At 58.2% G+C, this 69065-nt stretch overlaps 2 protein-coding genes across 4 annotated transcripts; both read left to right on the forward strand.

The window, feature by feature from the left end:
- Positions 1-228: 228 nt before the first annotated feature.
- Positions 229-11766, forward strand: SLC6A17 (solute carrier family 6 member 17; the record flags this gene model as incomplete). Its single annotated transcript, XM_082494363.1, has 11 exons — positions 229-514; positions 3949-4106; positions 4427-4553; positions 5266-5447; positions 7093-7203; positions 8214-8455; positions 9161-9353; positions 9719-9911; positions 10094-10253; positions 10840-11002; positions 11398-11766. 11 exons carry the CDS (start codon positions 229-231, stop codon positions 11764-11766), a joined length of 2184 nt encoding a protein of 727 aa, XP_082350489.1.
- A 7789-nt stretch (positions 11767-19555) lies between these two features.
- KCNC4 (potassium voltage-gated channel subfamily C member 4) lies at positions 19556-44163 on the forward strand (the record flags this gene model as incomplete). Of its 3 annotated transcripts, none has more annotated exons than XM_082494528.1 (5): positions 19556-19723; positions 21821-22567; positions 27790-28726; positions 30211-30396; positions 38141-38250. In XM_082494528.1, the coding sequence occupies 5 exons, from the start codon at positions 19556-19558 to the stop codon at positions 38248-38250; spliced, it is 2148 nt and encodes a 715-aa protein (XP_082350654.1). The 3 variants fall into 3 exon arrangements, with proteins under 3 accessions (XP_082350654.1, XP_082350653.1, XP_082350655.1); XM_082494527.1 differs by lacking the exon at positions 38141-38250 and adding an exon at positions 36197-36333; XM_082494529.1 differs by lacking the exons at positions 19556-19723; positions 38141-38250 and adding an exon at positions 44102-44163 and having other exon boundaries at positions 21917-22567.
- Positions 44164-69065: the final 24902 nt, after the last annotated feature.

Here is a 69065-nt window from a genome sequence, read left to right on the forward strand (position 1 = left end):
CCTTCTCCCCTTGGAGCTGCCGCTCCCACCAGCACCAGGACACCTTTGGGGTAAGGCAAAACCAGCTCATCCTCTGTTGACCCCTTCCCTGCCCAGGTCCTGCTGATGAAGAGGAGGTGAGGCCTGAGCTGTAGCTCACACGGGTGCCGTTCCCTGCGGGACACTCATCTTCACGTCTCGCCCCATTCTGCTCCTCCCCGACCCCGGGGGCCTCTCAGAGCCGTCCCGATGCCGAAGAACAGCAAGGTGACGCAGCGGGAGCACAGCAGTGAGCATGTCACCGAGTCGGTGGCCGACTTGCTGGCCCACGAAGAACCCGTGGACTACAAACGCAGCGTCCTCAATGTGACGGGGGAGACCTGGGACAAGCAGAAGGAGGGAGAGGAGGAGCTGGATGCGGAGAACCGGCCGGCGTGGAACAGCAAGCTGCAGTACATCCTGGCGCAGATCGGCTATTCTGTGGGGTTGGGCAACGTCTGGCGCTTCCCCTACCTCTGCCAGAAGAACGGAGGAGGTGAGAGATGGGGCAGGGGTGGGTTCAGTCCCTGGAGAAGAGGGGGTATGGCCCAATCCTGCCTCGCTGCATGTCGGGGTATGGATGCTGGGGCAGAAGGGGGGGTTATTTGGGGCTCCGAAGGTGGAAAGGGGCAGCCAGGAGCTGCTCGCTGCTGCGTGTCCATCTGCGCAGAGATGCAGGAACCTGCAGGGTGGCCCCTTCCTAAAGGGTGTCTGCCCGCTCGCTCCAAAGTCAAGGTGAATCCTGGGCCGGGGGCCAGGATTTCGCACTGGAAACCCTGGAAACCGGGGGTCAAAAATGAGACAGTGCCTCCCTTTCTCTAGGACCTGAAGCCGCGTTGTGTAGGCTCCAGCCCCTTCCCAAACCCTCCTTCCAGCCAGCCCGTCTTCCCATCCCACCCCATGCCCCCTCCTTGGGCTTCCAGGAGCAGCCCGGAGGGCTCGGAGCTATTCCAGCCGTGCTGAGTCCCGACACCCTTCATGACACTGATGAGAGGGCAGGTTGCTCATCATTAATCCAAACACAGCCCCCGAGGCTTCTCCCCTCGCCGCGCTGACCTTGGCGGCGATGGGAAGCAGCCCCTGTGGAGCGGCGGTGAAGGATGCCATGCTCAGCCCGGCTGTCCCCCTCGCGCTCACCTTGGTCCCGGCGCTGCAGCCTTCACCGTGCCCCCAGCCCCGGAGCCGGCACGCCTGCAGCGCTCTCAATAATTAAAACATCTCCGGTGTCATCTTCGCGATGAGTCATTCTCTCCAACGAGGACCTGTGCAGTCAGCACTTCCCACCCCGGAGCTTCTCGCACCCCTCATCTCCTCCCCGGCTGGGATGGAGCACGCTGCGGCCGGCTCCTGCATCCCAGCATCTCCCCAGCGGCTGGCACACTTAGCTCCCGGAGTCCCAGTTTGGGTCCAGGCGAGGTTCGGGTTCGGTGTGTTGCAAAGCCAAGGGCATGTCTCGGCGTGGTCTTGGGTTGCGGCGAGCGTCTGCAGGCGCTGCAGGGCTCCAACGCCGGCATCAGCTGCATCGCACGTGCCGCTGCACGTGTGAGTCGGACGCAGCAGGGAACATCGTACGCGTGGCCCGAAGGGGGTCGGAGAGGGAGCCTGGGGTAAATTCAGGGCTGGGGTAGATCGATGCGGCCCCGCTGGCTTCATTATGCAGCTCTCCGCATCTCGCCTCTGACTTCCAAGTGGGTTTTCCCGATTTAATGAGGTCAGGAACCGGCTCAGACCCAGAGGGTGGAGATCCAGAGTATCCCGCTTCTCTGCAAGCGCTTAACCCTGCTGTGCCTCAGTTTCCCTACTGGCACAGCAGTCAATAACTGTAATTAGCGCAACGAATTAAATGTTCTCAGTTTGTTCTGAGGTCTCTGCTGTCCTGGATGTTTGCGGGGCTTTCGCCTTGGCTGTCTCGGGTGCCGGGTGATAGGAGGCGTTCCCAGGCTGGGATTCATCCTGGGGTATTCCCCAGTAAATCCAGGGCTGAATTTGTTGCCTGTACATGTGGAACATTAAGCAAGTGTTTTTAAACAAAAGACCAGGTGGGATGTGAAGTGGGGACGGGGGGAATTGACCCTAAACCAGCCCTCAGCCCTGCTGCGGCGGACAGACAGCCACGCTGGGTTTGAACCCGGCAGCTCGGCCCCATCCTGCGGAGGGACACGGAGATGCTGAGCCAGGCAGGGACCAGGACAAACAGGAGCAACTTGCTGCTGTGTGACATCTTCTCACAACAGGTCTCAAAAAAAAAAAACTTTACAAGCTGCCCCAACCATTGCCCCTATTTTACAGATGGGGAAACTGAGGCACAGAGCTGGGAACTGGCTCGAGCAGCAGATTCCTGAGCTTTCCTGTACTCTTTCTGTTGGCCGAATGGCTTCATCTCCCCGTCCTGTGGGCGGACACTGCTTTTTCTGCCTTTTCTTCCCACCGCGTTTAACTCTCTTGACCCCAGCTGGGGTTCCCAGTAGGCTGTGAGGCTGGTGCCAGACAGACGGATGTGGGAGCTGGGGAGTGACGGACAGACCCTTTCTGGCTGTGCTGAGCAGCCCTGGGATGTGGTGGCGGCTGCTGTTGCGGGTGTCTGTGGGGGAGAACGGCTGCGTGCTGGTAGCGAGATGGGATGGAGCCAAATTTCCAGGACTCGGTGTGTCGGGAGCTGGCACGGGCTGGCAGCGCTGCACACCAGTGCTGCCGAGCACGGCGGTGCACGGGCGTGAGCCGGTGCCCATCTTTCCAGAGATCACGGGAAGAAAATCTCCAATATTGGCCAAATTTGTGCCTGAATCTGTCCCTCTGTCTCATCTCCATCCATCCGCAGGTCGAGACGTGGGTGCCCAGGAGGGCGTTGCAGAGGTGGGATGCTCGCGGTCCTTTCCCGAATTACAGTGGGCTCCAGCTCTGCCCGGCTCTCTGCCTCTCCTTTCATCCTCCTAATCACCCTGGGCTGCTGCATCTTAATTTATCTCCCCACCTGCGTTCCTAACCCATCAATCCCCAACCCGCTGCCGGAGCGCTCGGCTCGGGACACTATTGCGGGCTGAACCTTTTTGCAACACCGCTGCTCGGAGCCGCATCGGCTGCCCCAGTTCCTGCCTGGTGCCGGGGGTTGGTGGCTGTCACCGGGGGGGTGGGGGGGAGAAATCCAGCTGGGAATTTGCCCAACGCAACCGGGCTCCGGCACGTGCCTTTGGATCGCCTGCCGCCCCGCAGGAGCGAGCCACAGACTCCCGAGCCCGTTCCTCAGCCCCTGGCAGGAGGTTGGAGTAATCCATCAGCCGGGCGCTGCAGCGTGAGTCATTGCATCCTTTACGGTCATTTGGTTATGCTTCAGGAATTGCTAATTTCTCTCCGGCCTCCTCAATTAGGCAGAGATTAACCGTGTTTCTAATTCGAGCTGCTTCTACCCCTAGCAGAAGACCGCGCTCAGCAGCGGGCGGCGCCGTGGCGGGGGGAATGCGGGTGTCCGTGGGGGGGTGCGTGTCGGTGCCGGGGGGGGGGGGCTCACTTGTGGTCCAACACGCGTGTGCAGGCAGGAGCTGGGTGAGCAGGAGGGCTGTGTGTCTGCGAAGGTTGGGGACGCACGCGTGTCCCCACGGGCTGGCTTACGGAGGTGTCTCCTTGCGCGTAGGGCGATGCGCCTGCATGGATGCAGCGTGTCTTTAGGTGTGTTGGGATCTATCCCACACGTACCCACACCGGCAGGGGATGTGGCACCTTTCCCTTCCACTCGTGTGTGTGCGCTCCTCCCCATGACAGGCTTCTCTGCCCCTCCAAGCACTGATCTTCGTTCCCAGACCCACTGCGAATGAACCGATGGACCAGGCAGAGCCTGTCACAGCTCTGCATCCCTGTCCGTCCCCATCCGTCTGCCCTCAGCTGCACGAACGCAGGCAGAGACGGGGCCGTGATGAGCTTTCTCTCCCCCACCAGGTGCCTACCTGGTCCCCTACCTGGTCCTGCTCATCATCATCGGGCTCCCCCTCTTCTTCCTGGAGCTGGCGGTGGGGCAGCGGATCCGCCGGGGCAGCATCGGGGTCTGGAATTACATCTGTCCTCGCCTGGGGGGCATCGGCTATGCCAGCTGCCTGGTGAGTGCACCCACGGGTCCCCTCGGACCCCCCCCCCCCTGCCTCGGGGTGCTTTGCGAGGTGCAAAGTGTGTGTGTGTGTGGGGGGGGGGGGGTTGGAAGCAAAATTCGAGGGACCCCACACAGAGGTTTGAGAGGTGGAGGAGGGGTTTTCCAGCTCCACCTGTGGGTCTGGGGCTGGGTGGGAATTGCCCCCTAATCCCAGCAGCCCTGACCCGTCCGTCCCCCCCACCCCCCCCGGGTCGCTGCCTGGCGGGAGGTGTGATGGGGACAGTGTCACTGCCCTGTGATTTAATACCATCTCCTCCTTCCTCCCCCCAGGTCTGTTTTTTTGTCGGTCTCTATTACAACGTCATCATCGGGTGGAGCATCTTTTACTTCTTTAAGTCCTTCCAGTACCCTCTTCCCTGGAGCGAGTGCCCCATCGTGAAAAACGGCTCGGTGGCCAGTAAGGGACAGCTGGTGCGGGGGGAGGCTTGGCTGGGAGGAAGCATTTCCCAGGGAAGGGGGGGGCTGTGGGACACTGGGGACCCCTAAACAGCTGTAGCTATCACAGGCTGGGGACACCGGAGGTTGTGGTGTCTCCTAAGGCACTGGGTCCTCCTCCAGTCCAGCTGCCTTTATCGTATGGAGATGTTTCCCTTGGGTTGGATGAGTCTCTCCCATGCTCTCCCCTCGGGGTCTGTCCCCACCGATGGGATTTGATGCCAGTTTGGGGATCCAGAGCTTGGGTCCCCCAGCCTGCCTCGGTGCTTGGGCTGAGGATCTGACCCAGGACCATGGAGGGAGGCGGTGAGAGCCAGGCAGGGCTCACCTGGCTGCTCCATCAGCGCCCAGCTGAGATGCTGATGGAGCTAATGGCATTTAATAGCGTCCGAGCATCTCCTTGGGACACTCTGGGAGGTTTTATTGCAAATGCAAATATCTCTTCCTGCATTTAACACCTTATTTTTCACCTGACGGTGGCTTTATGTCCTGGCTCTTCTTTTTCCTGCTAAAAATGAGCCATCTTAATTTCTGTCCCTTAGTTTCCTGGGGTGGCTGCCCTTCCCTGGCTGGCTCTGTCAGGTCGTTGATATTAATTGCTGTTCATCCCCTAAGAGGCAGTGGGTGACTCTCCCTCAGTCCCCTCACGCTCTCCTGCCTCTGCTGGGTTGCAGTTGTGGAGACGGAATGTGAGAGGAGCTCGGCCACCACCTACTTCTGGTACCGGGAGACCCTGGACATCTCCAACTCCATCTCGGAGAGCGGAGGGCTCAACTGGAAGATGACCCTGTGCCTGCTGGTGGCCTGGAGCCTTGTTGGTTTGGCTATGATCAAAGGCATCCAGTCCTCTGGGAAGGTGAGTATCAGGGGCCACCTGAGGTCTGTCCTCGAGGCAGAAACCTCCTGCTTGGATGACATTCTCTTGCCCTGATCTGGGGTGGCCGGAGGACACTGTGTCCCCTGGGATGCTCACACCCACTCTGGAGTTGGGGCTGTCTCTAGGGGGATCCAGAATAAAATCAAAAGAAGGTGTAGGGAAGAGGTTTGGTCCAGGTGACACCTGCAGCCACCGCTCGGGGCTCAGCCACATCAGGCTACCCAAATCGCCCGCCCAGCCCCCGCGTTCGGGGGCTCTCAACTCTCCCATCCCCCCGTGCGCGCCACCTCGATGGATGCTCGTAGGATGTAGGGGGCGACCGCTGAGCCCTCCTTCGCGCGTGGGGGACCGCTGGGACTCTGCGCAGGAGAAGCGGGGCAGGGAGGAACAGAAAGCTTTGGGGGAGGGATGCCGTTAGCTCGCAGAGGCCGTCGACATTTCAAGCGAGGCTGTGTAAGCGGTGGGGTCAGACGCAGAAGGGTAGGCTCCCCCGGGACACTTGAGCATCCCTGTCTCCAGCTGTGCTCTGCAAAACAGCTGGTGCATCAGCAGGTAGCAGGAGGGCGGTGGGACCTCTGCCCCACGGCCCCGAGCGCAGGGGGTGGGAGTGGGTTGCGGGAGCAGGACCACGGCAGCAGATCTCCCCTGCCCGGGATGAAGTCCCATCTACATCTGCTCATTGGGGCACTGGAAATGTGCCCCGTGCCAAGAACCAGCTGGGGCTGCCCGCAGGGCTGGGCGGATGCTGGGGGAAGGGGTGGAGGTGCAGAATTGTCCTGCCCTTGGGCTCCTCCGGGCACCGGCAGTTTGTGTTTCAGGGATTTTCTGAGCCAACACCGGCATCTTCGCATTCAGCAGCCCCTACAGATTTTTCTCTCTTAAGTGAGACCTGGTGAGACCCGGTGAGGCCACATGTGGAGCACTGTGTCCAGTTCGGAGCTCCCCGGGTCAGGAAGGACAGGGAACTGCTGGAGAGGGTCCAGCAAAGGGCTACGGAGATGCTGAGGGGACCGGAGCATCTCTCTTACGAGGAGAGGCTGAGGGCCGTGGGGCCTTTCAGTCTGGAGAAGAGAAGACTGAGGGGGGATCTTATCAACGCTGATCAATCCTTCAAGGGTGGGTGCCGGGGGATGGGAACGGTCTGTGTTCAGTGGTGCCCAGTGACAGGACAGGAGGGAACGGGCACAAATGTGACCATGGGCAGTTCCATCTCAACCTGAGGAGGAACTTCTCTCCTGTGGGGGCGGCAGAGCACTGGCACAGCTGCCCAGAGAGGGGGGGGAGTCTCCCCCTCTGGAGCCATTCCAAACCCGCCTGGAGGTGTCCTGTGCCACTGCTGGAGGTGCCCCTGCTCTGGCGGGGGGTGGCACTGGGGGAGCTCCAGAGGGCCCTTCCAGCCCTCACCAGTCTGGGATGCTGTGAAGTGTGTCCAAGCACTTTGTGGGTCCACCTGAGCTTCGGCACTTGGAACAACCTGCGCTGCCTGAGGAGCAGACCTCATTTTGGGGAGGGTAATCCCAAACGAGAACCCCTGGTGTGCTGTCCCCGGGGTTGGTTGAGGAGGTGGCTGAGCTCAGCGGGCAGTAAATGACGTTGTGCCCGTGTTGTACCCCTCTTGCTCCAGGTGATGTACTTCAGCTCGCTCTTCCCCTACGTGGTGCTGGTTTGCTTCTTGGTGCGGGGACTTCTGCTGCGCGGGGCGGTGGATGGGATCATGCATATGTTCACACCCAAGGTGAGAGTCTCCAAGCCCAGCAGACCCTGAGCAGGTTCTCCTCCCGGCTGATCGCACCCTATTTTCTTTTATGCTCCCCACCCCAAAAACCAGAGTATCAACCCAAACTACCTCGGAGATCCCAATATATCATCAAGAGGTGCCAGCAGCACCTTAAATACGGGGTATGGCCAGGACAGCCAAGAGCCTCACAAACCCATCGCCCTGGAGCTGCTTTGGGCCTTAGCGTCACTCCCGTCACCTTTAGGTGCCCAGACACCGCGGGGGGGGGGTGGGGGTGGGGGTGCCTGGGGCGATATAGTTAAAGACTTCATGGGAAGCTGCTGGCTGGTGGTAAACCCTCTGCTGGTGGTATGCATCTCATTAATTAACCAGCTGATTAATTAATTAAGCAGAGATGTAGATGAATCAGCTCAGCCGGCGAGGCTGTTAAGAAGATATTAATTATGATGTCTTGATGAATGACGCTCGGAGGCCCTCCAGCCTGCAGCTCTGGCTGACGGGAGATGGGGGATGTGGTTGGGGGGATGGGAGGTTAAACAAACCCACCAGCTGGGACGTTTGGTTTCGAGTGTTCCAGGCGCTCTGGAGGCAGGAGATGGCTGGGGGAGGATGGAGACCCATTGCTGGGCGGTGCTTGGGTGGGGGGACAGGGACGCTGGCTCTCCAGGGCAGCTGGGTGGTCCACTGGGAAGCTGTAGGGCTTTTCACTGGGACATTGGGCACCCAGCTTGGGCTCTGGGGCACAGGGAGCACCTGGAGACGTGGTCAGGTCAAACCTTCAACCTGCCTCAGTTTGCCCCTCTGTGGGAAAAAGAAAAAAGGACCTGTGAGTGCTTGGTAATGCAAGACCTCATCATGGTAGATCCACATCCACAAGCACATCCACAGCTGCTCCAAAACCAGCCCAGGCTGTCAGCACAGCAGCCTTTTAAGTTAGCTCTGGCTCCACTGGGATGAGTTGTGGGGCCACCAAACCACCTAACTTCTTCTTACATCTTCCTTCCAAGCTGGACAAGATGCTGGACCCCCAGGTGTGGCGGGAGGCAGCTACGCAGGTTTTCTTCGCCTTGGGCCTGGGCTTCGGAGGAGTCATCGCCTTCTCCAGCTACAACAAGCAGGACAACAACTGCCACTTTGATGCCACGCTTGTCTCCTTCATCAACTTCTTCACATCCGTCTTGGCCACCCTGGTCGTGTTCGCAGTGCTGGGCTTCAAGGCCAACATCATGAATGAGAAATGTGTGGTGGAGTAAGATTTGCTTTTTCGCTGTTTGGGGTGGGCAGGTCTTTGCTACTGCTGGTTGTGGTGGGCCTAGAGGCAATAGAGTAAGTGCTCTGGAGCTGAGTGATATTGTGTTTTGGTGGACCCAAGTTCCTGGAGGTCAAGACCTGGATCTCCTGAGATGTCCCATGGTAGCTTGAGGGAGTTGGGTATTCAGCTCTTCCAACCTAAGATGGGCTCTTAGTCTGCAAATTGAGGGTAAATCCAACATGTCTAGTCAGGTCATCTGGGTTTCCCCCCGTTTCCGTGCATTGTTGGGCCCACTTGTCTGCAAGGTTAAGGGAGCTGCTGTGCTGTACCCTGAAGCAGCTAGAGGAAGGTCGATTTGTCCACCTAGTGTTATCTTTAGACAGTGAGCTGAATCCATAAAAATCCTGGCCATGCAGTGTGGACTTGAGTAACAGGAGAGAAGCCGCAGCAGCATGTAGCTGAGAAGAAGGCACAGAGAGCCCATTCTCTGGTGGTTGTCCATCTGCGTCCTCTGTCATGTGGCCTAATGCAATGTTTTCCTACACCTTGGGAAACTGCAAAATGGTCCTCTGACTGGGACCTGGGTAACGTGATGCAGGGAGGTCCACCCTGCCCGTTGCAAAGTGCTCCATAGTCAGGGCCCATCCTTCACCCTGGAAAGAAGGGGACATCTCCGGGTGACCAGGCTCTGCTCTCCCTTAGGAATGCTGAGAAGATCTTGGGCTACCTGAACACCAATGTGCTGAGCCATGACCTCATCCCACCTCATGTGAACTTCTCCCACCTCACCGCCAAGGACTACAACGAGATGTACAGGGTGATCATGACAGTGAAAGAGGGACACTTCAAAGAGCTGGGCTTGGACGCCTGCCTGTTGGAGGATGAACTCAACAAGGTAACCTGGTGGCACTCCTAATAGGACCAGGAGGTCACCTACCCCATTGCCTCCCCCTGTGACTTGTGTCACTCCTGGCACATGGATCTGGAAAAACTACTTTTAGAGACCCCCCAGAGATGGGGATTCCCTGTCCCTATGGTATTCCCCAACACACGGTGGTCCTTCCTGGGGCGGGGAAAAGGTCTCACCCTAGCAAGTCTAGCAGGGTCATCACCGTTTCCAGGCTGGGGTACCAGACTGGATTTTTCTTTCCTTGAAGAGTGGTTTAGTGGGACAGGAGAGATCTGAGGCATGCAGGGGCTTGTAGGCCGTGTCCCTGACGTGTTTCTCCTCATCTTTTTGTCATCTCTCCTCCTGAGCAGTCAGTGCAAGGAACTGGCCTGGCCTTCATTGCCTTCACAGAAGCCATGACGCACTTCCCAGCCTCACCATTTTGGTCCGTCATGTTCTTCCTCATGTTGATAAACCTGGGGCTGGGGAGCATGATCGGGACCATGTCAGGCATCACTACGCCCATCATCGACACCTTCAAGGTGCGGAAGGAAGTGTTCACAGGTGAGGTCTTTTCTCCTACAACCTCCTGGGGAAGGGGTGGAGGGTCCCCATTGCCCTGGGGAGTCACTTCAGAAGAGTGTGGACGTGCACTGGGCCCTGCTAATGGAGGGGATAGACCTTGTGGTGGAGGCTGTGGTTCCCCTTGGGGTGCTCTGCTGACTGTGCCTGTTTGCTCCCCACAGTTGGTTGCTGCATCTTTGCCTTCCTGGTGGGACTGATCTTTGTGCAGCGCTCTGGGAATTACTTTGTCACCATGTTTGATGATTATTCAGCCACGCTGCCGCTCACGGTCGTTGTCATCCTGGAGAACATCGCTGTGGCCTGGATTTACGGCACCAAGAAGTAAGGCATTTGTATAACAAAAAGAGTAACTGTGCTGTAACTCCTGGCTAAAAAACCCCCAAACCTCCTTCCAGCTCTCTTTTCCGTATGACTTTTTCCCCAGGAGGCCAGCTCTGATGGAGCAAATGGCCCAGGGGCATCTACCTTATAGAGGGAGGAACTCCGTTCACCTTGATCGTCTTGCCCTGCCCCAGGTGTAACCCAGTCCCAGAAGCAGGTCCTTCTAGTTGAGTGTCTACTGTTGGTTGTGGTGCTCTGTCACTTTTGATCACCCTTTTGTCTGAGGTTTCAGTGGCCAGTTCGGCCAAAACCACAACACATGTCCTTCTGGAAGGGGACCTTGTTCCCCCTAGTGCCTGTTCTTGTTGTTCGTAAATTGGCCAGAGCAAAGGAGGCTCTGGCTAATGCTCACATGGCCTTTTCCTTAGGAGGTTCCCAACCATTCCTACAGGCTTGAGGGACACTGAGATGCTTGCCTGAATCAGCTGAGTGCTTCTTCGAGCATAATTTACAATGGGGGCTACTGGGAGGGAGTTTCTCACTTGAAGGTGGGGAATGGCATGGTTCCATCTTTTCTTCTCGGCAGGTTCATGCAGGAGCTGACGGAAATGCTGGGTTTCCGGCCCTATCAGTTCTACTACTACACCTGGAAGTACGTCTCTCCCATCTGCATGGCTGTTCTCATGACCGCCAGCATCATCCAGCTGGGAGTCAGCCCCCCGGGCTACAGTGCGTGGATCAGAGAGGAGGTGAGCACAGCTCCCTTCCCCGCAGCCACCTCTGCCCCAGGTCCAGGCTGAGCAGTGGGCAGCTGAGAGCTGCTTTTCCCAGCCCTGCTTGTTTCTCCTCCTCTCTCCTGCTGGGAGACGTCTTGCCTGCGGCCGCCCATCCTCTGCAGGCAATCGGGTTTGTCTACAGCCAGCTCTGACCATGGGCTGAAGTTGGAGCTTGGATTTTGATTTGCTTCCACAGCTACACGCTGTGTGCAGGACCATACCCACCTTCAGGTAGCTTCATGCGGTGCCCCTGAGGATGAAGTCTGGCAGGAGGCGGCCGGAATTGCCCAGCACGTAGGAGACGTTGTACCTGGTGTGCATCACCTTTGCTGTAACAGCCCCTTGACGTTACTATCTCTCTCTTCCAGGCTGCAGAAAAGTTCCTTTTCTACCCAACCTGGGCCATGGCTATTCTCATCTCTCTGATCATCCTGGCATCCCTCCCTCTGCCTCTGGTCTTCATCCTCCGACAGTTCCACCTTGTGTCGGACGGCTCCAACGCCCTCTCCGTCACCTACAAGAAGGGCCGCATGATGAAAGACATCTCCAATTTGGAAGATAACGATGAGACCCGCTTCATCCTGAGCAAAGTGCCCAGTGAGACCCCCTCCCCCATGCCCACGCACCGTTCCTACCTGGGTCCCGGGAGCAACTCCCCCATGGAAATGAGCAGTGCCCCCAACGGACGATACGGGAGTGGGTACCTACTGGCCAGCACCCCTGAATCCGAACTGTGATGGTTGCCTGCTGACCACCCCCACCGGGAGAAGAAGTCACTGGGGAGTGGATCCTGGCTGTCCAGGCAACAGGAAAATTAATTCATAAAGAAGATGAAGAAGACACCCCTCTTAAAATTGTAACCAAAAGCAGCCCTTTCTAAGGTGACATCAGGAAGAAGGGACTAGGGGAGGGGCAGGACTCCTCCGACAACCCTCGTCTGAAAGGCAGGATCCCCCCAGGCATCATTCGGGGAAGGGAGGAGGAACAAGAGACACTGCAATATCTTTCCGAGAGTTGTTCTCGAGCAGCTCCAATCTGAAGCAAAGAATCTCTCGTCTCTAAGGAGCTGATGGTTGGAAAAAGGACCTGGTGTCAGGTGGAAAGCCACCCATGCTTCCTCCTGTAGCCCAGCGCTCTTCCCTCCCAGTCTGTTGTCCTTTAGCGGGGGAGGAGTCATGGCCTTATTCCAACGAGCACAATTAACCATTGATGTTCATAGCACAAAAGGGTGCTGTTGTTGTCACCATCGTTGTTGTTGTTGTATATCTCCTGTAGGTTTTTATAGCTGCGGACACACTCAAATAACCCCAAAATTTTGACCAGGGTCGGTGGGGAGCAGCACAAGGCTGGCTGAGATGGTGCAATGTGTGAGACAGCGGATGGTGGATCCTTGGTATCTGTTTCGTTACCACCAGCACGGGGAGAGTGTCTGTGGGTTGTCCTGAGACATGGAGATGTCATGTCCATGGGACGGTGTGGTCAGCATGCTCCGGGGTTAGGCAGTTATTGTACTGAGCGGCAGAAGGACCTCTGAAGTGAGATTTGGATGCGTGAGTGTGTGTGGGGTCTGGGTAGGGTTACCATGATGGGGGTCAGGAGCACTCTCCTGGAACTACTCCTGACACACGGGATGCTCTGCTGAACCAAAATCCCTGGCATGGTGATCGTCTCCTCTTGCCACGCTCTTTAGATGTCCCAGAGGGACAAGCAGAGCAGTTGTGGGGCATCCAGTCCTATCACAGTCCTGGTTTAGCTCTCAGGAAACCACCGCCTGACTTACCTCCCTTGCAGCCACCAGCTGAGGTGAGCTGGGCAGTGATTATCTCTGGACATACGTCCTCATTTCTCATCGCTTCAACCCAGGGGGCCTCCATTGTCTCCCGTTGCATCTCCACAGGGGCTCACCAGCCTTCGGATGGGGGTAACCAGCTCTTGGGGACAGCAGGAGTCTACTGAGTAGTAGTTATTGGGGGTCAGTGCCAGGTCCCAGTGTCCCCGCTACCTCTTGATCCAGGCTGGTGAGCTCTTGCTAGAGCCCAGGGCCCTCTTCGTGCCCACCCATGTTATCTGGAGACCAGATTAATGTGCCCTTATGTTGTTTCTCCCCATGCTATCTAGGAAAGGTTGGGATCTCCCAGCTTGGAGTCTCTCCCACTGGGACTGAGGGTTGTTTCCCTGAATCCTACATGTAGCTGAGCATTTCTGGCACAGGTACCAGTATTATGTGGCACCTTCTTCCTTTCCTCGTGGGGACCTGGGAGCAGAAGCCTGCTTGCACCTTCTCTCCCTCTCAGCACATTGTTATGGCCTCCAAAAGCTGAGGGAACTCTTCATCCTTGGTCCTGCTGGGCTTAGATCACGCGTGATGGTATTTCAAGCCAGTCTGAAGGCTGAGTTTGTGGGTGCTTGCCCACGAGCCCTTTTCTCCTCCGCTTTCCTATCAATGGATTTTTTTCCACCTTGATTCTCCTTTTGACTGAGAGGCGAAGGCAGAAAGTACTGTGTCCATTTGCCACATCCTTGACTTCTCTTAGCATCCCTGCGTCCAGGAGGTCCCCTACAATGACGTTTCTCTTGTGGATTGAGATCCTTTATTTAAAGCCCTTCTCCATAGGCTTGGCTGGTGAGCTGGAGACTCTTCCTGGACTATTAGCTCAGGCCCCGAGTTAACCATTTTTCCAGGGGGAAAATGAAAGCATGGACTGAACCAGAGCAGCTCAGTCTTTGACCGCTCCGAGAAACACCAGCTTCATGGTCAGGACCAGCCATGCTCTTGTCTCTCCTCCAGCCATCTCCCCTTCACCATCCCCTCCGCTGTCTTTCTCCTTCCCCTGCCCGTGCAGAGGGACATAGAAATAGCCCCACCACATCGTCCCTGAATGGGAGAAGCACAAAACCCATGGCGTTTTCCCATCATTAGGCAAGATCTTCCCTCCCATCTCTTACTTCTCCCTCTGTCCCCAGTTTCCTCCACCTGACCAGCAAAACAGAGGATGAGCCAAACTGTTGCCCACCATCACCTTCCTGGTGCCCCTGAGCCCGGAGGTCGGATTCCCACCGTAGCTCCCATGGAGTTAACGGAGCAGGACACCTCCCGCAGCCAAAACGCTTAGTCCCATCCGCTCCCGTGGCGCGATGCTCCTCAAACCCTGGGGGGAAGGATCCGGCCCTCCGTCTCTCCCATCACCGTTCCCAAACCAGCCAGGGAGGCGTTCGCTTTCCTCCCCTCTTCTTGCAGAGTCAATAAGAGGCAAAGTCAATAAGAAGGTTAACAAAAAAAAGCTATATTATATATATATAAAATATATACAGAGAGAGGAGATGGAATAATAACCTAGAGATTCTCTATTTCTATTGTATATTTATTCTGTAAATGTCACTGTAAATGCTGTTAAATGACAAAACGTATTCCAAAGTGGCCCGTGACCTATTTTCATTCCCAGTGCTGTACAGATCAATTCTCATTGTATATCGGGACATATTTTTACCTTTTTATTTCTTGTGTGTGGTGGGTGGCTGTCCATTGTCATCTGCCCCTCCCCCCCCCCCCCCCCCCAGCCCCAGGGTGTCCAACCGCCCTGGGGATCCAACAGAGAGGAAGAGGAGGAGGAGGAGGGACGACACCTTTATTTTTATCTGTGGAAATACTGTATTTCTTCGTGGCATTTGCTCGGTGTTAGACACAGGGTGTTGGGGGGGGGGGGGGAGGGGGTGTGTTAAATTTTAAGCGATCCGTGTCGTCGCCGCCGCGTGCGCGTGTTCGTCCGTGGCTGCCGTGCGTGGGGGTGTGCGCGTGTACGTGTGTGTGCGCGGGTGTGCGGTGTCGCCGATTCACTTCTCACTCTACTCGGTCACTTTTGGAACCTGCCTTGGGGGGGGTTTCTCCCGCTGGCCGGGGCAGGCTCTCCCTCCACGCACCTTCTGGGGGGGGGGGGGGGAGGGTCCCGGGCTGCACATCGGGCCAACCCCCAGTGGCTTTGAGCCCTAGAAATCACTTTTTTCCCCCTCTTTTGTTTTTTTTTTTTTTTTTTTATTTCTCCATGGAGGCACAGGGAATAGCTGCTAGTTGTGAGCACAGGCACTTTTCAGTTTTTCTCCGGGTGGTGGGAGAAGGAGGGGGAAGAGAACTGCTGCAGAGATTCCTTCCCCCCCCCTACCCCCCGACATCAGCTCCGTGCTCGGTTCCCAGCCCGGACCCGGATCCTGCCGCTCGCAGCGGGACGGTGTCCCTGGCTGGGTGACAAGGAGGTGCTGGGTAGATCAGGAGGGGTCAAACCCCCGTCCCCTCCCTGGGGATGAAGCTGGGGAGAGGATAAGTGGGTCTGGAGAGGGAAAGGATGGCGCTGAGGGCAGAAAGGAGCTTTGCGGGAGGGTGCCCAGCCCGTGACGGTGGTGGTGCTGCTGTGGGTCCAAGAGTGGGTGCTCCATCCCAGAGCAACGGGGTCTGCGGCCGGTGCTGCCGGATCTGCCCTTGACCTTGGTGCAAAGCGGAAAGGACTGTTGCATCCGCTGATGCTCTGCTGATTTGCACCACCCCCGGGGCATCCCTTGGCCCTTTCCCCTTGATCCCTCCAAAATCAGCCCCGGCTTCACCTCCTGGCCCCCACCCAGACCCCAGCACCTCCCTAGAGCAACTCCCACTGCCTCCCCTCCTACCCCCCCCCATCCTTCCCCCCCCAGCCTGGGTCTCGCTGGCAGGAGCGGGGAGCAGAGCCGGGTGGCCTCGGTGGCCGCAGGAAGGGGGACACACGGCACAGCCCCGGCAGCAGGTAGGATGCGGCCACTTCCCCTGCGGGCAAGCACAGCGCTGGTGAACCCCTCCTGTACAGGTAAAAAAAGCACAGATCTCGTAGTAACTCATCCCGTGTATCCTCGCAGCCGGTGTATTTACCACGCGTGCCGTGCCGTGCCGTGCCGTGCCGTGCCGGCCGGACTCCTCGGCAGTCGAGAGAAACCCTGTAACAGCTGTATCGGAGTCCGATTAAAAGTCTCTTCTTACCAAATCTCTTCTCTCCAAGTCTCTTCTCTGTTTCCTTTCTTGGGGTGGGCTTGGGGGTCTCCCGGAGATTTGGGGTTGCAGACAGCTAAACTGGGCTGTCAGCACCCACCGGCATCCGTGTCTCTGTCCTTCCCTGTCCTGTTCCATCACTGCCATCATCCTTCTGTCTCCGCTCATCCTCCGATTCCCTTCCTCCATCCAGCACCAGCCCTTGCTGGAGGCTCGCTTGGGGTCCGGCTGCCTGCAGGTGCTTCAGGAGCATCGTGGAGATGATCTCCCACCCTGGACCAGCTCAACCAGTACACGCTGGCTTTACGGGGCGTATGGACTGGTAAGATGCAGCGTCTGCTCCTCTGCACAATGCCCAGCTAACATTGCTGGTGATTCATCCCAAGCACTGGGGGTACTGGGAGTCTGGAGGTCAGGACTGGGGGTACTGGGAGTCTGGAGAACCTCCCTGGAGAAGCACCAGATGTTTCCACCAGCCCCGGATGACTTCAACTGCCGGGTATTAGCTTAGGAACAGCCCTGGTGGGGAGAAGGGCAGCTGCCTCCCTTCCCTCCTGTCTTTTGCAGCTCATTCGGCTTCTCCAGGGCTGATCCAGCATGAGGAAGGGGCGAAGAAAATAGGATGGATGGGACCAGGTGAGGTCCGCCAGCACTGGGGATGCCGTCGGGGTATGGCTACGGCCACGAACTGTACTTGTCCCCCTGCGGTGGCAGCCGTGTAGGAGCAGGGCAGGTTTTCTGAGCAGCTCTGCATCATCTGGAGATGTTGGTGTAGGATTGGGGAGAGCATCTGCAACGGGTGCTGGAAGGAGCAGCACCGCCCGTGGTGGAGGCAGGAGGTGGCACATGGGTTATATTTGCCAAGAGTCCCTCCAGGACCTGGATCCGGGGAGGGGAAAACATCCCCCAGGGGCGATGACTGGGACACATAGGGCAGCTCGGACCCCAGCAGGGACAGAGGTGCTCCCACCTCCTCCTCCCCCTCGCCGAGGTGGCGCAGAGGAGGGATGCAGGATTATGGGTGCATCACCCATCGAGCCCGGCTCAGGGTGACACCCAGGGCTTTGCGGTACCCATGGGTGGTGCTCACCGCTGCGATGAGCTGTCCGGCCTCAGCCCAGCCCTGTGCTCCTGCTGCCGTGTGTGCTGGGTGGCTCTGGGCTCGGGAAGAGGCTCAGACCCCCAACCCAGGGAGAGGACATGTGTCGTGTCCCCCCTCCCCGCCACCCCCCTACCCCTCCCAGCACGGAGGGACCTCATTTTCTTTTATCCCCTTTTCCTCTCCCAAACAGGGGGATGGGGGGGGGGGGGGGGGCTGCTTAAAAAAACAAAACCAGCAAACCCAGTAACCCCCCCCCCCCTCCCCGCAAGCAGCAGCAGGCTCTGATGCATCTTTGGGGTTGCAGCTATCGCCCGGGGCTGGGCGAACTCCTGCCGTGGAAAAGCCTCAGGTTTTCCCCCCGGAGGGTGGGAGTGGGGCAGGATTTGGCTCCATCCGCCCCACAGGGGGCTGAGAGTGGGTTCGGGGGAGGGGGGGGGGGAACCCCCCAGCTCCGGGGCCAGGGGCTCCCTGCGAAACAGGTGAATGAAACAAAGTGGAAAGGGTGATTGTGGCCCTCGTGGGGCTGGAAAAAAGATGCAGAGAAATTAACCCAAATGTAAAATTTAAGCCAAATGCATGCATTTTTTTTTTTTTTTTTAAAAAATCAAAATATTTGACTTTCCTATGAGAGTGAGGCATGGAACCTGCAGAGCCTGGTGGGAGGTAAAGGCTTGTGCCATGTGCTTGGGGGGGGTGGCTGCGTTTTGGGTGTCCCATCTCAAAGCAGCTGCGGACCGGGGTACGGACACACGGTGGGGACGGACACACAGCGGAGCGGTGCCCCCAACACCTCAGAATGAAAACCAGAGATGGTTATCCCGACTCTTCAACATGGGGAAACTGAGGCACAGCGCCAGCTCGTGAACCCCTCCTGGGCATTCCAAAGGCAGACCATCACCACCACCGTCCCCGCTCCAGCCCGCCCTCCTCCCGCTCCCAAATTGCTCTTACGGAGCAGTATTGCGACAATAATGCCAAGGATGGAGTCAGATTCTCCGCTGGACTGAGACACCCTCCGTCGCCTGGGTGTTTTTTTTCCTTGCCTTGGCTCCAGCCTGTGTTGCAGGACCCACAAGATGGCACTGTGTGACAGCAGCACGGGGACCGTGCCACCAGCGTCCTCGGGAGAAATTTGGGGTGCAGGATCTACAGGGGGGGGGGGGTGTCAGGGGATGAGCTAGCCTCCCCCCACCCTTCCAGGCAGAGGTCACGGAGGGATGGGGCTGCAGCCTCCATCCACGCGACCCGCGCAGCTCAAATAGCCGTGCTCGGTTGGCGATGAGCAATTGTAGCTGAAAAATGCAACCCGGCAGAGATGGACCTTGCCCACGGCGCGCGACAGCTTCTTCAGGAAGACCCACCTCCGAGGGAACATCCTGAAGGGTTGCGTGGGGCTCACGCCCTGGGGAGCTGCTCTGCGGCACCAGCGCCCTGCAGTGCCGTGGGTGCCACCACCCACAGCCTGGAGCCAGACCTGTCCCACCAAAAGCATGAAGGGAAGAGCACAGAGACCTTGTCTGGAGCATCTAAGGGTTACTGAAGTCAAAGTATGGGTTTTTTTATTGATGGGATCCCGGGCTAGAAAGACCTGGAGAGGTTGGTTTGTCCATCTCTACCTCAAAGCAGGATCGTCTTTCCCTAAAGTGAGCTGCAGTCCATCTGTCCCTCCATGGATGGAGACGTGGCTGTCATCCTGGCATCTCTCCATCCTCCCCTTCAGGCCACGCAGCCCTCTGAGCATCCCTGGGCCTGTCGTGTTGGTCTTGGTGTACCAAGCCGGGGATGTGGCCGATGTGCCAGGCTACAGGCAGGGCCCAGGACGTTGTGCTGGGTCAGGGGGAGACAGTGCAGACACCACTGGGGGGGACCCAGGGACCTGTTATCATGTCCTCAGGACCCACGCAAGGGCTGCAGCATTCCAGGTTGGAGCTGATCCTCCTTGAGATCTTCCAGGTGCTGCTCTTCATTCCATCTTTCACCTGGATGTTAGCTGCCATGCCTTCGGCCTTGCAGGAGGTCCCCGCAGACGTGACTCCCTCTTGCTCCAAAAAGGCCCTTATTCATCAAGCTCTTTCTATTTTCTCTCTTTCTCTCTTTCTCTCTCTCTCTTTTTTCTTTTTTTTTTTTTTTTTTTTTTTCATGGACATTAAAAATCTGAAGGCATATTTAGAGAGCAGACAGCTTTGGGCGGGTGTTGCTGGCTAAAAGATCTCTTCCTTCCCCAGATACAACCCATTTGTCTGCCTGGCCACCCCCTCCCACCCCAGGAACGGCCGCGCTCGGGTGCACGAAGATCTTCCCGGGATGAAAGTCGCCGGATAAAATATTAGCATCAGGTCGCAGCATTCCTTCCTCCTGGCCAAACTCACATTACCGATGATGAGGAGCTGAGCTGCGATGCCTGGCCGGTGATGTGATGCAAGGCTCGATTTTTCCAGCACGGTTTTCCCTCGGGCTCCGCGCTCTCCCGCTGGTGCAGCCCCGGGTGGTTTGGGTGTGGAGCTCCGCCAGCCTCCACCCGCTCAGGATCCGGCCCTGGACGCCGGCGAGTTGCAGTTACAGTTGGAGCGGGGCTTTCCTGGGGGTAAGATTTTAAGCGCGGCTCTCTTGGGTGGAGCGTTTGCCCCAACCACCCCTAATCCCCCCCCCCCCCCCCCCGAGTAAGGGGGTGAGCATGTCACCGAGGGGACAAACGTGGGTAAGGGGGTGAGGATGGGAGCTGGGACCCTTGGTGGGGGGGACCCTCCGCAGAGCCCCGGGGAGGTGGAGAGAGGGATGCTGGAGTGGGGCAGAACCCCCCCCCTCACCCTCCCTTCACCCTCCACCAAGGACCCCTTATCCAAGAGCTGAGCCCCCCCTGGCTCAGCCCCCCACCCCAATAACAGGCCCGTGTCGGGCTTGGATCCCACCTATGACCCCAAAGCACCCACTTGCATTCCCCCACCCACCCACCCCCATCCCGCCCCCAGCACCAGCAGCGCCAGTGTGGGAGTAAACAGCGCTGGCAGGACTGGGTCCCTCGGGGGTCTTCGTTTTGGTGACAGGTTTGTCCCCTGGGGCACCGCAGCTCTTCCCCTCCTCCCCAGCCCCGGGGAGAGCATCACAAGCACCCCGGGGGTGCGAGAGCCCCAGAGAAGGGGGGGGGGTTTAGGGGAAGGGCCCCTGGAACTGGGGTGGTTGGTACCCTGTGTCCCAACGCCGGTGTCCGTAGGTCCGGGGAAGGGGCATCTTTCAGGCAGGAGCCAAAACAAGAGCGAGCGAGCGAGAGATGCGCGGGGAGGGGGCCAGGGGAGGGTGGCGGGAGGGAAGGAGGGCCAGCTCTGCCTGCCAGCCACCCAGTTGCCCACCGGCCGCCGACCCGCGTTGGGGGTCGGTCTCTCCTGACCTCTGGGTGAGCGAGGGATTGCGAGCCAGGGAGGGATGGGATCTGCTCCAGCCTCTGCCAAGAGCTGGCTCCAGATCCGCAGGCAGCTCTGGGCTGCATTTCCCCTCCGGCGCGAAGCGGAGCTGGGGTGTCCGGGGTTCACTCCTCGCTGACACCGAACCCCCCCAACTCACCCACCCAGAGCCTCCCCTCTGCACGTCGGGCCCCGCCGGGAGGTGAGCCGGTGGCTGGGGGGGGGGGTGTGTGCGGGGAGGGGGTGCTGTGGATGGACTGGGGGGGAGGGGGGGCTGTACTGGGATGGGGGTGGAGGGGCTGGCTGGCGGGAGGGATGGGGAGGGATGCGGGGATGGATGGAGCCGCGTGGGTGGGAGGGCGGCCGGGGGGCTGTGGGGCTGGGCGCTGGAGTGGGGGGTCCCCGGCCCCCCCCGGGCGGGGCGGCGCCGGCTCCCGTAACCCCGCCGCTCGCTTCCAGCCCTATAAAAGCCCCGGGAGGCGGCGGCGGCTCTTCCCCCGCCGAACCCCGGAGCTGCCCTCGCCGCCTCCCCCGCTCCCAGCCCAACCGGGGCGCAACAGGGCCCCCGCCCCCCCCTCCGCGGCCACGCGTGAACGGGGCCCCCCCTCCGGCGCCGCAGCCCTCCCCCCCCTCCCCCCCCGGGAGGGGCAGGGCCCTGTTGGGGGGGGGGGGGGGAAGGAAGCGGGAGGGGAGATAGGAAGGGGCGCATCCATCCCATTCCCCCCCCCAACCGGGTACCGGGGAGGCGCCCCCCGACCGCCGCCGCCCGGCCCGGGGCGGGGGGGGGAGGAGGGAGCGCGGAGCCGCCGGAGCGGGAGGGGCGGGCGGCGGGGCCCCCCCGCGCCTGGTGCTGCAGGTACCGGGGAAGGGAGAGGGGGGGACGACGGACACGACAACGACGGGGGACACGCAACCCGGCGGGGCTCAGGGCTCGCCCCCTCCCCCCCCACCCCTCCATCCCCGGCAGCATCCTCCCCATCCTCCCGCATCCCCCCCCCCCCCCCCCTCGCGGCGGAACCGGGGCTGCCGGTGTCCCCCCCCCCTCCATCCCCGAGCGCTGCCCGCGGCCCTCTCCTGCCTGCACTTGTTGCTGCCCGGCTGGGCTGGCTCCTGGTTTAGGGCGGTTTTATTTGGGGGGGGGGGTGAGGGGGTGGTTTAGGAGGGGGTGGAGGTTGCAGCCTCCCCTGCTTGTCCCCCAGCAGCCAGCGGTGTCCGGCTCGGCTCCAGCCTGCTCCCCCCGAGGCCAGAGCCAAGCCTGAGCCCCCCCCTTTTCCCCTCCCCAGTCCCATCTCTGCCCCCCTCTCCCGCCTCCGCCGACCCCCAGCTCCTCGCCCGGAGGAAGGGTGCGCGTAGCGTGCATCTCCCATCCACCGAAATCTATGATCAGCTCGGTGTGTGTCTCCTCCTACCGTGGACGCAAGTCTGGGAACAAACCACCCTCCAAAACATGCCTGAAGGAAGAGATGGGCAAAGGGGAAGAGTCGGACAAGATCACCATCAATGTAGGAGGTACCCGGCATGAGACCTACAAAAGCACCCTACGGACTTTGCCGGGCACCCGCCTGGCCTGGCTGGCTGACCCCGATGCCCAGAGCAACTTTGACTTTGATGGCAAAAGCAACGAGTTCTTCTTCGACCGTCATCCCGGGATCTTCTCCTACGTGCTCAACTACTACCGTACCGGCAAGCTGCACTGCCCCGCGGACATCTGCGGACCCCTCTTCGAGGAGGAGCTCACCTACTGGGGCATCGATGAGACGGATGTGGAGCCCTGTTGTTGGATGACCTACCGCCAACATCGCGATGCCGAAGAGGCCCTGGACATCTTCGAGAGTCCCGAACCCGGTGGAGGGGCCGGTGGAGAGGAGCCTGAAGAGGAAGGGGGTAGGGAGATGGCCCTTCAACGCCTGGGCATGGATGACAGGCCACCGGGGGCGGCGGGGGCTGCCGGAGGGGGTGGCTGCTGTCGGAATTGGCAGCCCAAGATGTGGGCGCTCTTTGAAGATCCCTACTCATCCAAAGCGGCAAGGGTAAGCTCCCGAAACGCGCCAGTGGGGAGGTGGGATGGGGCCATGCTGGGGTTGTGTCTTCATCTCCCCATCCCTGTGGGTGAGATGGACTCTCCTGGAGGGTTACGTGGGCCCCTTGTAGCCATCCCCCTCCTACCGTGGGGCATGTTGGCCATCTCCCATCCTGCGGGAAGTCTCTTCCATCATCTCCCCATCCCCTCCCATCACATCACATATGGGGGAGCTGAGCTGAAACTGGGGCCAAGCCCGTTCCCTGCCCCCTTTGCACCCTTGGGTGCTGCCCGGGCACCCCCATGGCACACGGAGGTGAGGGATTGTCAGGGAGAGCCCTTGGCAGGGCTGAGTCCTGGCTGAGTTTTGGGATGCTCTAGGACAGGCAGGACCACTTGGGTTCCTCTCGCTGGGTTGTGCACGTGCCTACACCAAACCCCACGTTTAGTGGCCCAGGGGTGGAGTGGGGGGACAGGGCTGGGACCCGCTGGCACCCAGATGGGGTCCTGAAGCAAATGGGATCCTCTTGGTTGTCCCCAAGGGGCTCACACTCCTCTTCTGCGGCAGCAGTCCCAAAGGACGCCCGGTGCGTCTGCGCAAGCACCCCTCCCTGCGCCCTGCGAGCGCCCTCGTCCCCGCAGCCCTGTCCCCCACCGTCGCCGCGTCGATGCTGCCCACGCGCAGCATACGGTCCCCATCAGCACGTGCGAGCGCAGGCTCAGCCGCGGCTAACGCACCCCCCCCGCAACCCCCTTCATCCACACACGTCCCTGGGGACCTGGTACACCACGTACACACACACACACACACACACGAGCACATCCACGTGCTAACACGCCCCCCCCTTGCACACGCAGGTGATCCCCATCCACAGCCACCGACATGCCCCATAACCGGGCGCATCTTTGGGTTCCCAGTCTGTCTCGGGCACTATTCTGCGCACGTGTCTCCTCTCCCCACTCCGCTTAGATCATCCCCAAAGCGCTGCCCGCCGACCCCCCGACACCCACCCACGCCATTCCATCCCCATCCGGTCCCATCCCCGCCTGTGTCCCCCGTCATGCCCAGTTTATAAATCTGCCACACACACACACACACAGAGGTATTTGGGATCTAAATGAATTCTGGATGCATTTAGAGGTGTAAAAAAACCCCATCAATGGTAAGAAATCCTGCAGGCATTTCACACCCACCCGCAGCGCGCGGGGCAGGGGGTCAGTTTGTCAAGGCGGTGTTTTTGCAGCTAACGTAAGAGCAACACACACACGCACACACGCACACGCACAGAGGACGCTTGGGCAGCGAGAGCTTTACTCGTTTTGAGAGGGGTACCCGCTCCTTTGCCCATCTCTGAGGGCTCGTTGCATCCGAGAGATGCTCCGAGTGGTGCAAAGCTCCAAATTTAAAAAAAAAACCCCAAAACAACAAAACCCAAACCAACAACATAAACCCAAGCGGAATAATTCAACTCGGGTTTTTCACGTCGGTGTTTGGTTCTGAGCTGCTCTCGGAAAGGCATTTGCTGAACAGAAGCGGGAGGAGCGCGTCGGAGGGAGCAGAGATGGCTGCGGTGTGAGCCCTGACTGGGTTGGAGTGGGACCAGTCTGCGCTGGGAGCTCCCCGCTTCCTTCTTACCGCTCTAAGATAAAGCTCAGCACTGCCCCGGGGAGGGTCACCCCCCAGCGGTAACGCTCACAGGCTCTTCTGGGTCCTATTTTCCACTCTAAAATATCAATATGGTTTGGCAACGGCTTAGGAGAACTGCTTTGGCAGAAGGGGAAACTGAGGCACGGAACGGTGCGACCAAACTGAGGGAGCTCAACCTCCCCAGCGCACCCAGTTAACTCGGGGAACCGTTACCGGTTTGGAGTCACCATCCAGCGCTCAGACGCTCCGGGACCTGGGAGCATCTCTGCGGGTGCAACGTTCGTGGTGCTGCCCTGGCGTTTTTGGGGTGGCTGAAGTGGGATTTCTTTAATACCGCCCCGTTTCGGGGTCTCCCCCTTCCTTTCCAGAGCCAAAGGGGTGCCGCCAGCCGCCACGGGACTGGGGATGCTCCGGAGCGGCCGGTCTGGCGCGGCTTGCCAAACCGTGGCAGCAGCGGGAAGGAGAGCGCTCCTGGGTTGTGCGCGTGAAACCTCTCCCTCGAGCGTGCGGCGGCGGTGACTAAGAGTCTCGGGGGCCGAATTTCTCCGGTCCTCGCTCCTCCTCGCCCGCAGAGCAGCCCCTCGGGCCCTGACTCACTTGGCTCCTGCCTATTTCCATCTTTCCCTCCTTCCAGCACTTCTCTCTCCCGGCACCTCCTGAGCCGGCAACCGCCTGAGCGCGGGGTTAGAAATTCCCTTCCCGAGTTTTTCGCCTCTTTTCCTGGGAGCGTCGATGCCTGCTGGCTCCTGCGTGTCATCCCATCTCGGTGCAAATTTGGTCCCTAGCGTCACCGTTGTCCCAGTTGGAATCTAAAACTCTCTTTCTCCCAGTGGGAAACTGCCCTGGTTGGGATTTTACCTCTAATTCCAAACTCCGCTCACTCGTGGCTCCTCATTTTTCCCTTTGCAGCCCAACTTCTGAGGTCCTGACCTCACTTCCATTGGGATTTTCGGGCTAGCGACCCCCTGTAGGGTCATGGGGTGTTTTGGGAACACCCATCCCAAGCTGTTGAGCGCACGTTGAGATCGTGTAGATCATCGGCAGGTTCCAGAGGACTCATTTTGGGGGGGGGGCTTTGGGGGCTGTATTGGTGGCCACTGGGTATATATGTAGATTTTATTTTATTTTTCAGAGAATGGTCAGGGTTGGAAGGGGACCTCTGGAGATCATCTAGTCCAACCTCCAATTTTTAAGACAGTTTTGGGAAAACCCTTGAGCTTGGAGCAGGGGCCAAAGCCCAGATAAGACATCTCAGGTCAGATCTTCGGCTGACACAAAACCGGAGCAGCAGTATTGACTTTGGGGGATGGGGGATGTTTGGCACCAGTTGTGAACCTGACTCCTATTTTTAGAGCTTGTTTTTGCTCCTGGGGCTAAATCAGATCTCACCTACGCGGCTGGTGCAGCGGGGCTGCTGCATCGCCTGCGCGTCTGCAGGGTCTCACTTTCTTCCTCGGTGATTTATTTTTTTTCTTCCTACTTTGCTTTGAATCGAAGTTTTTAATCTTCAGGTTTTCCTGAGATTCCCCATACCGGGGACAATCCCAGTCCTGGGACCGTTTGTGGGCAACCGCTGACCCTCAGGGAGCAAGGAGGGGGCAAAAGGACATCTCTGATACATCCAAACCCCAAACCTCCCGCTCGTGAACGGTGCAAACACCTCATCCGGGTTTTTTTTTGGGGGGGATGAAGGTGGGGGAGAACTCTTTGAATTAATCCTCTCAAAGTTCTCTTTTCATGTGTGTGTGCCCAGTGGAGGTTTGCTCCGTTCCCCGTAAGGGGAAACTCAGCCTTCAGCTGAAAAGCGGATTATTTTGGCCATGCCAGCGATGTGTAGACACACTTGTCCGGTTAAACCGGCTTTGCTTTAAGATCCCACTTTTTTTTTTCTGTTGGGTTTGCTTCCCAAATTGCGTGGGGCCGATCGGCGAGGGCTGCCCGCGGAGCTGCCCCCAGCGGAGCAGCATCACGGCGTGGTCCAGCGTGGTTTGGTCTGGAGGAGAGGTCTGGTCTGGTCTGGTCTGGTCTGGATGGGCATCTCAGCCCATCCCCGAGCAGGTGTCTATCCCCGGGGAGGAGGAAAAAAATCATCTTCCAGAGGTTTCTCCGTCAATTAAAGCCTGGCTTAAACTTCACACCTAACTTTTGGAGAGCTGCTGCTCTCTCTGTGCTGGACCCACCCGGGTTTGCCCTTGGGGACATCCCTCAAGGATGCTCTCGGCGGGCTCAGGGCTGCCGGCACGTTACCGCCGGTGTGCGGGGCCGGGTTTTTCTCAAGCGTGACTCAGGCTCTCTCTGCTGCTGATTCACTCCAGCCGAGGACCCGGGCTGCCGTCTCGAGCAGGCTCGCGGCGCGGCTGCGCTCGGCTGGGTTCCACAGCGAAAGGTCGCATCCCGCTGCTCAGTGCGGGCACGGTGCGTGAGCAGCAAAGGGATGCTGTAGCAGGATTTACTCCCAGAAAGCCAAACCCGCTGAGATTTTGTGCTGGAGGAAGGGAGAAGAAGAGCTTTTGTGCTCTGAGGCTTTTTTCTTTTTTTTTTTTTTTTTTTTCGGGGGCTCTTAGAAACAGATGCTCTGGGTAATGGACTCATCATGAGCTCATCCTGTCGGGGAGGAGGGCTGAGCAGGATTGATGGGGGGACGACAACGAAGTGTTTTCTTTCTGACACAGCCTGCGATTTCCACCGCGTGCTGGCGGCCCTTCCTCGCTCACCTGCGAGGCGAAGCGGCAGCGTGCCGTGGGGAGGAGGCGGCGGCGGCGGCGGCGTGGTGGGGATAAAGGTCCCACTGGTCAGGCAGAGGGGAGAAGTGGGAGCATCTGGGTGTCACCGGGTCCAGGCATCAGCGGGTTGCTGAGCTCTGCCTGCTCTTCTCCTCCTTGTGCTGCCCTCCCAGCCCTGGACCATCCGTGGGCACATCATCCGCCGCTGACCCTCAGGGAGCAAGGAGGGGGTAAAAGGACATCTCTGATACATCCAAACCTCAAACCTCCCAGTCATGAATGGTGCAAACACTTCATCTGGGTTTTTTGGGGGATGAAGGTGGGGGAAAACTCTTCGAATTAGTCCTCTCAAAGTTCTCTTTTCATGTGTGTGCCCAGTGGAGGTTTGCTCCATACCCAGGCTGGCGCAGGTCTCTCTTCATCCCTTCATCACTGTCATCTCTAACACATCTCCAGCCACACCTGGAGCCCAGCACACCTCCCCCTGTACATATCGTAGCACTTGGAGAAAGGTTCTGGACTGATGGCCCCAGACAGTCAGGTTTGCCGTCAACTCATGGGACAGGTCCAGGGAACCCTCCCTGTGCTCCATCTTCCCGTCTCGGGGAAGTGGGTGGCAGCAGCAGAGCTCCTGGGGTGTTTTGAGCCTGTTGCACTTATTTTTGTTGCATGAGAACGTCTTCCATCCGTGCTATTGCTATTGACTAGCAGTGATTAGAAGAGATGTACCAAAGGCAGGTGACACCAGAAGTGTTCCTCAGGCTGCCCCAAGGTCGTTGTCATGGTGTTCATGAAATTACTGCTCTCTTCCACCAGTTGACCCAAATCAGCTAATGGCCTGGGTAATTTCTAATTTGGCAGGTAGTTGCTTTTGCCTCGCTTTTCTTCATCCTGGTCTCCATCACGACCTTCTGCCTGGAGACGCACGAGGCTTTCAACATCGACGTCAACGTGACGGAGACCCTGGTGGTTGGCAACACCACGACGATCCTGCTGACGCATAAAGTGGAGACCGAGCCCATCCTCACCTACATCGAAGGGGTTTGCGTCCTGTGGTTCACCCTCGAGTTCCTGGTTCGCATCATCTGCTGTCCAGATAAGCTTCTCTTCGTTAAAAACCTGCTCAACATCATTGACTTCGTGGCCATCTTGCCCTTCTACCTGGAGGTAGGTCTCAGTGGCCTGTCCTCCAAAGCTGCCCGGGACGTACTGGGCTTCCTACGGGTGGTCCGTTTCGTCCGGATTCTCCGGATCTTCAAGCTGACGCGGCACTTTGTGGGTCTCCGGGTGCTGGGCCACACGCTCCGGGCCAGCACCAACGAATTCCTGCTCCTCATCATCTTCCTCGCCTTGGGGGTCTTGATTTTTGCCACTATGATCTACTACGCCGAGAGGATCGGAGCCAAGACATCCGACCCCCGCGGGAGCGACCACACTCACTTTAAGAACATCCCCATTGGGTTCTGGTGGGCTGTGGTCACGATGACGACCCTGGGCTATGGTGATATGTACCCCAAGACCTGGTCGGGCATGGTGGTGGGGGCTCTCTGCGCGTTGGCCGGGGTGCTCACCATCGCCATGCCCGTGCCCGTCATTGTCAATAACTTTGGGATGTACTATTCGTTGGCCATGGCCAAGCAGAAGCTGCCAAAGAAGAAGAAAAAGCATATACCCCGTCCGGCCCCGCTGGACTCCCCTACTTACTGCAAATCCGAAGAAAACTCCCCCCGTAACAGCACCCAGAGCGACACTTGCCCCTTGGCGGTAGAGGAGGGGGCGGCTGAGCGGAAACGGTCAGGTGAGACCTCAAAGGTGGGCCAGAGGGAGGGGGGAGACCTCCAGGAGCCCCCAAGGCAGCAGTTTTGGTTCCCTGTGTCCCAGAGCCCCTCTCGGTTTGGTGGGAGCTTGGTGTAGAGAAAGGGCTGGGGCCCTCGGGTGTCCGGGTATTGGGTCCTGTATTGGTGGACCAGGATGCTGCAGATCAAGATTCCCCCTCCAGGCAGGGGGGAGAAAGGCCGTATCCTGCTCTCCTGATGGCACAGATCAAGTCCCCATGGTGTGATTCAAGGTGTCCCTACCTAGCCCCTCTCTTCCTCACCCTGACAGAGGTAAGACCATTTGCCCAATTCCCATTTTAGCCTGGTAATGCCCTCGGGGTAGATTTTCTTTTGCTTCTTCCCACTGTAAATCAGGGCAAATTTCACCAAAGCGGATAAATCCATGGATATTCCCCGGGACTCCACCATCCCGTTTATCTTCTAGTAGATGTAGCATCCCTGCACAGCGAGGGCAACGCTGCTCCAAATCCTGCGCTCGGGCAGGAGCAAAATCCGCCCCTTGTAGGTTTGTTATTTGGTCTCATGCGCTGAGCTGAAGTTTGGGGTTCGCCCAGTCTTTCCTTCAGGTCAGGAGAGGGCAATGCCCCAGCTATGGGCAGTCCTTGGTGGGCAGCATCCCTCGGGCTAAGCTTGGGGGACTGCGAGGGCCCGGCCGCGGTATCATCGCTGGCCACGGAGGCTGCTTTGCCCTTTTTTCCCTGCTCTGCTGCCAGCAGCACCGAAACAGGAGGGACCGCGGTGGGGTGGCATTCGCTGAAGTCAGCCCTGGGCAGCCCCACGTCTGGCTGCGTGTCTAAGTGACGGTTCTTCACCTGTGGGGACACAGGGAGCTCCAAAAGCTGTTTCCCCTTATTAATCTCCCTTTCCCACGTGTTTACGCATCCCATCTGCCCCAGGAGCCCCGGCAGTGGGGAGCGGTGAAGGATGGCTGTCTTGCTCTGGAGGAGGAGGTCAACCCCATCCTTTCACCCCAACCCTGATCCAGAACCTCAGGCCGGACCCTCACCTGGCACAGCAACCTCTCAGCTAACGACCCGCAGAGTCAGATGACACAAATTAGCACTTCCCCACTCACCTGAGCTGCCTCTATCTCAGCAGCATGAGTTTTGGAGAGCTAATTCCCACCAATTCAGTGGGTGGATCTCAAAGACCAGGGGCGTTTCTTCCCTGCCTGGCTTCACGCCGGGTATATAACCCTCAGCAGGAGTAAGAGCTGCTGTTTGCTGCTTGGAATTAAAATCTGCCGTGGTCCTGCTCCCCTGCTCGCTCTGAGTTAGGGTGTCTGGGTTGCGATCGGTACCTGAATTTGTGGGTGTCGCTTTGGACCGTCTGCAATCGGGTCTTCTGCTTCCTTGCGTGGTCTCAGCAAACCCTTCTGGCCACCCCGAGCACCTTGTCCTGGGGGTTTATGGACTGCTGATGGGTCTCTGCCGCCTTCTTGCAGACTCTAAGCAGAACGGTGAGGCCAACGTGGTGCTGTCAGACGAGGAGCAGCCGCTGTCACCGACCGACGAGGACAAGCGACCCATGCGGCGCTCCAGCACCCGGGAAAAGAACAAGAAGTCCTCCACGTGCTTCCTGCTGGCCACGGGTGACTTCTCCTGTGCAGCGGATGGAGGCGTCCAGAAAGGTATGGCTGATGCCGGAGGCGTGAGCTGGCCCGTGGGCCGGGGAGGGTGAGGTGGAGGTTTGTTGCATCGATTTGAGACAGTGGTTCATCTCCATCTGCCTGCCTGGCTGTCGTTCTCTGCTCCCCAAACCTACTTGCCTTCCTGCCTCTCCATCTGCTTCATCTCCTTCCACCATGTCTTTCTGTGCTGGCTCTATCCTTTTTGTTTTCTCCTCCTGCAAGTTCTCCTCCCCCTGATTGCCACCATTTGGGGTCTGTAACCCCATGTTGGCTGCAGTGCCCTCCTTGGGGACAGGTCCTGTCCCTTTGCTGCCCAGTGCTCTGACTTCTGTCGCTCCAGCTCTTCTCTATGAGCTTCAACCACCCGTCTCGGGGTGGTGTGAGGGGGACATCTCTCCTGGGGAGGTGGGGAGGTTACGACTGAAGGTGGTCAAAAGGTTTCCAAGTAGGGGAAAAAAAAATCCGCAGGTTGTTCCTTTCCTCTCCCCCTCTGATGTCTCTTGGTGGGTTCGAGCGTGGGGAGCCGTGATGTGTCAAGTTCTGCCTTGCCAAAAGCACCGGGCTGCCAGAAAGGCTGTCTCCTCGGGGTTTGGGAAGTCAGCTTGGCTAAGCGTCGAGGTTTTCTGTGGGAAACTGTGGGGGAGATGAGTCAGGAAAACACAAACCTCTTCTTCCCATGACAAAACAACAGTCCTCTTCAGTCTGGTCCCTTCACACCATCCTCCACCGGCGAGCGTGCCCTGTGCCCACCTCCCAGCATCCCAACCCCTGGGAGGGTAAATCCAGTGCCTACCTTGAGCCACAAAATCCAGCTATACCCTCGATTGCTGGGATAATTCTTAGGACGCGGCTCAGTTTTTTAGTTCTGGGGTTTTTCTTGTGTGCCCAGGGTGGCGTGGGATGATGCAGCTGCAGAGCTGACCTACCTCTACCTCCTTGGTACCATCTAATGCCGGTTACTCAAAGGGAATGGTGCATGTGAGCTGGGACCAGGCAGGAGAAAAGATGATGTGCTACGTCTCCGAGGTGCACACCGAGACCCGGTGTTGAGGTTTTGGAGGCCCTCAAGGATTTGTTGCTGTAGCACTGCTTGGGATGGTAGAGCCTGGCTGGGCTTGGGATGCAGGGAGGTGTTTGGGGGCAAACATGTTTATTCCACTAGTAGAAGCAAATTGGTTGCTTCCTCCTGGGAAACGAGGGATTCCCTTTGACATTCCCGCTCAGCACTGTCCCTTAGAAATAGGGAAGAAAAAAAAAAAAAGAAAAGCTTTGCTCATCTTTGGACAGGAGTGTACTACACAAATATTTGCTCGAAATGCCTTGCGTTTTTTTCCTGGAAATGCTTTTTTTTTTTTTTCTGTGAAGTTGGTCTCTTTTCTTAATGCCTGCTAATGCAAAGAGGTGAGGGGGCTCTAGCCCTGCTCCAGGCTCAGGGGGATGCTGAACTGGAAGGGCTGAAGGAGAGGGATGAAAACCAGTGCTGCTCTTCATCCTTACAAGATGCCCAAGTCGGGCATCTCTTCAACTGGAGCATTTGAGCTTGGTCCCACCGAAGGCAGGAGAACTAGAGTACATCTAATAGCTGAGGATCCAGTGATGCTCTCGTTGGGCTCCCAAATCACATTACTTGGGTGCAGGAGACCAGGAGATTTACTTCATTCACGGTGGCAGCAACAGCTATTCGAAAGGGCGCTTTGGTGATCTTCATTGATTTGTTCTGGTGTCCTTCCTGAAAATGTGCTTTATACAATTAAAAATAGATGTGCATGTGGGTCATAGATGTGTTTGTGGCTCACCTTTCTCAAATGGTCTTGCAGCCGGAGAAAGGTGGATCCGGTGTCCAGAGGAGTTTGAGTGATGCGTGAGAGCTTTTGGGAAGAGCCTCAATATCTGGGTTCTGCTTGGACTGTTGCGGATGGACCGGTGGGATGATGGACCAGTGGGATGCTGTCCCAGGAGGTCAGAGCAGATGCCTTCCCTGGTGAAATGCTCCGGTGTGGTCAGGGTTAGTGGTGACCAGAGATGATGAGAGGGGCAAAGCAGCCCCCTGCGCTCCGGCCGAAAGCCGTTGGGAGCTGCAAAGGCGCCTCTTCCCTTGGTCCTGATTTATCTCCTGCTGAGGCTGTTTGTTCTGGTACTGGGATGTTGGCAGCTCTGCAAATTGAGATGAGCTTGGTTCTGAGCCCGACTCGCTGATGGCCATCTGTCAGATCCTGGGACAGGTACTGATGTCTGTACAAGCTGTGGAAATCAGGAGATGGAGCTGGTTCAGGAATACGCTGCAGATCTCAGCATCCGGCATGGTTCGAGCCTGATTCCAGCGGTTGGTCTTGTTGGGGCAGCTCACAGAGGAGAGCTACCCCTGCCCACCACCCCTGGGACCTGGCGGGGAGAAGAGCGAGCTGGATTGCAGCGGATTGCCATGTGGTGCGTGTTTCTTGTCCCTATTGCTGCTTCCAGTGGTGTCACCATCCTCCCCTGCTGCCCGGGATGGCTCCGGACCCCTTATCTCCCTCCAGCACTCAGGTCCTGCTCAGCAGTTCCCCAAAACGTGCCCTGCTAGGGCACAGACACCTTGGCATGGGTCTGTCTTGGCATGTAAGCCCCCGTCTTCTGCTTGGATGGAGAGATATGGAGGCCAGATGGTCTAGGAAAAGGTGGCGCTTGAAACCAGAGTGGGATTTCAAGAGGACCCCCAAGGGATGGAGTTGGATGGAGGGAAAGGGGTTTACCCTGTGACGGCGCACCGGCGTTGCAAAGCGGCAATTTTTGGCTTGGTTGCCGGAACCCAGAGCATCACGCAGCCGATTTTTTTTCTTTTTTTTTTTCTTTTTTTTACTCCGTTGCTTGCTTTTAGTGCAGGGCCGTGACCGGCACGTGGCGTGAGCGGTGTGGGATGCTCACGTGAGCATCCACCGGTGCCGCTTGGCGGGATCGGGGAGGCGGGGAGGGGGGGGGGGGGGGAGCAGGGACAAGCCCACATTTGCACGGGGACAGGCGTGCGAGCGCGTGCAAGGCGCAGATGAGCGCCAGGCCGCCGTTATAAACAAGCACAGGCGTTCCCGGGCGATGCTGCCTGCTTGCATTACCCCGTCCCCATCTGCTGCCGGCTCAAAGCATCTGCGAGCGCGCACGTGCGCCCGGGAGCTGCGAGCGTTCGCACGTGGGGAGCGCGGCATCGCCAGGTCCCGGCGGAAAAAAACACACACACACCCCCCCCCCCCCCCCGGGGGTTGTCCGCTGCCCCACCATTGTGTTTATAAGATGCCACTATACGATTCCTTGGCGACAAACCCGTTTATAAAGCGACGCCGGTGACCTCGGTTAGCACCTCTGCGAGTTGCTGGGATACCGCCTCCGTTAACGAACGGCACCGGTGGCAATTAGCAGAGCACAACCCTCCGGCGCTTTGCAGCTTGATGGCACTCCGTGGTGGCACTCGGCCTTGAGTTTGGTGGAAAACCGTGATGGCCTTGAGGGATGGAGTCCTCAGCTCCTTCCCAGGTGCTCCCGCGAGCGCGGCTCGGGAATAAATTGATGGAGAAAATGAGGTGTTGGGCTCGGGGCAGGTTTGCCCCCAGAGCCCTGTTGCAGAGGGGCCCCGGGGCAATCAAGCATCTTTATGAAGTGCTGCCCCAAACTGTGATGCTTGAGACTTAATCAAACCTGGCAGTGTGATGTTGGCCCCGTTCCCACGCCTGTTCCCACCCATTTCTGTTCAATGATCTCAGCAAGAGGGCAAAGAGCATCCCTAGAAAGTGCCGAATCACATCGGCAGGTCCTCGCATCGCCCAGGCGGCTTCCCAGCAAGCCCCGACCCCGTAACACCCCACTGCCAAAACTGATGTTGTTTGGGTGCTGGATCCATCGGTGGCCCCGAGCTTTCAGGGACCGGTTGCATCTCGGCACGATCGCTTCCCACGCGCGTGGCTCAGGGCGACAGGGAAACGCATGAGCTCTTCGAAAAGACCTCAGCGCTCCTGGGAAAAGAGCAAGGTTTGCTGAAGGATGAGCCCGATGCAGTTTTTTGGGGTTGTTTTTTTGGGGAGGAGGGGGATCAGGGGCTCTTTGCATCAGCTGCTGTAGGTTTGAAACATCCCCAGTTCAGGATGGGGCTCCCCCCACATCCTCCCCGGCTCAGGGCTGCGCTCGCTTCCCTCCTCGCTCGCCGCGGGGATCCCTGCCAAAAAGTAAATAAGGAAATTGCTCTTCTCTTTGGGGCCTGATTCTGCTCTCGCTTCCACTGCGGGAACTGGGAAAGCTTTGCTGAAGTCAGCAACAGGTTTAGGCAAACGGCCCTCTGTCCCCTCCACCTTTCGCTGCTTCGAAGCTCCAGGGGCCGCGTCTCCTCGGGGGGGGGCTGACTTACGGGAAGAGTTGAAGACTCCCGTGGCCCCCTGCCAGCCGCTGCCGTTGGGAAATGATTAGGGGGGAAAAAAAGTCTAAAAAGGGGCTAAAAATCAGATTTGAAGGGGTGGTGCTCTGGAGCCTTTTCCAGACGATGCTCCTGTCTCAGCATCCTCCTCCTCCTCGGGGGGGGGGGATGATGTGTGCGTGTGGGGGTGACGCCGCGATCGCTTCGGTCTGAGCGTTAATCCCCGATCTGAGCCCAAAACAACCTGACCGGGTCAGCACCCGCCGTCGGCGCCTTGGCGTCGAGGCAAAACCCCAAGATACGCCGTTAACTCCCCGGGAGGGGATGGGACCCACGCGGGGACGGCTTCCAAGCTTGGCGCTGCCGACGGGGCCATCCATCACCTTGTTTTTCTGCTGTCAGGGAGCCGCCTGCCGCCGCTCCCCGCTGCGTACGCGCACCCTCGCACACCCTGGCGTTCTCCGGCGTTCTCCGGCGCTCGCGGGGAAGGCAGTGGCGAGGATGGGTTTGCTCGCCCGGGCGCTAGCGGGGGTGATGCTGCAGACGCAGCACGGCGCAGGGCGGTTGGGTTCGTCGTGGCCGGGAACGTCCTTAATTTTCCATATTTTGGCAGGGAAGCTGTCCCTGCAAGGTGCAGCGATCCGGAGAGAAGGTCTTGGGGCTCCTCTTTGAACAGGGTTGCTGTTTGGACCTAAAAATCCAATTTTCGATGCAAATACTCAGTTTCTTTCCAGAAAGAAAAGCGGCTTTTGACCTGCGGGAGCATTTGTTCTGGCTGTCGCTTTTCAATAAAAGCCGGAGCCGTTTCGGGCTCTTTGGGGGAGCATGAAGCGTTCCCATGCTTAAAGCAGTAGAAATATTTGCTTTTTAATGCAATTTCTTATGGAAAATAACGAGCGTGTCTACCTGCTCCTTTCCGTACAGAAAGGTGTCAGCAGCAGCTTGCTGCTACAGCCGGCTTAAAATCCAGAGCCGGGGGAATAACAACTCCTTCCAAATCCCCTATTTGTTTGAGTTCTGCCGCTTTTCCCCGTTTGCTTCAGCCCACGAAATCCCCAGACTCATTCTTCATTCAGAGCAATTTGGGAAACAAAACCCGTATCCCCCCACCCCCCACCCCCCCTTCCCCCCCGGGAGTGATTTGGTCTCCCGACATCGATGATTCTCCGGTCCTGGATTCAGCCGGCGCCGCTGGATGGCACGGGGAGCCGAGGGGCAGGGAGGGGAGGTCTGGAAGATCTGCAGAACCTCGGTTACCTTCAAAAAGAACCCCAAACAACTCCATCCTGAATTTTTCTTTTATTTTTTCAGGGGGTTAAATTGGGGTGTGGGGCTGGGCGATGCTCGCCCTCGGTGCTCTCTGCTTCCCGAGCCTTGGGAAGGAGGAGGCTGCTCGGCTCTAACCTCTCCGTTTTCTTCACCGAGGCTATGGAAAATCCCGAAGCCTGAGCAGCATAGATGGTGTGGCAGGATCCCCGGTGGGTTTGGCTCCCCTCGCGTCCCGCTGCAGCTCTCCCTGTCCTCTGCGGCGTCCCCGCTCTCCCGTCCCCTCCGTCCTCTAAAACGCCATCCGGATCCCGCTTTGTCGTGTCGTCTCGCTCTGTTCCCCCCTTCTCTCCTTCCCCGGGACTCCGCGGCGGTGCCTGTGCCCAGCGGAGACCGAGTCGGGACATCTCCATCGCTGAGAAAAGCGGGTTCTGATCTTCGCCGCCGTCCTCCCCCTGCCCCCTTTGCAGGACGTGTCGCCTCTCCCTTGAACTTGTCTCGTGTCCACGCGTTTGGGACAGTCCCTGGAGCGGGTTGAGGGTTTGCTCAGTGGTTTTTTGGTCCGCCCGTGTCTGTTCCCCCCCCACCTCTTTGAAACCTTATTCATCCTCAATAAACCGGGCAAAGCCCTGCGATTCCCTCTGCCGTCGAGCCCTCCTTCCCGTGGGCCGCTTGCACTTGGGCTAAAGGGTGGTGGAAACGCAAGGACATGTTGACTCATAAAATTATATATCATTGTGCTGGAAATGGCTGAATTCATATAATTTTAGGTCTCTTTTATTTTTTTTTTTTTTTTTTTTTTTTTTTCTAACCAGCCTCAAGTTTCTGGAGGCAACAGATGAATAAACCTCGATTCCCTGCCCAGCAGCGGTTCCCCTCTTGTTTTGTGCCTTTTTCTGCCTAAACCACACGTAGTTCCTTCCCGCCTTGTGTCTGCTGCTCCGTCCAACCTCGGGGACGGTCCTGGGGCTGGAGGGGGCTTTGGCAACCCTGAAAACCAGCCCCGATGTCCCTGGGGGGGGGGTGTAGGGCCCCGGGCTGAGTGCGGGAAGCACGTGGAGGCTGGGATAAAGGATTGGCAAAATAGATGTACGGGGGTTCCTGTGGAGCTGGGAGGTGGTGGGGAGGGGGATGTGGGTCGCTGGTGGTGGGGAGGGGGTTATGGGTCCCTGAGAGTGGTTGGGAAAGCCGCCACTGCTGTCGAATAGTGGGGAAATGAGAGAATCGCGACAAAATGATGCCTAAATGGATGGGGGGCTGAATGGCCGTGGGGTGGTGGGGCAGAGCATCCCCACGGGGAGGGGGGGGGGGGGGGAGCTGGCTTTGAACCGGCTCCTTCCCCCATCCTTGGGAGGATGAGGTCGGAGTGCCAAACTCTCTGACGCGCTGCCGGTTTTTGCTCATGTCTGTTAGATTTTGGGCTGGTTTGGAACGATCTCGGGTGTCTTCCCTTCGGTTCCCCCGACGTCTGGCTCATTTCTAGCTGCGTCTGGGGCTCGGGGGGGGGGGCTGGAAGGGACTGGTTTGGTGCTCTCGACTCTCTTCCCAGTGCTCTCACCGCCTTTTTCCTTACTCTGAGAAATCCAGCTCGGTGGGGCCGGAGCCTGGGGGCTTTCCGCCGGAGGATGGGGAGCAAAGCTTAGCGTTGGGTGTGTTTAAAAGCCCCAAGAGGTTTTTTGGGGTCAGGCCCTTCCCTTCCATCACAGCCAAACCAGGGATGGTGCAGAGTGAGGAGCCCCACGGTGCAAAGCTGGCCAAGCTGGATTTTGGCAGATCCCACAGCCGGGGACACTCCTGCTCCTTCCCAGGCTCCCCGTGCCTCAGTTTCCCTCAGTGCAGAGACGGGTTAACACCGGGAGCCTCCTGCAGTAAAACTCCTTGCTGCCACGGTGGAAGAGATGCTACGGGAGGAAGAAGCGTTAAATGCCTCTTCTGCCTTATTTTTTTCTTTTTTCCTCCCCACCGAGTCGAAGGAGCTGCTAAGGAGGAGCCGGTCACCGCGTCCCCGAAATAATTCCCCTCCAAGACCTGCTTGGCGCCAACAAGAAGCTCTTGCCTTTTATTCTGCTTTTCTTCTTCCCTTCCTGCCTTCCCCTGCCCCAGCCCCGCCAGCGGAGCAGCGAGAGTCGAAGGGAAGCAAAAAAAGAAGGGAAAAACCTCCGTGCTGTGAGCCGGATCCTGGGGCTCGACGGCAGGAGCGGAGCACCGTGTAGACCCGGTGCCAGAGCTGGAATTTCTCCGAATTTAGGGAGAAATTACGATAAACTGCTTCCCTCCTCTGCCCGGGATGTCCCATAGCGGTTTCTGAGCCCTGTGCCGCGGCAGTGATTCATTTCTTGTTGGCAACACCTGAGTTCATGGAATCATGGAATTTTCAGAGTCGGAAGGGACCTCCAGAGATCATCCCGTCCCACTCCCCTGCCAAAGCAGGACTGCCCGGAGCACATCGCTCAGGACTGCATCCAGGCGGGTCTTGAAAACCTCCAGAGAAGGGCACTCCACCCCCTCCCTGGGCAGCCCGTGCCGGAGCTCTGCCACCCGAACCGAAAAGGAGTTTTTCCACGTCTTTGAACGGAACTTCCTATGTTCCAACTTGTGCCCGTTGCCCCTCGTCCTGTCACTGGGAACCACTGGAAGGAGTCCGGCTCCATCCTCCTTCAGCCCCCCCTTTAGGTACTTGTACGCCATAATAAGGGCTCCCCTCAGCCTTCTCCTCTCCAGGCTACAGAGTCCCAGCGCTCTCCGCCTTTCCTCATACGGGACATGCTCCAACCCCTCAGTCAGCTTAGTGGCCCTTCGCTGGACTCGCTCCAGCAGTTCCCTGTCCCTCTTGAACTGGGGAGCCCAGAACTGGACACAGTATTCCAGTTGTGGCCTCACCAGTGCAGAGTAGAGGGGGACAATGACCTCCCTCGACCTACCGGCCACCCTCTTCCCTGTGCAGCCCAGGATGCCATTGGCCTTTTTGGCAACAAGGGCACATTGCTGGCTCAGGGATAATTTACCCTCTTCCGGGACCCCCAGATCCTTCTCCTCACAGCTGCTTCCCAGCAGGTCCGCCCCTAACCTATACTGGTGCCCAGCATTCTTCCTCCCCAGGCGCGGGACCCCGCGCTTGCTCCTGTTGAACCTCGTCGGGTTCTCCTCTGCCCGGCTCTCCGGCCTGTCCGGGGGCACGCTGGATGGCAGCGCGGCCCTCTGGGGGTGTCAGCCACCCCTCCCAGTTTGGTACCATCAGCGAACGTGCTGAGGATACACTCTGTCCCCTCATCCAGGTCATTGATGAATATATTGACCAAGATTGGACCGAGCATGGACCCCTGGGGGACACCGCTGGTTGTAGCAGTATGCCGTGAATTTCTGTAATTAAAGTGTGTTCCCATGGCAAACAGTCGGGGTACCTGGGCAGGTTCATGAATCACCCCAAAACCCCCATGATCCGGGCGAAGGGGTGAGTACAGCGGCACCGTCCTGGTGCTTCTCCGGTGCATTCTCCCCTTCGGAGCGGGTTCCTCTGGCAGCAGGAGGAGCTGGAATCTCCCCAGCCCGTGCGAGAGGGAAAGGTCAACCTCTATGATTTCAGTGGTCTCTGAATCATAAATGATTTAACCAAGGTCGCGCGCTGACTTTGGGGACGAGCCAGGCATGAAACACCGGCTCCGCCGCCCCGTCTCGCGCAGAAGCAGCGGATCAAGAAACTCGAACTTTGGGGTTTGAGTCTCTTGAAAGCAGAGCAGATGCAGCCAACAGATCCCAAAAGATCCCACCCTCTCCTTGTGTGTCCCCCCCCCCCCCCTCCAAGCTCCCAAATCAGCTCCTCCAAACACCGCGGCTGGTTGCCCGGTGTGGAAAAACCCTCGGTGGACCACCTCCCCCCCGCCCCCTCCCCCCCCCAAAATAATATAATCTCATCCCCATCAGAGCCCCGAGGGTTGAGTATGAGAACTGACATGGAGCCGCTACGATGCAATTTTTAGCAGTGGCGTTATGCAACTCGGGAGAAGGGATGACTAATGTGCAAAAAAAAAAATAAAACCTCCTCTCAAACAACCGAGCCCCGAATGGGAGACGGAAGGATTTCAGTGGGAGGCACCAAACTGTTGAAAAAAAAAAAAAAAACAACCAAAAAAACCCATCGCATCTTCTCCCTCTTCCTCCCCACCTTCTCCTGATTTGGGGGATGCAGGAGAGGGGAAAAACAGCATGTTGGTAATTTTAGCTGGGGTCTGGGGCGGTTTTTGGGGGGCGAGTTAGCGGGGGTTAATCCCCTGGGTAAGGTTATAAGAGGAGCTGTAGTGGATCAGAAGAGCAGACCACTGAATATCTCTGTAGCTCAGGGTTTTATCTCAAACAGTGGCCAAAATTGGCTGCCTAGAGAATAGGATAAGAATAGAGCAAGAATATACGATACTTCCCCCGAATATCCTCCCAGCCGCTTATCTATGTTTAGGGATCTGGCGAGGAGCGCACGTTCCAGCCAAGGCGAAAAGCAGCGGGAGAAAGCAAGGTTGGTTGATTTATTCTTGATGAACTGAATAAATCAATAGGAGTCCGGCTGCCTCTGCCCGAGTCCTAAAATGGCATTTGAAAAAAAAAAAAAAAAAAAAGCAACTGGTGTGCAGCCACCACCAGGGCAGCCGGCAGCCCAGTCGGGAAAGGAGAGTTTCCCATGGGATGGGGTGAGCGTGCCGGGTCGGAGCTGCTGTGCTGTATCGCAGGAGGATGCTGTGATTGAGCAGGAACGTACAGATAAAGCGCTCCGTGTACCATATCTACGTGTCCCTCGCCGGTGTACAGCGTGACGGCCGGCAGCGGGGTACCAAGGGGAGCTGCGGTACCCCGTGCTCCTCACCTGCAGGTGATGCAGGTGATGCTCAACCCCGGGAATGGGATGAGAGATGCTGCGTAGCATCGGGCTGCCCTGATGTCATTGGGAGTCTTTGCATCCATCCGTCCATCCATCCATCCATCCGTCCGTCTGTCTGCTGAGACCGGCGGCACTTTGGGACAGGGATTGACTCCCCACAAGGCTGCAGAAAGCAGCTGTGCAACTGAGCAGCCTCATCCTTTGGCTCCCAGGGGGATAATTTGGGGCTGTTTGCCCCCCCCCCCCCCCCCCCCCCCAGCCCCATCATCCAGCAGCAGCTTCTTCCTTCTCTCCCTTCCTCCCGGCAGACTGGGAGACCAGTGCCGCGAGGAGACCTGTGCCGCCAGCCCGGGTTGCGTGCAAAGTATTAATTGTTATTGTTGCAACAACTGCTCTGTTTCTCGGGAGATGCCTGAAAGAGCTGAGAAAATAGAAAAAGGTCTGTCAGGCAGCCGGGCAGGAGGTTCAGATGTCAAGAGAGTAATTGCTCTACCCAGAAGCAGCCTGTTTCTGGCTTCCCCAGCGCTGCCAGGAAAAATCCTCAGTGCTTATTTGATGACAATAAAAAAGAAAATAAAATAAATAGCAACCCCGTCCCTTGCCCGTGCTGACGAGGAACAGGGAGAGCAGAGGCAGATGCAAAATAAGATGCAGTTGAGCTTATAAATAGGTGCCTCCCAGCTCCCCAGTCTGTTACTTCATTACCTCCGCCCGGGCAATCAATCCTTACGCTTTTCCCCCCTGATGAAAAGGTAAATGGAGGCTCGGAAAGTCTTCTGCAAACTGCTGGGGAGCGGGTCCCGCTCTTCCTCTCGCGTGGGACAGGCTGGGGCAAGGGAGTATGTCCTGCTAGCTGTGAAAAAAAAATAAAAATATATATAAATAGAATAAAATCATCTTTTGGGTTTGGGGGAACGCGCCCGACAGCAGCCCGAGGCTGGGGATGGGCTCCCCGCATTGTGCGGAGGATGCCCAAGGCGATGCGCACCCCCCCCGCCCCCTCCCCCCAGGGTACCATCTCTGGTCCCGGCGGCACGGGAGATGCTGGTGGTCACTGGTTTTTCCTCCGTCGTCATGAAATCCCCCCCCCCCCATCTTTATGTGGGGGTGGGCATTGCGGGAGATGCAGATGTTGGCCGGGGGGTGTTTAACTCCAACATCTGGGGAGCACCGCCGACTCTTCAACCCCCCCCGCCTGTCACGGGGGTGAAAAGAAAAGGGACCCACAAAGTGCCACCCGGGGGGAGGGGGGCGGCGGGGGGGGGAGCTGCGAGGAGCCAAACTCGCCGGAGCGTTTTGGTGGTTTCTTTTTCAGCACCTCCAGAGCCTCTGGTCTGCAAACGGATTGTCAACGGGGGGGCGAAGAGGGGGGAAAAAGAAGGCAAAATTAAAAAGCAGCGCACCGAGAGACCAAAGCGGAGTTAGCGTAGGACCTACCCAAATATTGTGGTGGAGCAGCCGGAAGCTGGCAGCCCCTGGAGGCAGTGCTGGAGGGTTTTTGGGGAGATGCTGGTAGGGGGAAAGTGGGAAAACCTGGAAATTTTTTGGAGGGGGGAGGGGGGGATGGGGGTGGTGGCCCTGGTGGCAGCGCAGCGCACCTTGGGGATTTTGGGGACTGGGTCACGGCTGGGCTGTGCCAACCTCCCGCCTTGCCCAAGGAGGGGGTGGTGGGGCATCACCCCACCGTGGTGGGGCACCCAAAGGAAAAAAAAAAAAAAAAAAGGTGGAGGAAAGGAGGGGGCTGCGAGGGCGAGAGGGGCCGGGACCCGCCGGCGGTGCAGAATCGAGCCGGTAACGCTAAGCCGAGACAGGAGGGCAATTTTCTCCTGGCGGCTTTGTCTGGGGGGGGGGGGGGGGGGGGAATGGCGATTAAAGGGGAAAAAAGAAGAAAAAAAAAAAAATTAGCGCGACTAAAAATAAATAACAACAGTCAAGATTTTTTTGTTGAGGCTGGGAAGCTGCTTTCCAAGGCAGGTCCCCGGAGGATGCGGGCAGCGGGTCTCGAGCGAGCGCACAAAATGGCTTTGAATGGGGGAGGAGGAGACGGGAGTTAAAAGCCGAGTCGTGTCCCTGGTAAATCAATCGACCTGACGGGGAACGTTTCTCGAGGGCCACGAGCCCTCGCTGAGAGCTTTTAGCTGCTTACAGGAGTGATTGAACCAGGAGCGGTGATATTTTGGGGTTTTTTTTTTAGCAGCCGCTTCGTGCCTGGCCAGCGCTGGTCCCCAAATTGCTGCTGGGGGATGATGCTGCGTCCCCCGAACTCATCGGTCGTGGCAGCTCGGGAGGTGGGGACCTCTCCTGCAAGCCCTGGGCTTCAGGGATGTTAATCCCGAGGGTTTTTCTGGGATGGGAGGCTTTGAAAAGCCTCCGCGTCCAGGCACTGCTCGCCCGAGCTGCGCGGCGATGCTCGCCGGAGGATGGGACCTTTATTTTGGGGGAAAATGAGATGTTTTTGGAACTGCGTTCTGCCTGCGGGGGGGTGGGGGGGGTGGGGGGGAGGGAAAGCCAAGTCAAACGGGCGATCAGGAGCTGGTGGTGGGTTTTTGCAGCAAAATCGCTGGGTGGAAAGAGCAGGTCCGTGGCTTATCGGGTGGATCAGGCGCTGTCTCCCCGTCTGACGGCCCCTCGCCTGGAAACCGGGTCCTGGCACACGGGGAGAGGCGATGTTGTGACTCAGAGCTCCAATCAATGTTAATTAATTCAATGATAACGAATGAGAGGGGGAGAGAAAGAGAGAGAGAGAGAGAGAGAGAGAGAAAAGCAAAACCACTGCGGATTATTAATGCACCAGGCTTGGCTTTGGGACATCTGGCTTGGGGTTGGCTTGGGAAGTTTCGGTCAAAGAGCCGCGTTCCGGCAGGAGGGGGCTGCAGGAGGGAGGACTTCTTTCCTCTGCTCTTCATTTTTACCCTCAAAATCACCCTGACGCCATGTCCGGTTTCTCTTGTGGAATCGTTTCCCAAGTCTCCATCTCGGGGTTCGTTCTGAGGCTTATTTGAAAACATTTTGTCCCGATTTACTGATGGAACGGCAGCGTTTTATCCCTCCGGAGAAGGCCATCGCTCTTTGTTTTCTGCACCCCGCAGAGTTTGGGACCCCTGGAAGCTCGGTCTTGCTCTCCCTCTATTTCTCCACAAATAGCTGATGAAAGCAGTGTGTATCGGCGTGTTTAATACTCGTGTCTTTAATTGCAGACACCTGCCAAGACGTCCTCTCTTCCAGTTACCCCCAGGGTGAAGTGGTCACCTTCTCCTGAGCCCCAGCTGGATGCAGGCAGCGCCCCGGCGAGGGATGCCTTCCCCGAGGGATGCCTTCCCCGAGGGATGCTCTCCCCAAGGGATGCCTTCCCCAAGGGATGCTCGCCCTGAGGGATGCCTTCTCCGAGGCGGAGGGATGCGTGCCCCAAGGGGTGCTTTCCCCAAGGTGGAGGGAATGCTGTCCCTGAGGCAGAGGGATGCTTTCCCCAAGGAATGTGTTCCCCAAGGCCAAGGGATGCTCTCCCCAAGGCTGAGCGATGCATTCCCCTAGGGGTGCTCTCCCCAAAGCTCAGGGAGGCTCTCCCCGAGGCCAAGGGATGCACTCCCCAAGGGCGATGCTCTCCCCGAGGCTAAGGGATGCTCTCCCTAAGGCTGGGACCTGCATTCCCCCAGGGATGCTCTGCCCGAGGCCAAGGGATGCTCTCCCCAAGGGCGATGCTCTCCCCAAAGCCCAGGGAGGCTCTCCCTGAGGCCAAGGGATGCATTCCCCAAGGCTGGGACCTGCATTCCCCCAGGGATGCTCTCCCCAAGACTGAGGGATGCACTCCCCAAAGCCCAGGGATGCTCTCCCCGAGGCCAAGAGATGCTCTCCCTGAGGAGCTTTGCTTCCCCACTGCAGCAGCCCAAAGCTCCATCTCCCACCTCCGTGGCCGGAGTGAAAGGGGGGGGGGTTGGCAGCCGGGTTCCCCCCCCCACCCAGAGAGTTGCCGCGGAGCAGCGAGGCCGGGAGGGGAGGTCGGGGTGCCAGGGGGTGGTCCCGCTCCCCTGCCTGCTGCCAGCCCTGCCACGGACACGCCGCCCATCGCCCCAGCGCACCCCTGGGCTGCCCCCCCACCTCCCCTTGCCCACGCTTTCGGATGCACCTTGCCCCTCCGCCTCCGGAGACTCGCCAGCTGCTCCCCGAGATATCGCCGCCCGCGGCTCCATCCGCGCTCTGACCCTCTCTCCATCGTCAAACGGCCGCTGGGGACCCTTCTCCGGGGTTTCGAAGGCTCCATTCGAGGTGCCACGAGCGGGTCGCTGCACCATCACACACACCCCCCCTCTCCTGGGTGCGGACCCCGAGAGGACTGGGGGCGGTGAGCGGGTGGGTTCGGGCGCAGGGACGGGGATGGGAAGCAATGGGTGAATGAGGTGGGGTGAACCCGGCTGGCCTGGGAGGGTCAGCGTCTTTCTCCCGCTGTTACATATCTCTGTGATCAAGGCAATACTACTCCCATTTCCGTCTGTCCTGTACGCATGCCTCTACCTGTCCAACTGTACTAGAGTTCGAATAAAGACATCCGTGAGCTGAGTCAGCTCCCGTACCCCTCCTGCCTCCGTATTTCCTCGCTGCCGGCTCCCCGCCGGCCCACAAAGCCCCGTCCCCATCCCGGGTGTCCCTGGCAGCGGGGGACGGTGATTTCAGCGGCGGCGTTGCCTGCATGTTCTGGCCGAGCTCCTTGCTTTCGCGCACGGCTTGGAGCAGAGCCCACTGGAAAGCCCACGGCAGACTGGTTTGGACGTCCACGCGATATTCAATTTGTTGAAGGAAAGGCACTGCAGAGCTGACAAATGCATTGGCTCTGCCCGCTCGGAATATCAAAGATGAAATAATCAGCGTTATGGCCACGGCGGTGCCATCCTTAGGTTCCAGAGTGAACACTGCATTGAGGTGAAGGGGCTGTCTGGGCAGCCCGGCCGCAGAGCCGAGCAGACGGCGCTAAGCTGTTTCACAGGTCTCGGGTTAATATTTCACACCCTGTTGGGGCCGGGGTACTCCCGCTGTTGTCTTTTGATCGGCTCCGAAGGAGGTTTAAACCCCCTGCACCCCCCGAGGCGCAGCGTGAGTCCCCGGTGAGCCGAAGAGACCTGGCACGACTCCGATCACCGCTGCAGTGAGTTGGAAGGGCCTCAACTAACACCTCCAGCATGGAGATTTTGGGGCTCTACCTGTCGACAACCCACCTCAGGGGCACGAGGTCTTTCATTTGAGACCGGCGAGGCAGGGAGAGGCCGGGATGGTTAAAACCAAGGGGAAAACTGAAAAGCTGCCAGGAAACCTGAAAGAAAGCAGTCACAAGTGTGAGCAATCAGTGGCCGGGGGCCAAAGAGCAATTAAAGCGAGAGCCTTCCTCTGAGGCCGGGAGCGAGATGCTCCGCGAGAGCCCTGCTGCGCTGCTGGGTCCCCCCCGACACTAAATGCCGTGGCCCTTCTCTGACGTGGCCGTGGTCACGGATTGATCATCGGATTGATGCTGAGTGCTTGGGTTGCTTGAGCGGGGGTGCTCGGTCAAGTGATGCTGTGCACCTGCATCCCCCCGGGGGTCCTGTTCACATGGCGTTTGGGGACCGGGAGCGCTCAGAGCATCTCGGTGGTGCTCAGGACCTGCCAGGCTGCTGGAGGGTGACCTCAAAGGGACCGGGACAGCCTTACTCTTTGGAAGGTGGGTTTAGGGACAGGGTGGTGACGTTGTGGGTGGTTGGTCCAAAGCTGGCTGGAGATGTCCCCTGCAGTCCCCCAGCAAGCAAGACAAGGTCCCTTCTCCATCCTGGACAAAGCCTCTTCCCATCACCGTTCTGTATCACGTTGGTGATACAGATACCCCCATCTGCTGAACAGATACAACCTCTTCCCCATTCACCCCTGTGCAAAAAATTAAACAGAAGTACCAAACCAGTGGCTCTGGGACCGAGTGTGTCCCCAGGGACCCCCCGGCTCTCCAGAGTGACCGTCTCCTCTGTCCCTCTTCGGCTGTTGGCTCCGGGGACAGAGCTAAGTCCCTGTGTGAGGGGACCGTGCCCCCAGCCTGGATTTGGGGCAGGGAGATGGGTGTGGAGCGCTGCCGAGCCTCGCTGAACCTGCACGAAGGTGGACATGGGCCATCAGCCAGGTAAGGTCCTTCACCCCAGGACACCCCGGGGGTGTCCGAGTGCGGGAGAGGGGGGGAAGCCCCCATCCCAACCCCCCGGGCTGCTTGCAGGACTTCCTTCGCTCTGGCTCTGGATGCTCCATCGTGCCGGGCTGGGGCTGTGCACGGGGCTGCTGGGCATGGCCGTGGGCACCCCGACTTCCCGATGGACCGCAGAGACACAGGAGGGTTGTGGTAGGGGGGGGGGATGGAGATGGGAGAGGCTGGACCGCTGCGGGGGGGCAAAACCCTCTCGGGGGGGAACACTGGGACCACCTATGGAGGAGCAACAGCTCCCGGAGGGAGCAGAAAGCCCCCAAAGGAGCAGAAAGGATGGTTTATTGATGCTGCTTGTGGCCCTGCCACGGGGACCACCACCATGTGCCACATCGGCTGTCCCCACGGAGGAATTCAAGCGCTTTTTGGACGCAGGTACCCGGCTCCTAAGCAGGCAGCGGGATGCTCCCGGCGTTCCCCGTATCCCCACAGAGTGGCTCGTCCCCACCGGTAGGTGAGCGCGGCTGAGCCCGACAGCTCCGGCAGCCCCAGCCCCAGGGCCGGCGAGGATTTCGTTAGCATCGCTGCTCGTTTGGAGGCGTAAAGCTTGGATATGGGCACTTTTGGCACGACTCTCCCCTCCTGGCCCACGTTTCTTGGCTCCCCACCCCTCTAGGTATAAATCCAGCGTCAGCCAAGCGGGAGGAGGGGACAAGGGACAGGGATGGAGCCTGGCACACCCTTCCACCCCAATTTCTTTTCCCCACTAATAAAAAAAAAACTACCTTTCCCCCATTCTCCAAGAGCATTTTTGACTCTTTCCCCTTATTTTCAAAGCCAAGGAAAAACCAAGAGGGGAGGGAGGCACACACGGCCCCCGGGGACACGCACAGGAGAGGGAACGCGGGCAGAAGGACCTGATACGGGGGGGTGGGGGGGGGTGGGTGGGTGGGTGGGGAACGGGCCGGTGACAGCATCCCTGGCCTCGGGGTTGGGATGAGCCGTTGGGTGCACTTAAAGGAATTTTAATCAGCGCAAGATGGTGCTGTCAATAAAAACAAGCGAGAGGCTCCGTGGCGCCAGGCCAAGGCGATGAGCGCATGATTTTTAATCTAGGAAAGTAGCTGCCGGGAGGGGACCGGCGCACGGAGAGCTGCATCCGTGCCAGGGATAACCGAGGGGCCCGATCCGGGCTGGCAGAGGGGGTCCCCATCCGGAGCCAGCCCACCCTTCGGGGCGTCGTTGCAGGGGGAGGCGGTGGGGAAAGGGATGGGGTATGTGGGGGGGGTGTCTGGTCGTTGCATGGGGATGTTGGGTTGCTCCGCAGCTGGGTTGCTCGGGGACTGTTCTCCCGTGCCTCAGTTTCCCCTTTCCTAAGTGAAGATGCTTAATCACCCCTTTAAGACAGGCAGATTTGCTGGGGAGGAGGGGGGGGGGGGCATATAAAAAGAGGGACTGTTTGCAGGGTGGGGGGTGAAGGCAGCAACAGGCTGTGGGACAAGCCTGGAGCAAAGCCCGGGAGAAGGGCAGCGGGAGCCGAGCATCTCTGCCGTCAGCAGACGACCAAGGCTGAGCCAGCTCCGGGCGAGGACGGGTTTCCAGAGCCTCCCGCTGTATCTCCATCGCGGGGACGAGAGCGGCTGGAGCTGCGGCCGCTGTGCCGAGCATCAGTCTGTCCGTCAGCGCCCTTCGAAGCCGGGGGTTGCTGTGATCCGGCAGCAGGCAGCTCTTCTTTAAGGGCTTCCGAGCAGGCGGCCACCACGACGGCAACCACCCCGCGCGCACTTCTCAGCCGGCCGCAAGGCGCCCGCTAAAGCCAACGTCACCCTCAACCCCCCCACGGGGGGGAAGAGCTCTCCCCACGTTTCTCTTGCGGTGACCCCAGCAGGGTGACAGCTCCCTGACGGCCATGCAGGAGCCGAGATTCGGGAAACGCCAAAACGCTGGGACCAGTTCACGTCCCCATCAGGTGCATATGAGCCCGGCAGTGATGCTCACTGTCTTGCGTGGGCACCTTCCCTTCTGCCCCTCTGGGGAGACCCCCCCCGCAGTGCTGCCTCCAGCTCGGGGGGTCCCCACAGCAGAAGGCCCCGGAGCTGTTGGAGCGGGGCCAGAGGAGGCCCCGGAGCTGCTGGGAGGGCTGGAGCCCCTCTGCTGGGAGGACGGGCTGGGAGAGGTAGGGGGGTCAGCCTGGAGAAGAGAAGGCTCCGGGGAGACCTCAGAGCCCCTTCCAGTGCCTAAAGGGGCTCCAGGAGAGCTGGGGAGGGACTCTGGATCAGGGAGGGGAGCGATGGGATGAGGGGGGACGGTTTTAAACTGAAAGAGGGGAGATTTAGATGAGATATTGGGAAGAAATTGCTGACTGTGGGGGCGGTGAGCCCCCGGCGCAGGGTGCCCCGAGAAGCTGTGGCTGCCCCATCCCTGGAGGTGCTCAAGGCCGGGTTGGACGGGGCTGGGAGCAACCTGGGCTGGGGGGGGGTGTCCCTGCCCAGGGCAGGGGGGGTGGACTAGAGGGTCTTTAAAGGTCCCTTCCAACCCAACCCCTTCATTCTACAATTCCTTTGCATTGCGTTGCTCTGGTTGTCTTGGCCTCACCCCACACTTATCCATGGGGCTGCAGTAGGAGGTTGTGGCATCACCTGGAGGGATTTTGGAAGGGGGAGGCTCCCTAGCAGGCAGGTGTAACTCCTCTTTCCTACTGAATCCTTGTGGAAAGACCAGGAGGTTGCTTCCCTGCCCTAATCCCAGCTCTTAATTGAGGATGCCTGTGCTTGCCACTGCCCGGGGGAGCCTGGGGGCTGCAGGAGGTGGAGCTGGGAGCACTGGGGAGATTATAAACCCACCCCTGAGGAGCTCCTGGGGCTGCCCAAGTCTCTGGTGGTTGATGTTGCTGGTTGTGGCCTTGGAGCAGGGGCGGTGGAGGTAAGTGAGGGAAGGACCCACTTAGTTCTGTTTGGGACTGGTGGGACCCTGTGAAGCCCTTTCCTCCTGCTGAGCCCCGGCCTCGTGGGCCGGGCTGGGCGCACACTGGCAGCGGGTGAAACCCCCCTCCCCCAAGCTTGAGAAAATCTTTGCAGCCTGGCTTCTCTCCAGCTTTATTCCCACCATCCCTATTTCTACCAGAGCATCATCCCACTCCAAAGCAACTGGAGAGCAGCTCTGTGGGGAGGGATCTGGAAGTCCTGGTGGCCAACAGGATGCCCACGAGCCAGCAATGTGCCCTGGTGGCCAAGAAGGCCAATGGCATCCTGGGGGGCATCAAGCAGAGTGTGGCCAGCGGGTGGAGGGAGGTCATCCCCCCCTCTGCTCTGCCCCGGGGAGGCCACATCTGGAGCGCTGTGTCCAGTTTGGGGCTCCCCGGGTCAGGAAGGACAGGGAACTGCTGGGGAGGGTCCAGCAAAGGGCTACGGAGATGATGAGGGGACCGGAGCATCTCTCTTACGAGGAGAGGCTGAGGGCCGTGGGGCTGTTCAGTCTGGAGAAGAGAAGACTGAGGGGGGATCTTATCAACGCTTATCAGTCCTTCGAGGGCGGGTGCCGGGGGTGGGAACGGTCTGTGTTCAGTGGTGCCCAGTGACAGGACAGGAGGGAACAGGCACAAACGTGACCATGGGCAGTTCCATCTCAACCCGAGGAGGGACTTCTCTCCCGTGCGGGCGGCAGAGCACTGGCACAGCTGCCCAGAGAGGGGGGGAGTCTCCCCCTCTGGAGCCATTCCAAACCCGCCTGGAGGTGTCCTGTGCCACTGCTGGAGGTGCCCCTGCTCTGGCGGGGGGTGGCACTGGGGGAGCTCCGGAGGTCCATTCCAGCCCTCACCAGTCTGGGATTCTGTGAACCACTTTGCTGCTGGGAAGAGGGGTTCCTCTCCCAAGAGGTGGTTCAATACCCAATGAACTCCCCGGGGTCTGTCCCGGCACGGCTCTGCCTGGCGAACCGCTGCTGTACGCACAAGGTGCTGAGCCAAATGTGGGGCTGGGGCGGATGAAACCCGAACTTTTCCCATCCCCGCGGGGATTTACAGCTGCTGAACTCGGCAGTGGTCCCTGGACCTCGCATCTCTGCGTGTCCCCTCCCCGGCGAGGATGCTTCAGGCTCTTAGTTTGACGGGGCGGGCGCTGAGGGGTTTTGGTAGGGAGGGTTAGGGACGGTGGTGGTGATTATGTCCAGTTCCCCTTCGTTTAACGTGATGAAATCTAATAAATAACTTGAGCCCATTACGGCTTTTCTTTACCATCAAGGAACGAGACTCGCAGCCCATTTTTGGCCGGGCTACGTGAGCCTTGCATGGATTTATTTTACCCCCCTGGTTATTCAGATCCAATGGCCTTAATCCTACTGTTGCTGGAGAAAGCTCGTAAACTTCATAAAAAGTGACCTAAAATGGGGCTATTTTTTTTTTTTTTAACCCCCCCCTCTCCCTCCATCGCACTATTGTAATGTACTGAGAAACTCAGGTCGCCGGGGAGATGCTTGGGAGGGGGTGCCGGGGTGCTGGGGACGGCTGAGGGACCCCAGGGTGCCTGTTCCCCACCCTGAGCTGGCAACAAGAAACCCTATAGCGAGTTCTCCTGTCCTCAGCCTAGAAAAAGTCACCTGAAATGTGTTTTTATATATATATGTATTTATTTATTTATTTTACTGGGAAATGAGTCCATGATTCTCTGAAATTGGCTTTTCCTGCTTTGGGCAGAGCGAGGGGGGGGGGAATTTTCCACTGCAAATCACCCACCCTAAATCCTCTGCCTGTGAGCTGGGGATGGCGTTTCTCCTGCTTCTCCGCTTCCCACTGGAAGCAAAGGTTTAAAGCAGCATCCCCAGGAATGTCGGCGGTTCCCCACCGCAGCCGGGAGGAAAGCAAATGTGCAAATACGGAGTTTCCCCCCAAAAATCAACCCCAACTCTCCAGCCAGCTGCGGGGATGGATGAGCCTCCAGAAAACCACTTGGATGTGGGTTCATCCCATTGCCGCGGGCTTTTGAGAGCCTATTAATTAGGGCTAACTGGGGGGCGGAGGGTGTCCGTGATGGGTGCAGGGGTGTTGTAGGCTGCAGTGCTTTGGAGGTGACCCCCGGGGTGGCTGGGGGAACTGGGAAATCTGGATTTGCTCCCAGCCTGCAGATGGGTCTTGAGCAAGCGGGCTTGTGCCTCAGTTTCCCCATCTGGGTGGTCCCTTCCCACGGAAGGGGGGGTGCTGCTGGGAGAAATCCTTTTAAAAAAAAAAAAGGAAAAGTGTTTGCGTATTCTGCAAAAAGAAGCTCTGGGAGTCAGCCGAGGACAATCCCGGCTAATTGGAGAGAGGAGAGCATGATCTTATTTGCCTATTACGGTCCCAGTAAGGCCGGGCTGACGCGTGGCTGCGAGCACAGCGAGGGCTGGCAGCGTAACCAGCCCCCGTGTCCCACGTCCCGGCGGTAAGCGTTTGCTGGACCCGGCCGTCGTCTTCTCAAAGAGATGCTATCAGTGAGAAGGGGAAGAGCCGTGCCAGGTTACAGCAGCCAAGGTCACCCCGGCCCCAGATTGTCCCCAAACTCCTTGCCGGGGGACAGTTGGTTCCTTCCTCCAGCCCCCGTTAGTGCTACGTGTTGAGCTTGACGTGCCCATGAACGCACCCGCTCCTCCCAGCTGGCTGAGGACCGAGAGAAACCTTGGTTTCTTGCTTTTACACCCAGAAAAGGGCATCTTGGAGAGGTAAAACAAAAACCCAAGGACCCGTGGGGTGCACACCTCCAGTTGCTCCTTCTCCTCCCTCCTCCAGGGATGCGTTCTTCCCCACCACGCTGGTGCTCCCCACACAGCGACGGGGGCTGAGACCCCACCTTTACCTTCCCCCATCCTTCTTTCTTTTTTTTTTTTTTTTTTTTTTTTAAGCTGATTCATGAAATTTCTGCTCTGGCGTCGCCGTGTTGCTTTAAGCTGTTTACGCGAGTTCAGGAGGCGAGAGCGCGCCGGGTATTTTTAGCTCGCCGGGTAGCGGAGCGGGATTAAAATGCAGTCAGTGTTACAGACGCTGGGGCTGAATCAGTATTCCTGCACAAGCCTCTCCGTGCCAGCGTTTTCCATTGAGTGTCTGAAAAACCCAAGTTTCCATGGAGACCCAGCTCCAGGGCAACCCGTTTTCCTTGCAAAAAAAAAAAAAAAAAAAATTAAAAAAAAAAAAAAAAGGCAGCAGGTAAGGAGCAGGCACAAGGGATGGCCAAGCTCTGGCTCCAGAAGGAGGATGGTGGCTATAAATCCCTTTCTCACCCAGGATGCAGGCGTGGAAGTAGAGATGTGGGCATTGGGTTGCGAAACACCATTAAAAGGTGGTTGGGTTCCAGTTGGGTTGCTCGTCCCATCCCGTACCCTGTTGGGGTTTTTTGTGTGTGAGGGGGAGGGGGAGGGGGAATTGGATATGTTTTCAGGGTGGTGGGTTTGCTAAGTTGGTGGTAGAGGCTGGCGGGAGGTCTTGGTGCCTTGCGGTGGAGGGAAGGAGTGACTCGGTCCCGATGGGATGGGTTTGGGTTTGCTCTCCTGGAATGGCGGAACCAGGATTTTTCCCTCCATCTCCAAGAACTAAATGAGTTAAATTGGCAGATCCTCTTACCCATGTTGGGACTGTGACCTCTTCTGCCTTGAGGCACCTCTGAAGGGGCTTTGCCAAGGGCAGGTTGTCTCCAGCCCACAGTGTGGGAGCAGAAGCCCTGTACGAGGATGTGAGGATGAAGACGATTGCTTAGGATCACACTGCAGAACCGTCCTGTCTTGGTTTGCCGTTGGCCAACGTAGAGACATCAGCCACAAGAGTCTCCCACGGAGAAGAGACCGAAACAACGCTGTTCTCCTTTATTTTCTGGCTCAGCAAATCTCCCCTTCTCCCCCTCCTGCTGCATCTGTCTTGGAAATTTGGAGGGGAAAAAAAAAAAAGGGAAAAAATACTAGTTCTTGCTAGACGTTTATATAATTTCTCCTGCCTGTCCCCAGCACTGTGGTGGGGGCCCATCTCAGCTGGTGCAGTGACAGTTGTGTGGCAAAGCGGGTCAGTGAGCAGGAAACCCAGTGCTCCCAGTCTGGCACTGGAGAAGATATGGCGAGAGAGACGTGGGGCTGGCGGGTCTGCGGCAACGAGGCAATCGTTTGCTTGTCCCAGTAACTGCGAGCTGGTTGCTCTGTGGACTCATTCGGTGCCACCCTTGGAGATATTGTTGTGGTGGGGACGTGGACATGGGTTGTACGTTGAACCCCGGGAGCTGGTCTTCGCCTGTATGGCCGCAGGAGCAGGGTCCTGTCTTGGTCATGAGTATTCCAAGCAATTCCCATCCTTGAACCCGCTGGGATCCAAGCTGGAGCCGAGGCATTTCCTCCCAGTTGCTTTCCCTTTACTAAGATGGGACTTTTCCACGTGGTGATCCAGCATGTAGAAGTGTAGAAATCCCAGCTTGGGACCGCTTGTAGCTGCCCCAACGGAGACCGAAACCAAGCTGGAAAGCACGATGCTCCAAAGCACAAAGGCAAGGCCAGTTCTTGGAGTGGCCAGTCCCACCAGTGCCTCCTTGTGTGGGGCTGCTGGATCTGCAGGGACGGATCCCCGGGTGATGTGTAACACTGTGCAACTTCTGGGCAGGGTTGGGATGGATCATCTCTGGAGGGATGAGCTGCTTCTGGGAGCAGAAGGGCTCCCCGGATCCAGAGCTCGTGGTGGGGTCTCATCCTATGGTAGAGCCTGAGGGCGGGTGGGCTTCACGGAGAGCTGGAGGGGAGATTTTGCAAGAAGGTCACAGACAGACATGAACCGCCCAACCCCCCCGATGCAATCGGGTATCTCGAGGCCGCGTTCTCTGCAACGGGGTTTGGCGTTTTGGGTTTTCAAACCAGTCAGGAGCAGCCACGCTTGAACAAATCTACTCGGTGTTCAAAGCGGAGTTTGTGCTTTCGCATCCTTCACCTGGGGGGAAGAAAAAAAAAACACCAAAAAACAATGAAATCCCATCTGCAGAAAGACTTCTTTGGTTTCTCAAAGGCTTTTTCATGAAAAGAGAAACGGACGTTTAAAACCCCACGTCCTCCGAGCAAAATTCAAGTTGAGAACTTGTACCAAACGAAATGATTTTTTTTTTTTTTCCCACTGCAGCGTTTTTCAGCCTGAGTGATTAATATTTTTGCCCAAACAGAATACTTTCTGTGAAAAGGCTCCTTTTGATGTAAAAACTGTTGTCATCAGCTTTTTTTTTTTTTTTTTTTTTTTTTTTAATTGAAAACCACTTCCACTTTCATTAATAGCTGTTCTGCCATCCCTAGCCGGCACTCAGCACGCCTCAAACTGCTCCTATCCAATGGGTTCTTTCCCGGGATTGGAAACAGCCGATGCGATGGGCTTTTATCTATGTTCACGGTGAATTTAGGCAGACTTGTTCCTATTCAGGCTGCGTTCAGATAACGGTCTGTTTTCCTTGTTCTGGGTAATAAGAGGGGGGGGGAAGTCATATTTCAGCCCAGCTCCTTGTTTTTGTGTAGCTTTGGAAATTGTTTCTCTCCCTGTGGAGTCAAGAGGGTGCTACGAGAGGGACTTTGGTGTCTGGGGGTCATGGTTCTGCTCTCGGACGTTGGCTTTGGCCAACATTTGGTGTGGGTTAGTAGAGGACTAACACCACTGTACCTGTGATGCTACTGGGTTTGGGGGCACCCGTTCAACTGGGATGCATGTTGTCACCCGGCTGGGTACCGGTGTGTCATACCACGGCAGGAGAGTCCCAGGGAGTCCCCGGTGTCCCTGGGCTTGGGGACCTTGTGCCAGGGCCGTACTCTTAACCCTGTCAGATGCTCGGGTTTGTAACCAGGGACTTTTCTTCGGGTGCGTCTCGGAGGCTGCGTAAAACACATGCAAATGAATTGATGAATTGTCTCTTATCGCTGCCGGCCGCCCGGGCTGCTCCCTCATCAGCCTTTTGTTTGGTTTGGTTTGTTTTTTTTTTTTTTTTATTCTCCTGGGGTGAGCTAGTCTTCATCTTTGCTTTCTGCTCACAGAAAATGATATTTGCGGAAGAGCCTGCAGCAAAAAAAAAAAAAAAAAACCCAAACAAAAACCCAAAAAAACCCTAAACCAACCAACCAAAAAAAAACAAAAAACAAAACCCAACCAAAACCCAAACCCAAACCAAATTGTAGCACTCCAGTTATCTACTGACTCTATTTCAATAATCCGGCTAAATTCTCCGTGGGACCCTGGGAGTCTCTGTTGGGAGAGGATGACTCCGGCAGCTTCATTCCCAGCACTGATGGATGCTGGGAATGGCTGGGCAGGGGTGGGCAGTGCATGGAGAGGGGGGAGATGTGACATCAACCTGTTGTGTCGAAGCCCTGGGGGGAAACATTGCCCTGTTGGCAGGAGAGCGTTGTGCCCTCCCGCGGTGTGGAGGCTGTGGGGGGCTTGGCTGGAGAAGCCCTAAGAGCAGCTTGGGGTAAGGATCATAGAATCATGGAATGGTTTGGGTTGGAAAGGACATTGAAGATCATCTCGTTCCAACCCCCTGCCCGGGGCAGGGACACCTCCTCCAAGCCCCGTCCAACCCGGCCTTGAACACCTCCAGGGATGGGGCAGCCACAGCTTCTCGGGGCACCCTGCGCCAGGGGCTCACCGCCCGCACAGGAGAGAATTTCTTCCTAATGTTTAATCTGAACCTGCCCTCTTCCAGTTTGAAGCCATCACCCCTCATCCTATCACTCCACGCCCTTGTAAAAAGTCCCTCCCCAGCTCTCCTGGAGCCCCTTTAGGCACTGGAAGGGGCTCTGAGGTCTCCCTGGAGCCTTCTCTTCTCCAGGCTGAACCCCCCCAACTCTCTCAGCCTCTCCTCATAGGAGAGGTGCTCCAGCCCTTGGATCATCCTCGTGGCTCTCCTCTGGACACGCTCCAGCAGTTCCACGTCCTTCTTCTGTCGGGGACTCCAGAGCTGGAGGCAGTACTCCAGGTGGGGTCTCACCAGAGTGGAGTAGAGGATGCTCTGGTTGCTTCCAGCTGGAGTAAATATTGCCGGACTGCCCGCAAAGGGACGGTCAACCCCATCCCAGCAGCTTTGCCAGGCTGCGGTGGCACCTCGCAGCGTCACCACCACCATCGTCCCCTTGGAACGTGTTCCCTTCTCCCCGGTCCCTCTCCGTGGGACCCCCCCCCACTCCAGCCTCTGCTTTGCATTTCTAGCTGCCATTTGCAGCTCCTTTTGTTATTTTCTGCTGTTCGTTTAAAAAAAGCAGCTGACACCATCTCGCTGTTTGTGGAAGGAAACTATTTAGGGACATAACTGGTGGGTTTTGGAAAACTTACCATAAGGGGAGAGCTGCGGTTCCTTCCAGCCTCGCATCTGCCCAGCTCCCTGCCAGCCGGCTCTGCTTAACGGGATGCTTTTATGGGATGTTAACGACTCAAAAAAAAAAAAAAAAAAAAAAAAAAAAACACCAACCCCAAAACCCAACCACAGAGCAATTTCCGAGTGGAATAATTGGGAGTCAGCTGGAGCTGGGGGCTCTTCGTGCTTCCCAAGCGCTTGTCCCTCTCGGAGAAGGACGTCACATTCCCGTAACTGGTTTAAACGCATCCTCGGTGCTGACTGGTGTGTTGACAGCCATCGTGAGCTGATGAGCTTGGCAGGGCTGGGTTTTGTGGGGAGAAAGGACCTTTTAAGAGGCTGGGGCTGAACTGAAACAAGCCCTCCAGAGCAGCGCTGGGGAGGCCATTAGGGAGAAGCTGGGAGAGGTGCGGGTTCTCCGCTCCGCTCTCGGATGTGGTTGTGATGGGGGAAAACGTGTCGGCTCTGCGCGGCAGAAGGAGGGCTCCGGTACCCCAGAAAATGAATGATGGGTATAAATTGGGGGTGGATGGTAAGGAGCTTCCTCGGTGTCCCCCATCCTCTGCTAAAACCCATCAGCAGAGCCCACGGACTGAATGTGTCCGGTGGTGGGGCTGCTGCTCCGCTCTTGGGCAGCATCCGCTGCCCCTTACTTGCAATCTGTGGGCATTTTTTTTTATTTTTTGCTTCTAAATGTATCCCTTCTGGGGCAGGAGGGGTATGGAGGAAGGTGGATGGGGGAGAAGGAGGAGGGGAAGCGTTTCTCTCTCTCCAGGCCCCTTGTCTAATCAAAGGGAGCCCGACTTTAAAGGCTTCCCGCCCCGCGCGGAGCTGATGGGGAACGTGCATCATTAAAAATGTTCAAGCGCCTCCGTTCCCCGGCACCTCTTTGAAATCGCCGGCGACTGCACGGCCTCGGCGTGGCGGGGGGGGGGGGGGGTGTGAAGCCGCCGGCCACACGGCAGAGCCACGTTATGCCGTTCCTGGCAGCCCCGCTGCCGCTTCTCCTCCACGCCAGCCCTCGGGTACCGCACCGGGCTTCGATGAAAAGCGATTTAAAAGCAGGAGCGCTGCGGGCATCTCCCCATCCCAGCACACGGGCTGGGAATTGTCTTGTTTGCACGTTCATCCCCTCCTCTCCCTGTTTCCCTCTGGAGTTGCATAGATGTTTCTAGAGCCAACGAGGTTTTGGGGGATAAAACAGGTCCCAGGGATGCTTTTCGTTCTCTATTATATAAGAAAAGAGCTTTGTCCTATAACAGCCGGACCCAAAAAGCCGAACCAGCAGGAGGGAGGTGATGTACGCGTCGGGGCTCAGCTCTCAAAGCTGCACGGTATATTTGGGTCAGGATCCACATTTCTGCCCTCTGACGGGCAGCGTTTGGGGCGATATGGGGCCGAGACACTCTGCAAAAGCATCTGCCGGTGGCCGGGGCGGTGCCTGTCGGGGGGAAGAGGTGTAGATATGGAGGTCGGGAGGGAGCCGTGGGGGCGGTGGGTGCTCTCGGCCGCCCGGGGAAGCGTGCGGAGCCCGCGCCGAGGATGCTGCTCTCGGTAAATCGATGCTAATCCCGTTGTCTCTGCTGCAGAGCCGGCGCTGCCCCGGGAGGCTGCGGGCGACGGGCAGGAGCCAAAGGGGGTGCAGGGGGGAGCTGACGCGCGGGTGTAAATCGGGATGGCTCACGCGTCTCTCAGCCACTCGGGTCCCTCTGGGCGACCCCCAAAGAGGTGCACCGGGGGATCCCCGACTTCCACAGCGGGCAGGGAGATCTTGAGGGAAGGTCCCGCCTCTCCCGGCCGCGGTGCGTGCCCGTCCTTCTCCAAACCTCGCCGGAAAAAGAGAAGTTTCTTAGTGAGCCCCATCGCCTTTGCTCCTGGCTCCTCTCCCCGTGTTTCCTTACTGCTTTTCCTCTCCGAGTTTCCAGCCTGCAGGACAAAACCATCCCCTCCCACCCCGGCAGGCACCCGCACCCCCTCCCACCTCACCACCCCATCGCTGACCGCGTTTCCATGGGATCAGCATCTTCCCGAGATGCGGGGAAGAAGCGTTTTTCCGGGTTTCTCCCCCCACCCCGCCTCCCAAATTCCCCCCCCCTCCTGCGTGGAGCAGGCAGGTGGATGGGGTTTGCCTGGCCTGATTGAAATTCGGCTCAGCGCATCCTGGCTGGTGATCAGCCCCGCTAATCGCCGCCCCGAGCCGCTGCAAAGCAGCTGCTTCGTGCTGATACGGCACCGAGCAGCTCCCCAAGACCCCCCCCCCTCACCCCCCCCCCCCCAGCCTCGGCAGAGCCACGCGATCCGGCTGGGAACAGGGGGGGGGCAACCCATCGGGGCTGGGGCTCTAATTAATCTAATGGGGGAGAAAATTGCTCGGGGGAGATGGGACTCATCCAGCCCCGTTTGGCATAAGCCCGTCACTCCCGAGGCAGACGCATGGACACGGGCGGGAGAGGAGCAAACCGCCAGCGCGGGGTTCTGCCACCGACACACTTTTTAGCCTCGGGCACATCGCTTAACTTTCAGACTCGGCTTTGATGTCTCAAATCAAAGCCCCCGGCGGCGGCGTTCTCTGCCGCTTCCAAAAGGCTGCTTTGTCTTTTTTTTTTTTTTTTTTTCCTTGGATTATGCTTATTTTTGTGGCTGGAAGAGACCATTGTGTTCAGCAACTTTGACTTCCCGCATTAGACAGGATGTAAAATGCCGCCTGGTACTAAGCCTTATTATTAGCGCTTATTACTGCGGAGGGAACAGGCACGGAAAGCGCGGCTCCGTGGGTGGGGAGCTTTTTACAGCAATCACCTACGGCCATGCAACCTGTTATGAAAACTCTCTGCCCGACCAGGATGGATTTGTTGCGTTCACAGGGCATGTGGGCAACGATAGGAAAATCACCGTCTCTTGACAGATAAGAGCCCGCCGTGTTTGTTCTGGGAATTCGGGGGATCGGCGCAGTGGTTGTAGGTGTTTCCTTCCCCCCCCCCGCCTCCATCTCAGGGTCGCTTTGCTCGTGCTGGTGTGGGGATGGGGGTGGTTGGCACCCCAAGGGACGGCGTTTGTTTCTGCGCCGCCGCCCGGCTCTCCTCGTACGCCGTGCCGGGTTAATTCCTGGGTAGGAAACCACAGGGCTGAACGCTTCATCGTACCTTTGCCTGATCGTCCTCCACGTTGGCCATTGGGCTCCGGTGATGGTTTCGGCTCAGATCTGCCTCCTCCGCTCCCGCCGAGCAGTATGGCCGAGCGGCTGTTGGGGTTTTTAAGCGCTGGAAGCTCCAGGTTGGGCAGGGCTTCACTGTGCGAGGGGATTGAGGGACATAAAACGGGACCTATGTGGCTAAAACCTGAGCAGGCTTTGGTTTTGGGTAGAAGGGAAGAGCCAGGAGGTGCCCTGAGATGGAGGAAGACCTCAAGATGGGGAAGAGCTGGAAGAGCGATGAAGCCTTGGGTGGAAGCGCAGAGCTTGGGTAGCTCGGAGAGGAGTTTAGGAAGGGATTAATGGGTTCCGTGATCTCTGGGACGTCCCCAAGGAGCAGGACGGGAGGAGGAAGGGATTTAGCCTGGTACAGCTCAGGAGCTGCAGTTCACTTTGGGTTTTATCCCTCCCTTCTTCTGCTCAGCAGCTTCCCCGTACCCAGCTCAGCCCCTCTCTCTCCATCACTGGCAGGACAGCCGCTGCCCCTGCGGTCCTGTAGGGCACAGCACCACTGGGTGACTGTGCCACCACCTCCGGCCATGCCAATACCTGTCATCGGTCACCCCAACTCCTCAAGGTGCAAATCTCCAGAGCTTCTGTAGACCAAACCTGAGGTGCAAAGGGGCTTGGGGAAAGCTGGCATTTTTGCTGCACCCGGATTTTCCTTTTTCCTCCCTCCTGCACGGCGAAGTTGGGGAGGAGAAAGGATGAAAGGACCTGAGGAGGCTTTGGGGATGGATCCAGCCCTGGGTAGCGCGGGGACCTTACCTGCTGCCGGAGAAGGGCAGTGCAGGGAGGGGGAGAGATGGGAGAACAGGCTGAACTCATCAAGACAGTCACGGACTGGTTTCCCTCCTTTCTGATTTTGTTTAAATTAAGCCATCTGCCCACATTAAACGGTAAATTATCTCAGCTGCTGCCTGTGTCCCTGTGGGGACAGCGGCCGGAGGAGCGGGGGGAGAGGGTGGACGCTGCAGGGCTGCACCCCTCGCTGGGACCTGGCGGGGGACCTTTCCCACCTGGGGAGAACGTGGCTCCCGTGGAGGTGGGTGTCATCTCCCCTTCTGCGTATGGGAGATCAGCCCCAGGCAAACCGGAGCCGGTCACCTGGGAAGATCACAGCTCTGCTTCGCTGGCCTTGGAGGAGGGTGAGGAACCACTCTCTAATCCATCTAATCAAGCCAAGCGTGGGGTGACCTTCTGTGGCTCGCGTCCTTGGGAGTCCTTCGGCGGGTGGCAGCATCCGCTCGAGCTCTCACCGTGATGCTGTGGCTCAGAGAAAGGAAGGGATGCAGCGTACCGCTGGAGCTGCTACGGGGAACGGCAACCCGGGGATGAAGGAGGATCCGGATTAGCTTGGAGGGGGGGGGGGGTGGTGTTTGATCAATTTGTGCCTTTGCAAGCGGCGTCTGAGAAGAGGGGAGATGAGCACTGGTCTGGTGGCCAAGGGAAAACCTTTTCCCCATGTTGTTTAGCTTGGAAAGACCTTCCTGGTCCTGCAGGGATGTCTCCATGCAGCCCAATGATGAGGGTCCCCGGCTGGGCTCTGGGACTGGCTGCCACCAGTGGATTCAGCTTCCCTTGGTGGCCTCTGCTCCCGCCACACTGGACGCTCTCCTGTGGCAGTGTCACCACTCAGCAACACATGCAACTGCCACCTCCCCACCCCCCTCCGCCCTGTGCAGCACCCGATGCTGTGCCGGCACCCCCACAAATAGCCATCTTCTCTATATAGCTCTTGGCCCCGGCGGGGACACTGGTTCTTGGTGCTCGTTGCCGGCTCCTTGCTCTTGTCACTGCTGCAATGAGTTGTGCGGTCTCTATTTGGGTCCCCAGGGTTGTGTCAGGGACACGTTGGGTGGCCGGACACAGCTCGTCATAAGCCACCCTCTGCCACCAGTACCCTTTAGGGGCCCTTCGCAGGAGCGGGGAGCACTGGAAGGGAGGGGCTGGGGGCCATGGGTTGGCAGGGGAAGGGGCAGGAGACCGTCGGTGCCGGGCTGGGTGAGAAGAAAAAGCAGCAGGAGGTAGAGGGGGCACGAGGGGCTCTGATGTGCCATGTTTTCGGGTCACTGGCAAACCCCCAGCCCTGGTCCTTGGGCTCCCCGGGGCACCCAGGGAAGAGACGGGTGCCGGTACCCAAGGGAAGAACCTCCCCAGTCCACAGCGTCTCCGTCTCCATCTCTCCCAGTGTGCCCTCAGAGAACACCCCTGTCCCGTACTGCGGTGGGATCCACCGGCTCTGAGCGCTCTGGTTCCGCAGGAGTGTGAAGGACGACAGCTCTCCCTCGGTTAAAACTGAGTCGATAGCGAACGAGACCATTTCTCTGCTCATTTTTTCTCCCTCTGCCGTTCCGTCGCTCGGCCTCTCGCATCCCTCTGGCAGCCGCGTTGCTTTAAGCCCAGCAGGAGCCCGGGACCGGGCAGCGCGGGTCTGCCCTGCGTCGTGTGCCCGACTCTGGTTTACAGCGGCTCGGGATGTCCTGGACCTGCACCAAGAGCATCTGCAACCTATTCGCCCTCGCAGATGCTCCTGGCAGCCGGCCTGGCCGGTCCGAGGACACGGTCCGGGGCTGTCCCGGCCCCAGCAGGAGCACCGGTGACTTTGTGGTTCTCTATAACTCTTAGGGATGGGGGAGGAACGTGGTTAGATCTGGTGCGCGGGTTGCGGCTTTCAACTTGTCTCACTTGGTGTGATGTTTTCTGAAGCTGTAGGGTGTCCTCTCCAAGTCTGGGGGGGTCTCCCGGGGTCACGTTCCCCCTTTCAGAGGCGTTTCAGGGCATCTCGCCCCATCTGTACGTGGTCTCAGTGTGTTTGTGAGGCTGCAGCACGCGGGAGAGAGGGCTCCCGGCTCCGTCCTGTGCTGAAAGACGGCTGCAAGACTTGATGGAACATCTCCAGGACTTTCAAAGGACCTTGGCGGAGAAGCAGCTTTACAGTAAGCCGTGCAGTTTCCCCTCTCCTCACCTCCTCTGTCCCATCTCCCAGCCGGAATATGGGGAGATTTTTTTCCAACAAGCAGATAAATATTCCCAGCAGCTCCAGCCTGCGTTTGACGGAGGTGTGAGAAACAACCTCGGTGCCAAACCCCAAACCGCGCAGCAAGCGCCCGGGGAGGAACGGGCTGCACCAGCTCACGCAATTTAGTTCGCTGTGAACGCACCGAGAGTGTCAGCGGCGGTTATCGCATCTCAGTGGAGCGATGGTAACCTGATTACCGCCAGCTTTTACCTCGGCGTCATTAAGCGCCAGGAAAAAAGCAACTGGAGTCTCTTAAAGCTTGCTGGAGAGATTCGGACCAAAAATTGAAGCTCTGAGTCTCCTCAGGCACCGAGATGCGGTCGCTCTCGTGGCCGTGCTCCTTCACCTGCCTTGTTGGGACAGTTTGGAGGAACCTGGGTGGGAAATCCAGGCTGGCCCCTGGAGGTTAAATCTCACGGGTGAAATGTTGGGGCTGCTCACCCAGGACGGTGTAGACGTGGGTTAAAATCCTGCCCCGGGGCTGGGGGAGCTCCCTGGGGGACAGGACCTCGGGAGGCATCCGTCCCATCCCCGGGATCCCCATTTTCTGCTTTATTATGTGCTCTCGTCTGTATTTTCCGAGGGATCCCGGTGAGTCAGCGCTTCGCAAGGGTTGGAGGTGTCGGAGCAGCCGGGGAAGTGCCAAAGGAAAAAGCTGAAGGTGGGTTGCAGGTGAGGAAATTTGGGAGGGAAGGCAGGGATGGAAAGCCACAGAGAAGCGGCAAGGAGCGTTTTCCCCTTTTCTGCTGGAAGCCCACTCAACCCACCCAAAGGAACCAGCCCAAATCCCCACGACCACCGAAGAAGTGCCCGAACCGAAGCAGTCAGGAGGAGGGGGAGTCCGCTGCGGGGGGAGACGGCCGCCGGGATGGAGTTTAGGGCCGGGACTTAAATCGCCTGTGACAAGGACGGGTGGTAAAGGTGAGGGGCAGAGCCTGAAGGGTAACTCACACCCGCGGGGAAGACGAATGAGCCGATCGCCCGAGATGAATGACGGCGGCTTCTCGAGGGCATCAGCGGGAAGAGGACGGGGCAGGAGACCGCGGCGGAGACGAAAGGGTTAACCTAAGGAACCCGCTTTCTCGGCAGCAGCAAAGACTTGGGGATCCCACTCCTTTGTGTTTCTCTCCTGGCAGTGTTTAGGTGTAATAAACCCACATGTGTGTACGTACACACACACACACACACATTGCCCTTCCCCTGAGGGCTGCCTGGGAAAATAACCTCTTCCATCTGCGGGGTCCATGCGTGGCTCCTGGCCAGGAGGCACCGGGGCGGGGATTATTAGCTCCAGGGATGGGTGATTATCCACAGGTGTCAGATGGGGAAAATTGAGATGTAAAGCAGGAAAATAGCTTGGCCCAGGGTGGGAAATAAATTGGTTTTAGGGTTATGGATGGCCCGGCAGAAGCCGAGCACGGCGGGGATGTGCCTTCGCTTTCGAGCAGGGACCAAAGACTGGCCCAGAGCATCAGGACCGTGAGAAGATCTTGTCCTCACCACGTAGGTTGAATCAAATTTAAGACTACAGAGGGGCTAAATGCCCTGTTGGGCACCTGGGCAGGGCTGCGGGGGGGGGAATAACGCCCCAGGGTGATTAGCAGCACCCTGAAGCAGGAGGGGGGAACGGACCCCGCCGAGCTGTGCCCTGAACGAGCCCCCTTCTGTTCTTGCTCAGCCGCGTCTGCTCTTTTTTGGACTGTTTTTCGTCTTCAGCCAGCCAGGCACCCCGGCTCCCAGACAGGAGAAATGAAAATGAGCTCTTGTCCTCTGTGGAGGAGAAGATCAGGGAGCGACACGGAGGAAAAGTGAGGGAAATTAAGCAGAAATAGCTTCAGGGGTCATTTAAAAATATCCCCACGACTCCCTTAAATATATATTTAGCAAGAATTCATAGTCCATGGCTGAGGGAGCTCCAGGCACCAAATGTACGGCGTGGTTTTTGATAAAGACCCACGGGATCTAGCACAGCTTAGAGGGGAAGGAGGTTTGTGGGTTGGAGATGGAGATCCCACACCGTGCCCGGGGCAGGAGGCTGCTGGGCTGCTCTCAGCCACCCTCCCGTGCCCGTGAACTGCCCTCGTACTGCATAAAGCCACGTGTTGAGCCTTTTGGGGTCTCATCAGGCCAAATCCGGGGTTCCTGCTGATGGTACAACCCAACCCTCGGAGACCCCGCGGGCTGCCAGGGCTCTCGCCGAGCCCGCGTGCGGCAGGTTGGTGGTGCCACCACCCCGTCCATCGTGGTTTTCCTCCCTCGGGAGTAACCTGCGCTGGTCCCTCTGCCTGGCTTGGGTCCTTGTCCCCAGGAAGGCTGGGAGGGGACGAGGAGGTGTTGGGCTGAGCTCAGCCCTTCTGGAGAAGGGAACTGCTGACGGACCGGCTAGAGGGATGGAAAGGCACGGCGTTAAATCCGTAGCGTGATGCCCCCCGAGGAGACGCGAGTGACAGGTATGGTCCCACGGGAGGAAGGGTACAAATCTGCCACGGGGCTGATGCTCAGTGGGTGGAAAGCACCGGGATGACCAGGAGCAGCACTACGCCCCTCACATTGGCATTGAGATCCCAAAGTGTTTTCCAGCTCCCAGCCCTTCAGGAGTAAGAAGATCCCCTCATTCCTGGGAGCATCCTGGAAAAAAGACCCCATCCCAGAGCAGCCCTCGTTGTGCCCAGCTCCCAGGTCCGCCCCGGGAGCTGTGTGATCAGCCAGAGCCCACGAATTATTCACCACTCTTCCGTGGTGCGGAGGATCCCGTTATGTTGTGGAGAAGGGTCTCCTTGAGCAGCAAAGCCTTGCCCGGGGGCTGTGGGCTTGGGAACCCGAGAGCTTGAGGGAATTCAACTCGCCCGTTCCTTCCTCGAGCCCAGTGTTGCTCCGACGGCAAAGTCAGGCGGGGTTTTGACTTTGGGGCCCCCGACTGAAGGTTGGTGGGTGTCTCCTTACAGACCTGCGGGCTTTATTGATCGTCTCCTGCCCGAGTTCCCACCCCGGCCAGACTGTAACTGCTCCCTTCCAGATGACGAACGGAGCTGCCAGCCTCTGATTTATTTTAATTGCCATCTTCCCCTCCCGCTAGCAACATAAAGACATAACGAACGTGTGATGGAGTACCTAAACTGGGAGATATTGGGGGTGTTTGGTGCTTGGTGGGAGCATCGTCCATCCCCACCTGCCTGGCACAAGAAAAACCCTTCTCTGAAAACCCCACAGCGTGGGGAAACTGAGGCACTGGAGCTGGTCAGGAGGAGGTGGGGATTTGCGCATGGGTGACAGGGCAGGCAAACCGGTGTCGGGCTGCCCGTGCAGGGCAGGGGGGGGTGGGGTGCGGAAAGGGGGATAACTAGGAATAAACCCCAGAGTTTTGTGGCGCAGCACGTGCATCCTCAGAGCAGAGGGGTGCCTGGAAGCTTCTAGGCTCCTTGTCTGCCCCGCGGGGCGATGCGTTTCGGCATGCCGCCTTTTTCGCTTGGGAAGGTGTCAGAAGGGAGGGAAGGTGTTGAGAAGACTTGGTCTTTTCACCTCTAGGGCTGCAGGCAGAGATGCCCTGAGGGGAGCGGAGAGGACGTGCTGCTCAGCATGACGCTCTCCGCTCCCACCGCGGCTGGAGCGTGTCACAGGGAAGAGCTGCGAGACGTGACACGCGCCACCCTTGCAGACTAAAGGGAGATGGGAGACTTCTGGATTTTTGTGACAGTGTTTGGCACAGCAGGAGCGAGGTACCGCTCCTTAGAGGGGTGGAAGAGAGGCGTGAGGTGCCTGGGAGCTGGCTGGCACGTGGGGTTCCACCTCCTTGGTCCCTCCAGTACGGGTGCTGGGCTCTCCGCAGGCTCCTGCCCAGCTTCTCCCTTCCCGTCTGCTGGTGCAAATGGTTGAGAAACATCTCTTGCTGCAGGTCGTGTCCTTGGTTTCCTCCTCGCTGGGACACAGGGAGAGGGCGCAGGTCTGAGCTGCTGGGAGCCGGGCACTGGTGCCACTGGCTGGCTTTTCACAGCATCCCTTAGCACTGCCTCTCCCTCCCGGAGCCAGTGTCACTTAGTCTGCAAAGACGTCACACTCGGCGGTGACGTTATAGCTCAGAGCAGCGATGGGGGACATCTCCCCCTCCCTCATATTCCCTCTCTCTCCCTATCCAAGGAGAATCCTCCTCCACTAAAGGCGGAGGGTAAGACCCTCCCGGGGGGGTGGGGGGGGAGACCAAGCCACATCTCAGGTGTGTTTGGGTCATTTTGGGGCCCCATGGTTATGTGAGGTCCCCCTACTCCAGAGCCGCTACCTCTTTGCCGCCTGCCCAGCAAGACCCAGCTCGTGTGAGGCTGCTGCAGCGCTCGCTCGTCATGTCCCGGCCGTGGCAGCGTGTCACCGTGCGGTGACATGGCAATGGCTGGAGCGGAGGATCCAGCGTTTAAAGGCGCCTGCCTGTCGGGGATGGCGGCGAGTCTCATCTCTGCTCGGTGTGAGCGCAGACGGGCTGAGTCCTTCTGGGCTGCGCTGCTCCTCCCCGGGATGACGGCTTCGTTTCCCCCTCCCACTTCTCTCAGAGAGAGAGAAACTGAGGCACAGAGCGATGATGGACCAGTTTGCTGCCTTGGGGTGGAAGGGTCTGTGAGCTGAGGGGGATGTAAAATTGGGCTCCTCTGAGCACAGGTAGTGATTGGAAGGCAAAGGCACCAGCTTGCAGGGGGCAGATGGACGGGAGACGGACGTCAACCAAAGGACCTGAAGCCCATGGTTGTACGCAGCTTCCCAGGGTGCTGCTTGGCTTCCTTGGGCTGCGTTCCCGTGGGAGGAACAGCGGGGACCCCGCTGGGAGGGACCAGGGGTGGTCACCCAAAATCAGGTGCCTCCATCCCGTCCGGACATCGCTGGTGCTGAGCGGGGCCATCCTCGGCGTGTCCCAGGGAGAGCAGCCGGGCGCTGGAAAGGGCGGGAGGCCGAGAGCACGGAGGGTCCCAGGCTGCTCAAATCTTTGTAATTACAGATTTATGTCCACAGACAGGACCTCGGTGAAGGATGCGGCCCTGCAATGCGATCCTGGATCCCTCATCCCGCCTTAATCCTCTTGGTACTTTGGGGGTTTATTTTTTCCCTCTCCATTAATCTCCGAATATTAGGTGGAAAGCGAACAATTACTGCGCTAATGGCTCCATAAATTCCTTCATTACTTATTAAACTCGAGCACTCCCCGCGCAGCGGAGGAAAAGAGATGAAATGGAGAAGAAAAGGGAGCGGGTGGGATTGGGGGGTTAGGAGGGGCTGTGCCGGGGCAGAGGGGCTCAGCTCCTGCCGCTGGCCCCGGGGTTGGGCTGCGGCATCGGGGCCGGATCAGGCCCCGTAATTCCCGGGCTGTCGCTGCCCTCTGCCGGCAGCGGGACAGGCAGGGGCGGGCAGAGCCCCCCCTTCAGGCATGGGGATGGGGTTCCCGGGGTGCTGGGGAGCATCGGGGTGCCTGTGGCTGGAAGGATGCTCCAGGGATGTTGCCGGGCTG

The sequence above is a fragment of the Vanellus vanellus genome (genome assembly GCF_965231255.1).
Source record: "Vanellus vanellus genome assembly, chromosome: 23".
NCBI classification, from domain to species: Eukaryota; Metazoa; Chordata; class Aves; order Charadriiformes; family Charadriidae; genus Vanellus; species Vanellus vanellus.